We start from the raw sequence: 72089 nt of genomic DNA on the forward strand, positions 1-72089 counted from the left end.
TATTTTATCTATCAAAAAATCCCATGCAAATATGTATATATATATATATATATATATCTGCGTGTGTGTGTTCAAGTTATACCTTTTCAAGATAGTTGATTTATAATAGATCTAGCGACTGAGAATATTGTTTCTCTTTCCTCTTTTCTAACAGGAGACATCATTTAATTTACCATTATTATCTCCTCTTTTACTCACTTTTACTTCTAGATTATCTCCACATTTTTCTCTCTCCTAGATGGTGGTGATGCCTATTTTGACTGTTGCCATAGAAATTACACTAAACAAAAAACACCATTCCTCTTTTCTCTCCCTCCCTCCCAATAATGATGCTACTACAATGTAAATAAAGCTCATTTTGATTGCTACCATTGAAACAAACATGAAACATCACTGTTTCCTACTTCTTATCAGATATTGATTAGGTATTCATCCCAAACAATTTTTTTTTCCTATTTTTATATCTAGATTTTTTATGCTTCTTTGAAAGTTTGTTACGGCTTTTTTTTATCTCCACTTCATATTTCTCTTCATTTTAATTTTCTCCTCTCCCCAAATGACTCCCCCTCCCTTCTCCATTTTTATTTTGTTTCTTACATTCTTTTTCAAAATATATGTCCAATTTCATTTTGAAATTCCAAATCAACTCATCATTTTCATTTTTCTTGTGTGGTTGGCCACCATGGGTGCCTTAGGACCTTGTTGGTAGATGATAAGGATATTTTTGGAATAGGAAAAGAATCCTTAACTTTAGAACCCATCAAGAGAATGTACAAAAATTATGAGCTAACGGCACCAGTAGTCGTCGGTCTCTAGAGTGGTTCATCTGGAACCTCGTACCCAGCACCTATAGAAGCAAAAGGCCAAGTTATAGTAGTAGGACGATTCTCACTCCTAATGACCAAGCAGACAAGCCCATACCAAGCCGACGGATACATGTCCCGTACTAAGCAAACAAATCACACCGAAGGACGGATAAGTGTACAAACGGATCCTACGTGTCCTTGCGTGATCTCCACACATATTCCTATATGGAAATATCTTGTGCTCCACGCACTAAGACCATACTACGCGATTTTCATCTTCCAATATGGGAATATGTCCCAAAGATCTTGGTGACATTAACTCAACCTCCTCCCTATAAGGAAAACTCCTATATTCTCAAGATCTAGGTCTACTCCACATCACTATATAAACATCAGGTTTTCTCTTTTCCAAGGTACATAGAAAAATACCTAGCTCTCTTACTATAGAGTTCTTGAAGATTTCTAATTCACTAACTTAATCTTCGGAGAGTCTTTAGCCAGCACCCTACCGGTGCTCTCAGTTTGGTTCTTGGTTTCTTATTCTTCAGATATCTGTTGGAGCGCTAGAGGACAATCAGCTCATTGACGATTTTTGTGCATTATCAGTTGGCGCCGTTTGTGGATTAGCCATATCATCGCTTCTAAGACAAAGAGTCGCATGGTCTAGACGCAATCGATGGCTACCATCAACCTCCTTAGAGAGACAGGTGCAACCCCCCCCCCCCCCCACCTCCAACGCCTTGGAGAGACAGGTGCAAACCTTGGTCACAGCAGTTAAGCGATTTACCCAGCGCAACCAGGAGTTGAAGAAACAACTAAACCAAAGGAATGAACAACGTCCTAAAGATCAGCATGACAAGCGAGATAATGAGGAACAGAACGGCAATCAACTCCTAGCAGGAAAGGGAGGATCAAGAAGAAAGCAACATCCCCAGCAGGAGAGACGGGTAGGAAGACACCGACCGACCGTCGGAGCTGGAAAGTATCGCAATGCGCATGGCATAGGACATGCAGATAATGAAGGAAAAGATGGACATGATAATGAACGCCATGAGGGGACAAGTATCCACCAACCTGGATGAGCTATTTCTGCGGACGGACTAACCCTTCACAGCACAAGTAACCTCCTTCCCCCTCTCAGCCAAGTTCCAGATGCCATAAGTGAAAGCATATGATAGGTCACGGGACCCGCTCAATCATCTGGAATCATTTAAGACCCTTATGCACCTACAAGGAGTTCTAGATAAGATCATATGCAGGGCGTTCCCCACTACACTCAAGGGACTAGCAAGAGTGTGGTTCAGCAAACTGTCCCCTAATACCGTCTCTACCTTCAAGGAATTGAGCAAACACTTCGTCACCCACTTTATCAAGGGCCAAAGGTACAAGAGATCCTCAATAAGCCTGTTGAACATTAAACAATGGGAGGATGAAAGCTTGGGATCATACGTGACTCGTTTCAACAAGGAGACCCTTTTGATTGACAAGGTCGACGACAAAGTCTTGGTCACTGCATTCACCAACGGGCTCCAGTCGAGAGAATTCTTTTTCTCCATCTACAAGAACAACTTGAAGATGTTGGCTGACATGTTGTACAAGGCCATTGAATACATGAATGATAAGGATGCCATGATAGCCCGCGGGGGCAGAACAAAGAAAACGGAAAGGCAAGACGATCCCCATCAGGATAGAGGAAGAAAGTCTACCCGAACGAATGACCAAAGGGATGATAGGAAACCAAAACCTCCTCCTGGGAAGACTATCAACTTCACCCCGCTAAACACTCCACTTGACCAAGTTCTCATATAGATAAGGGACGACATGACACTGACTTAGCCGAACAAGCTGAAGGGCGATCCAAACAAAAGAGCAAGGAACAAGTATTGCTGTTTCCATTGGGACCACAAGTACAACACTTCTGAGTGCTATGAACTGAAACAGCAAATAGAAGCCCTCATCAAGCAAGGAAAACGACAGCAGTTCATCAAGGGCAGGAAGAACCCGCCGAGGGACCCCGAATCGAACTGATAGGTCCAAGAATGGTCAAGGGCTCCGCTCAGAGAGATAAGAGTGATCATAGAGGGAAGCACGATGGCTGGTTCCTTTAGGAAAGCAAGAAAGACATACTTGCGGATGGTGCAAAACATCCAAATTTCCGACCGACTATCAAAGATGACTAAGGTTGACAACCTGACCATCAGCTTCACTGAAGATGATGCCCAATGACTCCACCACCCCCATGATGATGCTCTGGTCATCAACCTACCAATTGTCGACTTTAATACCCGACGAGAGCTAGTGGATAATGGGAGCTCGGTGGACATCCTCTACTATCCTGCTTTCCAACAAATGAGGATCAACAAGAAGCGGCTCCTGCCCTCAGATACACCACTAGAGGGATTTGGCGGTACCAAGGTCTTCCTCGTTGGGACCATCACCCTACTAGTGACCATTGACACACCCTCAACAGCTCACTAAGGAGATCAGCTTCTTAGTCGTCGATTAATCCTCCACCTACAACAACATCATTGAGCCACTACACTCAACACATGGAAAGAAGCCACATCTACGTACCACTTACTAGTGAAGTTCCTAAAGGAGTATAGGATAAGAGAAGCGCGTGAAGACCAGAAAGCAACCCACGAATGCTACATAGCCATGTTGGAGATGGACGATCATCTACAAGAACTAAAAAACGAGGAATGACGGGTTACGGTAAAACCAACAAAAGACCTGAAGGAAATCTCTATAGATGACAACTGCCTAGGTCAGATCACCTGCATCAGCACATAGGCAAACTCTTCAATCTGCAAAGAACTTGCCTTCTTCCTAAAGAACAATCAGGACGTCTTTGCTTGGAGCCATGAGGACATGTCGGGAATTAACCCTAGTATCATGGTTCATAAACTCAATGTGTCTTCATCTTTCCCTCCCATTCGACAGAAAAAGAGAATCTTTACTCAAGAGAGAGACAAGGCCATAGCAGAAGAAGTTCACAAGTTGGTAGAAGTGGATTTCATCAAAGAGATGTACTACCCCGATTGGTTGGCCAATGTAGTGATGGTCAAAAAGGCGAATAGCAAATGGAGGATGTGTGGGGATTTTACAGACTTAAATAGAGCCTGCTCAAACCCACTCCCACGTATCAACCTCCTCATGGATTCGACAGCAAGACATCAGCTACTAAGTTTTATGGACGCGTTCTCTAGCTACAACCAGATCAGGCTGGATGAAGCCGACCAAGAAAAGACTTCATTCGTCACGAGCCAAGGGCTCTTTTACTATAAGGCCATGCCTTTCAGATTAAAGAATGTAGGAGCGACGTATCAAGGACTTGTGAATAGGATGTTCATCCAGCAGATTGGACGGAATGTTGAAATGTACATAGATGACATGTTGGTAAAAAGCAAGGAGGATTGTCACCTGGACGACCTACGAGAAAAATTCAAGACTCTCCATCTCTATGACATTAAACTTAATCCCAACAAATGCGTGTTTGGAGTATTGTTAGGAAAGTTTCTAGACTTCATGGCGTCACAATGAGGCGTGAAGGCCAACCCCGATAAAATACAAGCCATGTTGGAGATGCCACCTCCAAAGAACATCATGGAGGTACAAAGCTTGAACAATAGAGTGGCAACTCTCAACAAATCGTCTCTAGGGCGATAGACAAAGCTTATTATTCTTCAAAACACTAAAAAAGGCCTTTGAATGAACCGACGAATGCCAAAAGGCCTTCGAAAAGCTAAAGATATACCTTACGTCCCTACTGCTACTCAGTTTGTTTAAGCCCGATGAGGAACTCTCCCTCTACTTGGCTGTATCCCCAACGGTCGTTAATTCAGCCCCCATCTGGGAAAAGGACCGCATTCAGTTACCCGTCTACTACACTAGCTAAGCAATCCAAGGGGCAAAAGAGAGGTACCTCTTTATATAGAAGCTAGCCTTTGCCTTGATCATGGCCGCCCATAAGCTCAAGCCATACTTCCAGGCACACACCATAGTGGTCCAGACGGACAAGCCATTGTGGAAGGCAATGAACAATCTAGAGGCAACCAGACAGTTAGTTTTATAGGTGATAGAGCTCAGCAAGTTTGACGTACTATACCATTCAAGAACTGCGATCAAGGCCTAGGCTTTGGCCACCTTCGTCGTCGAGATCATAGCAAAGGAAGATGAAGTTGAAGGACTAGCACTATGGATAATACGAATGGATGACTCATCCAACCAACACGCTAGAGGAATCGAGGTCGTCCTATAGTCGCCAAAGCGGGATTTGATAGAATGTGCAATTTGTCTGCAATTTCCGACAACCAACAATGAAGCCGATTATGAAGTAGTCCTGACGGGTCTCGACTTGGCAAAGCAGCAGGGGCTTCGTCAGTAGTCATACGCAGCAACTCGCAAGTTATCGTCGAACATATCAACGAAGACTATGAGGCCAAAGGGGAACAAATGAAGGAATACCTAAGCATGGTCAAAGAAAGGGTAAGCCAGAAGTGCTTAGCTAAATTTGTGCAAATCCCAAGGGAAGAGAATGAGCAAGCTAACCATCTAGCCAAAGTAGCATCTACGAAACACATGGTCATCAACGGTCAGGTATTATCCTTTATCCAATACTCAGCTGCCATTGACAAAATAGATGTACAGGTAATCCCCACGAGAGCCAACTAGATGACATCAATCGTCTCCTACCTCAAGAACGAGATGTTTCTAGAAGACCATAATGCTTCCCGAAGGCTGAAGGTGCAATCGTCATGTTTCATACTGATTAGAGATGTCCTTTACAAAAGAGGTTTCTCTCGTCCGTACCTAAGATGCTTGGTCCTTAACGAAGCAAACTACGTCATGAGGGAAGTCCATGAGGGAGTATGTGGAAACCATTTGGGAGCACGATCGCTGGTTCACAAGCTCATACAAGCAGAGTACTATTGGCCTACTATACAGAAGGACACTCAGTCCTACGTGAAGGCGTGCGACAAATGCCAATGCTTCAGCAACATTATATAACAACCGTCAGAACAACTTACCCCAATGAATGCTCCCTGGCCATTCACTTAGTGGGGGCCCAACATAATGGGACCCTTCCCTATGGTAATACGACATCTCAAATTCCTCGTCTTAAGGATCAACTATTTCACTAAATGGGTCGAGGTACAACCTTTGGCCACTGTCACTGAGAAGAATGTCAAAAACTTCGTCTTGAAAAGCATTATTTGCCACTTCGAAATCCTCAGAGTCTTCGTCTCTGATAATGGGAAACAATTCGACAACGACACATTCAAGGACTTCTGCCAACAGTTGGGAATCAAAAACCACAATTCATCACCCGCCCACCTACAGGCCAATGGTCAAGTTGAGGTCACAAACCGATCCTTGCTCAAGATAATCAAGAGTCGACTCAAAGGGATATGGCCGGACAAATTACCAAGTATGTTATGTGCATACCGAACGACAGCCCGCACGCCTACAGGTGAGACACCCTTCCGCCTTGCATTTGGGAGTGAAGTTGTCATCATATCAGAAGTTGGACTAACTAGCTATAGGGTAGCCCACCATGACGAAAGAAGGAACGAAAAGGGAATGTGCCCACAATTGGACATTTTGGATGAAGTTAGGGCAACAATTGAACAACGAATCACGCACTATCAGGACCTCATGGCTAAGCACTACAACACCAAAGTCAAGCCCTAACACCTCGAAATTGTAGACCTTGTCCTAAGGAAGGTAACGTCAACTACTAAGGACCCCATACAGGGCAAGTTAGGTCCCAACTAGGAAAGGCCTTACAAGATTATGGACTGCCGTAGAAAAGGCACCTACCACTTAGAGACGCTCGACAGACAAAGACTACACCACCCCTGGAATGTCGAGAACCTGAGGAAGTACTACCAATAGCACTACCAAAAGCTACAAACTATGTTTCTTTTCTTTAAATTCTGTTAAGTTTTCAAGTTTTTAGGCCTTAAAGCCCGACAGGCGAAATTATCTACATTTTGTATTCAATTTATCTTTAATAAATGGATTATTCACAAGAAATTATGTCTACAAACAATAAAGACCTCACAAAAAATCCTAAATCCTACCTATAGGATGGACAGATGACCAAGGATACCGACAGGTACCTAGTCACAAGAAATCCTAAGTCTTACCTATAGGATGGACGGATGACCATGGATACCAACAGGTACCTAGGCACAAAATCCTAAATCCTACCTACGGGGTAGACAAATGACCAAGGGTACTAATGGGTACCTGGTCACAAGAAATCCTTAGTCCTACCTACAGGATGGACAGGTCACCAAAGACACCAACGGGTGCCTTGATCTTGAAATTTATTAAGTCCTACCCTTGGGGTGGACTAATCATCAAAGACACCAACGGGTGCCTCGGTCTGGAAAATTTTGTCAATTCCTACCTACGAGGTGGACGGATCACCAAGGACACTGACGGGTGCTGGGGTCCAAAAATTACTAAGTCCTACCTATAAGCCCTAATTATTCTAAGTCCTACCTATAGGACGGACGAACGGTCAAAGGTACAGACGAGTGCCTAGTCACAAACCTTCATGAATCTTACCTATAGGGTGGACGGACATCCAAAAATACCCACGGGTATGCAATCACTCAAGAGTGATCCAAGTCCTTACGATGGATAAGGGGCAACCCACAATCGCAATAAGCACACAAATGAGAGAAAAACAACGAACAAGCAATGAATAAAAGAGACGAATGATAAAAACAAGATAAATATAAATGAAAGCCTCGACGAACCCGACGGGAATAAAAGTTAATACATAAGCCCAAAACAGGGCACTCCATTGTTTTGAAATTATTCTTACAAAACACAAAAATAAATGACAAAAATAAAAAGCAAGGCTAGGCTAGAGGAGCATCAGGGATAGATTGGCCTTTAGGAGCTAACGAACCCTCTGGAACAGACAGACCTTCGAGAACAGTTTAGCCTTCAGGGACGTTCTGGCTGTTAATCTCAGCGTAAGCAAGCTCCTTTACCATTCCCTCCATCAAGTGGACAACACCGTTGGCTTCGTTCATGACAGCGTTGGCGCTACCAGGCTTCTGCGGAACGATGTCGTCAATCACCACTTTGGACAGGTCTAGGTTAAGGTAAAGAGCGGCGATCTGCTTAAGGCAATCCTCAGAGCCATCACTATAAAAGCCACCCAACTCATCATAAAAAGGTTAAGAGGTCCGATACTCCGCCATAGCGTCAGCCTTAACTGCTCCATCTGCTCACAAAGAGTGGTCAGCTCTGTCATCAGGTTAGTGTTTGATTTGACTAGATCTTCACATCAACGGGTGGTTGCCTCCAGCTCAACCTTCTTCTTGTTCACCTCGATGTTGAGGATATGAGTAGCTTCCTTATATTGACTCAACTGGTCGACCTTGTGCTCTAAATAGATATATTGGTGACGGACCACGCCTTCTTTAGCAACGCACCTAGCTTGGAGAGCCTTCATCCTTACCATGGCTTGCAAAAGACGACAATTATAAAAGACTTTATGCACGAAAAAAGAAAGAGGCGAACCTGACGCAAACTCACCCTCACCAGGTCAAAAAGACCAAAGTCCCCCAAGTCTTCAATGCCATGCTTGCCACACTCGTCCATGTCTGTGTCCTTTATGATTGAGTGGACCATCTCGATGGCATATTCCTTATGGCTCACCAGCCTTTGGATGGAGCCAGAAGCGATAAGGCCTTGAGCCATCATCAAACCTTTACCAACACCATGGCACGAAGGTGGAGGAGCCTTTTGTGACGAATCCACCTGATTTGTCACGGCGGATTGGCCCGTCACCTTTTTTAGCGGGACGATCATCCTTACCCGTCCCCTTCCTTTTGGGGGCAACTTTGGGAGGAGGCGTCACCTTAGAAGGAGAAGCTAATGCCTCCCCTCATTGCTTGAGGTGAGCAGCAGTGGCTTGCCTCACCAAAGCCCTCTACCTACCACTGTCCATCTCTGAAAAATAATAACGAAAGGAATAAGAAAAATCGGAGTTAGAATAAACATTCAAGGAAGCAAATAGAAAAAAGAAAACTTACATCGACGAGCGTATGCATCTAACCATCGAGCTTCAACTGTTGGCTCGGGACCACCACAAAAAGCGTGAAGGGTTTCAAGTGTGACCAGGTCCTTCCACTTTCTCTGCCCAAGCGGAATCGCCCAAACGCGCCTAAGAAAACTCTCCTGTTCTTCATTTATTTCCGGACAGACTTGAGCTAAAACGAATCAGAAGCAATAGGTTAGTTACATAATCAAAGCTAACGGGATAGATAAGAAAACAAACACCGATGGCTCACCAGACTTATCAAAAACACCCCAGGTATTATCAAACCCGTCGGGCATAATAGCCCACTTTTTGGGTTTACACACCCAGTCCATCCCTTGTACGAAAAAGTACCTACTCTTCTAGTTACGGTTGGAATCAGGCATGTCTGACACCAATCTAAAAGATGATCTCCTTGCCAAAAATATAAATACACTTTGACGAATATATCTGTTATGGCTTGTAGTAGTAAAAGAACTCCTCAAGTGTGAGACGATGGTTACCTCCACTTAACTGGCCCCATATCACTTCGATCCCGATAAAAATCCTCCACACGTTTGGGACGATCTGGCTGACGAACAAGCCTAAATAATTAGCAAGTTGACGATGCAATTCCGTCAGTGGCAACCTTAATCCAGTGGTAAACATTGTGTCATACATACCGATGTCTGCTGTCTTGCCTAAGTAACACTTCTCAAACTTCCTTGACAACCGCATAAGGACGTGGTCAGGAATTTAAAAACGGTTATAGAGGTTGTTGAAAACTTTCAACAACAGGGTTGGGTAGAAGTCATCCACCGCCCATATCAGGGGAATGATGAAAGGTCTATGGCCATCATCTTCCACTTCACCTACAGCCCTGTCTCCTTCTCCATGGTCCTCTCCCTCCTCACCTTCTTCCTATTTACACTCATTCTCATCCCCTTCTTCTTCCTCCTTGGCAAGAGAATGGGCTGACGGTTCCCCTTTCGAGGACCAAGTCAAATTCTACGCCATGGGCTCATGTCCCGACGAATAGACTTCTTCATAGTCCGCACCCTCATGAACTGACAACGATTGTTCACTCGTTACTTCTCTATCACCTGACATCTATTCACTTACAAGCGACGAATGTATACTAGGAACATACTCATGCAACAGATCTCTCAAAACGACGACCAGTTAAGTTCAATAGATAATAATTGGAACAAGGTAAAGGAACTTACCTAAAAAGAAGTCGACGACGGATCAGCTGTCAAGATGACAGATGCAAACAAGTATGAGAGCAGCGACGAAGGGGCTTGAAATCACAATTAGCATTAGGAGAAAATAAAACAAAAGAAACTAATAGAAAGGAAAGAACTATTTATAGAGCAATGAGCGCAGTATATGAAGTGACGCTTCTGATTAGAAATAAGGTCAATCAATGTGCACCACATGTCACCTAGTATTTATTGAAAATGTATCTACCTTCATCAATGACACACTTCTCAACAAAGTAATTAATACCCATGAAAACCCTTTTTACTTTGAGACCCATCAAGCATTGCCAACGGGCACACAAAATAGGGGGCAGCTGATAAGGTTATTTTTGGAATAGGAAAAGAACCCTTAACTTTAGAACCCATCAAGAGAATGTATGACAATTATAAGCCAATGGCACCAGTAACCGTTTGTCTCTAGAAGGGTCCATCTAGAACCTCATACCTAACACCCACAAAAGCAAAAGGCCAGGTTATAGCCGTAGGACGATTCTCACTCCTGATGACCAAGCAGACAAGCCCATAACAAGCCGACAGAAACATGTCCTGTACTAAGCAGATGGGTCACACTGAAGGACGAATAGGCATACTGATGGATCCTATATGTCCTTGCGTGATCTCCACACATATTTCTATATGGAAATATCTTACGCGCCACACACCAAGACCATACTACGCGATTTTCATCTTCCCAATATGGGAAGATGTCCCAAAGATCTCGGTGACATTAGCTCCACCTCCTCCCTATAAGGAAAACCCCTGTATTCCCAAGATCTAGGTCTACTCTGCATCACTATATAAACAACAGGTTTTCTCTTTTCCAAGGTACGCAAAAAAATCCCTAACTCTTTCACAATAGAGTTCTTGGAGATTTCTCATTCACTAACTTAACTTTCAGAGGATCTTTGGCCTGCACCGCACCGGTTTTCTTTGTTTGGTTCTTGGTTTCTTGTTCTTCAGGTACCCATTGGAGTGCTTGAGGACGATCAGCTCACTGATGATTTTTGTGCATCATTAGTAGATTTCAACCCAGCCAAAGTTAAACAAAAAAAAGTGAAAACGACCTAAACCTGGTGTTTATGCAACTTGCCCCCAAAATAAAAATAAGCTCCGGTAGATTTTTTTTTTTTTTTTAACACACAAATGGACTACTTTGCCTATGAGTGCAACCACGATTATCCATAACATTTTGATCTGTGAAGGTAAACGGAATTGAGAACATTAAACCCCCAAAAATGGTGAAAGACCACAATTGGATTGGAGGGTCAGTGGTAAACAAACAAAATGACCACAATATTGAGGCCATCTTTTGTTCTCACCTTGATGCATCTCTCCTGGACATATACAGTGTCAAGTGTTACTTGTTCTTCCAAGTCAAAATTATTTGGTAATATTTAGAATCATTATGTTTATAGATATACACACACACAAGCATGTATATGTGTGTGTTTTTACTTCTGTGTACATATATACAATATAACATGCCCAACGTTTAGAAGTTCTGAAATTGCTTAGTGCTACACATAACCAATATGTTTAGTTAAGATAATTGTTTCAGTTTATACTTCACTAACCAAATATATCTTCTGATCGTTGGTAACCATGTTTATGTCAAGAATTTTGCCTCCATCTTCTGATAAAATAGTATTCCCACTAGGACATTTCAACTGTTCCCTTGCTGCATTGATGAGCTCTTGAATGCTTTTTGGAACCCACAACACCACTCCCTCTCTTCTCTCCTCTTTGGGATCCCATGGGTGAAAGGGAAACACTGTGCATTTCTTCTGTCGCATTTGATCTGTTATTGCCAATAGAAACCTTGTTAATTCACTGATGAAAGTAGTAAATTAAACCATTTAATGCAATAAATTCACTCAGACCATTTATATATATATACACAAAAATACGCGGTAAGTGGATGTTTTGTCTGTAAAGACTGAGCTGCCTCCTAAATAGCATAGTTCAAGCAAATAACAGCACAAATATGATGACTGTCAGAGCAGAAAGTTAGAGGAAACAAATTAACGGTTCACATGTATGATTGGTATTGTGTGTAACTTGACTTACATTGTTTAGCCCATGGCCTTTATTAGGACAACTGGTTTTCCCATTAGCTCTCCAAAGAAAAACAATCATTTCAAATGTAATTGAGTACCACAGAGCACTACAAACTTACAAAGAGTCAAAGCTGTATCACTTATGGAAATATTCTATTAGGGGAAATACCAAGTTCCAACTTTAAGCTTTATTTTGTTAGCAGTAAAGGTTCCCACAGTAGACACGCCATGTAGTTTTTGACCTTTTTTTGTGCATAAATTTTCAGAGGCACATGCAGCCCTCTTGATAACCACTACCTATTATTGATTCAAGAAAGAGTACACGCATAATGCTTGAAATAAAAACATGCAATTTAAGACATTTGTGCTGATAAACCGAAGAGTGCGACAATTCACATGTACTACAAGATGACCAATGAACATATCATAAAGTTTGCCGATTTTATATTTCAGCCATAATTTGATGGGTACTAACAACATTAAATTCTCTTCAAATCAGGATTTCTTCCAACACACACCTACCCACCCATACGAAATTTTATTTTTGAAAAAATAAAGCTGAAACATAACCGTCTCTCTGTAGAGACACATAAAGGTTGACATCATGGTCATGGCCAGGAGAAAAAGAGGAATAAAGGAAGATTGAGAAGCCTACAGGTTAAATTTGGGAAATCAGCTCCAGTGGAATATACAACATTGTTGAGAGCAACATAACCGTCTATATGAATTAGTTACTCAGAAATTCATAATTGGGGGTCAAAAATCGTATATTGAATTAATTTTCAATTCAAAGACTGTAACAGTTCCCACTGAGTCTGAACTATTTACGTTTTTTATTCAGCGGGTTATGTCTCAGATTAAATAATACAAGGCTACAACTGACTATTGCAGCTATTTTTGTCAATATTATGAAATCTTCATCTATGTTGATAATTATACTTTGTTGCATTGCTTGGATTGAGGCTGTGCTTGGAGAGATATAAGCAAACATGAAGAGGAAGATCAGTACATCAATAATTTTCAGATTCCAACATATAGGCTACTACTTTGATCAAAACAAGGCCCAAACTTGGTAAACCAATCGTGAATCACAATTATGGAATGAATAGTGATTTCTTCCTATTAAGACAGCTTGATGAGGAATGTTTAAGGCCCCATTTGCTCCCGCAAAAAACATTTTCCCTCATTTTCAAGTATTTAGGATGACTAAAAAACTAGGTCAAATAGAATTCGTTTTCTGTTGACTAGGAAAAACACCTTTAGGACTTAAAAGTTAACATGTTTTATGAAAACAACCTTAAGAGAACAAAACACCCCTCTCTTATGCGAACACAAAACCACAAGAATTCCTTAAACCTACAAAATGATAAAAATATCTTAGTACCTCAAATATGACAAAATAACCTCGAAATTTTCAAAATAACCAAAATATCCTTAAAAGCACAAAATACCATGTTAACCTCCAAAACAATAAAAATATCATTAAAATCTCTAAATTGACCAAAATACCATTTAAACCTCCAAATGACTCAAATATCCTAAAAATCTATAAAATGACCTAAATTTCCAAAATGATAGAAATACACAATTTCCAAAATACTCTCAAAACCTTCAGAATGACTGGAATATCCTCAAAACTTCTAAAATAACAAAACTAAAACCACTAAATGACCAAAGTAGCCTGAAAACCTCTAAAATGATAGAAATACCCCAAACAACCCCCCCCCCCCCCCCCCAAAAAAAAAACCCCAAAACCTTTAAATGATTGAAATGGCCCAGAGCCTACAATACGACCAAAAGAACCTTAAAACCTCTTAGATGATTAAAATATCTCCAAAACCTCTAATATTACTGACATACCCTTAAAATTATTAATTAAATGGGTAAATGGGTAACATAATACCTAACCTGTTTATGAACCAATCCCAAACCTGCCCATTTGCAATCCCTAACAACTGAGGCAATATTGATCTGCAAGAAGGCCCCCAACACCATTGCCAAGAACAATGAGAAAGTCCTTAATGCCACTCATCGCGTCACACTAGCATAACTCCCTAGTGCTGATCCTTTATTTCACTTAAACCCTTGCAAGTATTTCTTTCTTTATTATTTTAAACTAATAGTAATTTTGAAGGTCTTAAAGAAACTAACAACAGTATATATCCAAAAGAGCCTAACTCTTGAATACACAGTATAGACTTTAAACCTCTTTAACTCACACTCATTTTTCAATATGGGATTTACCCACTATTTTTTCTTTTGAGAATACTAAGGTTATGTTTGGTAACAGTTTTTATTTTCTATTTCAAAAACTTGTTTTTGGGGATATAAAGAAAAAACAATTTTCTTGTATTTTTTAAATCAAAAACATGTTTGGTTAATTGAAATTAAAAAGATAATTTTTTGAAGAAAAAAATAGAAAATACTAAAATATATTGTTACTAGGATTTGAACTCTAATATTAACTTATTAAATGAGATACATTCATTAAATTAAATGCGTATTTTCATTGACTTTTGAAAATTAGAAACTGAAAACAGCCTTTTACATGTTTTCAGTTTCCTTCACAAATTAAGTTTTGAGAATAGTTTTTGTTTTATGTCCATTTTGGGTTGCCAAACAAGTTTTTTAGTCTCAAAAATAGAAATTGTTTTTGAAAACAGAAAATAAAAGGAAAAAAAAGTTACCAAACATATCCTAAGTATTTTAACACACACACACGGTAGTTGCGCTCTCTCATTTTGATTGTGCTCATTAGTGTAATTTTTAATAATTTTATTTTGATACTGCTTATTTTTAGTTAAATTTTGGTGTTCGTATTAATATTATAAAGCGGTGAGATAAAGTTGTTATCTAATATCTATATAAAATGACAGGAAAATTTTGTAATTTTTTGAACAAGCCAAACATGGGAAAAATATTTTCCAAAGCATTTTCAAAAAGATGATCAAACACAGGAAAACAAATAATTTTCCCTAAAAATATTTTCAAATATTTTCCAAACAGAAAACATTTATGCCGAAACAACAACAACCAAGTCTTAGGCCCAAATTTTTTGGGATTGGCTATGGATTCTCAAAAGATTAGTCAAGGTCAGCTATATGTATTCTTTTTTGCCATTCTATTTTATCTAAAGTCATACTTTCTGTTACACCAAAACAAATGGAACCTAAATTTTATTTTGCCCTTTACCAATCCTTGGTAGCTTGAGAGAGAGAGAGAGAACCCCAGGGGGATTCCATTTATGTGTTTGTGTATGTAAATTACACCTACCATCCATCCCATAGGTAAACTTACTGAAGTGGGAGCAAGATCTATTACCATCTCTTTGTACTGTACTACTGTTACATCCAATAAGGCAAACCAAACATTTTTTTTTCCTCTTTCTTTGATAATTTGATAATAGGGGATGGGGGGATATGAACCCTGGATGTCCCCTTTGAAAATACCAAGAGGTGCCAGGTGCCAGTTGAGCTACAAAGCTCTTAACACTCTTTTTTCTTTTTTATTAAAAAATAAAAATAAAAACCTGGGAAGGGGCAGGGTAGAATTCAGAAACTGGTGTAGGAAAGAGAAAAGTCTTGATGCTCTTCATTTGTGCATTTTTTGGTCAGTAATTTTTTCAGTCAACAATTGTTATGCAATAAAATCTAGGATTGTATGCCATATGTGATAACTACATTTTTCTTCATACCTCGAATTTCTTGAGAACAATCAGATAACCCAGACAACTGAGAAGTTCTTGCAACTTTGAGCAGCTTGATCAAATTCTTATTTCCGCCAATAAGGGCATCATCCAGTGCAGTATTTCCCCATCTGAAAGCAGAAGATAGGCTGACAAAGGTCACTCTAGTTGGAAAAGTTACGTAGTCAAAAACACACAAAGTTATGGATAGTTCATTTTGTTTGCACTAGTTCTACATGCTTTCTTTCTTTCATAATAAAGCCAGTGTTGAGTCAAGTGCAGATAGTAAGCATTTCTATTAACTATTATGGACTAAAAGAGCGTTCCCTTTTGTCATTTTCATGTCTTCTAACAACAATTGAAGCTTGACGACTGAAAATTTTTTAGGATAGGGAACATTAAATTTTAAAACCATGCTCTAGCCAAAAAATTACGGAGCCACTGTAGACATCTCACATAAAAAATATTTTCTCAAAAGCTGTATTTCTGAGTTAACCACACAGAAACATTCTAACCATGAAAACAACGAATGCAAAAATATCAATGTAATTGGTATATGTTAACATTTTGATATGCTATATCCTAAAGCTTCCAAAAGAAAATGAATAAGAAAGCCAAAGCAACTGAAAATTTGAAAAGAAGTATGTACAGTCAGAGGATATGAAACGAACTTTGGAAATGTGTCTAACCATATTAGTTTTGAGTTTTGAATACATTTAAAAGGAGATTCAAAGTTCTCATTTTAATCTGTAATGGAAAATTATTTTTCTTTGCAAAACATGCATTTTGGACACAAAGTCAGCGCACTGGAACAGTGCCTTTGAAAGAGAGGTTAAAATGAATCAAGTCATAGCACGTCATAGAATTATGTAACTAGAATGCATGTGGTGCAGAGACTATACAGGTGGAATTTTGGCATAAAATCAATCAAGATAAATTGTAAGTGGTTTAGTACACTTAGCAAGGTAGGATTCCTCAATCATAGACAATTTATACAACAAATGTCAAAGTTGTCCAGATAAAATTGAAATGGAAAAAAAAATAAATAAATAATAAGGAACTAAAGTGTAGGGTGCAAAAGCTGAGATGTTGGGAAATGAAAGCCAAAAGAATCCAAGATCTCTTATTTAAAAATGACTACAAGTCTTTTTTTTACAAGACCATCTAAACCAATGAGATAAAACTAACAGTGTTATGTGATCTTAATTGATATAAATATTAATTACTTATCTAAAAATCAATAGTGTAAACAATCATGAAACCATATCCTATTGATCGCAAATTCACAATGCTAAACCCAAATGAGACATGCAAAAACATGTCAAGTAGAACATAACATATAATCAATTCAAAACAACTTCCTCATTGTACAATCTCATATTTTGTACTTGAAAAACTGCTTTTGGCTTAAAAAGGATCATGCTTCATACTTGTCTTAAAAACCAGATAATTCTTCAGATTATACCTGTCCTTTGACAAAACACTTGCTCCTGCTTCTAGAAGTAATTCTGCCACTAAATATAACCCTTCTGAGGCAGCTATGTGAAGTGGTGTTCGACAATCATAATTTTTGGCATTTGGATTAATGCCATTGGACAAAACCCTTTTTAAAAACTCGAAGTCCCTCCTTGCAACAATCATACAGAGAAAACTACCGGCATCATCAATTGTAGGTGCTGCCCCTGCCTTAACGAGTAGAGAAGCTACTTGATCGTGCCCATTCTTGATGGCTTCAAGCAAGGGAGTGTTTCCAAACTTATCTAATACACATAGTTAATCAACAATTATCACCAAATTTTGATGAAAGACAATACCAAAAGGAAGATAAAAGAAAAAAAATTTAAATGATAAACCTAAAAATTAGCACTTAGGGGTTTGACTAGAATCAGCACCTAGCAGAAAACTTAGGAATAAGAACCTAGCAAAAAGCTTAGGCATCAGCACCTAAGCTGCTAGGAATCAGCACCTAACAATTTGGAAAATCTCTAATATCAAATTTTATAGCACTTCTAGGATTACAAAAGATCATTTCCCCATAAAACTCTCAACTAAAGATAATCTAAAATCTTATCCCTATCTAGAAAGATATGAAATCTATTCCCTATATGAACTCAAAATAAAAATGAAAGTTTTAAAATAATCCAATCTCCCATGAGATAAAGAAAATTTGAAATAATAAATTCCAAAATAATTGTAGGTGTTCCAGTTAATTTATATTTGAGACTTGCAAGGAGATTTACATGGAGCCAGAACTTTCCTTGCGAGGCTCCAGGAAAACAAAATCTTTTTATAAAAATCAACCATTGGAAATATTTTAGTAAAATTGTAAAAATAATGAATAGGTACCAATGAACTCTAACTCAAATGATACTTCCTCCATCCATTATAATGAGATGGAGGGTGTGATCATGTGTTCAAGACTCATTGTTAACAACCACACACCCCAAAAAAAAAAACAGCCAAAAATGATAACAGATGCAACAGAATTAGAAATAAATAAATAAATAAATAATCTTGTGAAAATAATGCACAGGTGTAAAAATGAAGAAATGATCACCTTTTTTATAATAAGAAATAATCACTTTAACGAGGAAGCTTATACCAATTACTGATGGTTTAAGAAAAATGATTCCATTCCAACATCAAATTTCTAAACCTCGAAAAACATCTTTATTTGATTTTTTAATTGATGGAAAAATACAAGAATGAGTTTACTGAGAAAGTGAGTTTGCAAGTCTTTTACAAAATTGATGGTGATCAGATATTTTCATAGAAAATATCCATTTCATGATAAACATCCTAGACACATCAATTAGCAGCCTTAATTTTCAAAATATAGCAGTCTCTTCTCTCTTTTTTTTATTTTATTTTTTCCGTTTTTTAGTTTGTTGACTTTTTGCTATTACTTTTATGGTTGGCAAATGCAAAACTTGGATATGGTAAACATGTTTAAGTTTTGATAGCTTTACACTTTTACAACTAGCCAAAAATTAAAAATTGGACATTGAATTGGAACTAATTAAACTAAATTAAATATATTATTATTATTATTATTATTATTATTATTATTATCCATTACAAGAGTTGTAACTTGTAAAAGGTCTTAATTTTGAAAGAAACCCAAGGACTTTGACCCCAGGTGCACCTGAAATTACACTTACCAATCTTAGGAAGAGCACTAGTCTAGAAGCCCACTAAACGATGTACAGAATGACAGACTACAGGGGATTCTTAGAGGGGTGGTGGGGATGATTAATTATTTTAAAAGCTGACCTGAAATGCTGACATCCACTCTCTGCTCAATAAGGAAAAGAGTAATATCTTCATATCCTTTGGATGCAGCAACATGCTGTGAAAAACAAAACTACATATTAATATAAGCAATACAAGAATTCATTCCTGTCCTAGTAAACTGAAAAAAGGGGGGAGGGTTGGACGAACAGAACCAAAACACATAATTTAGATATTTCAGCACAAACTGCATATTCTAATAACAATAAAAGACCTTGGTCATGAAATCAGTATCAGCTTACAATTTGTGGTTGTATATGATGGCATATTAACACCATGCCATATTTGTGGAGTACAATACCATCTTATTGAGCTAAAGAGCCCAAGATAAAGAACTGATCAAAAAAATACTCCTGTTCTTGACATCATAGCAAAAGCTTCTTACAGAACAGTATCCTAGTTTTGATTTAGAATGTTGATCTTGGGAAGAAAAAAAAAGAAATTGGGAAGATCCAGTGAGCACTTCTGAAAAACTATTTCAGAGAGAAAATTTACTTTCCCCAAATAACAAGAAACAGTAACCAATTTTAAAATTGTTGAAACGTAGCTCTGGTACCATGTTAAAACAGAAAGTAGAAAATAAAAACTAATGTAGAGAGACAAGGAGAGAGTGGAAGCAAGAGAATTAATGTGATTCGGCCTAATGGCGTAAGTCTACATCTATAATGGAAAGCCCTTTAGCAGATACATCATGTCTGTGTTGAGTAGTATGTTACAATCAACCCAATGTAAGGTGCTTATAGGAATACATTAGTTTTACTATGGTAGCCCATGGTATTACCAAACCATATTAACCCACGGTATCATACAAAAATATCTTTTAAACATTTATGGTAAATAATATATTCTATCTCCCTCAAACTCATGCTTGCAGAAAACTTGAGTTTGGAAGGAAAGTCTTCAATGCAAAGAAGGTTTTTCATGCCCATTGAATGAATGGAGAACCACCAAGAATTGCCTCAAAAATATCACTGTCAAAGAGGAAGAAGCCCGTGAAGTGAGTGAGGCACAATAAAGAATCTGTCTTGCCAAGGATGTGCAAAAAGGGTTTCTATAGGCATTTGATGTGCTGCTTGGGCAGAGACAAAGCACAACAGCAGAAAGAGCTCTGGCATGAGAGTGCAAGTAAACACACCTCCAACACAAATATTGTGTGGAGCAAGGACGTATGAAAGTCAGATAGTAGGTCATTCACGTCACCAGGATAAAACTGGCGCATGAGGGCTCTAAATGCATATGTGACACATGGAGGGTGTGTTCAAAGCGGGAAGTGGTGCATGCAGCCACAACGAAGCACATGGTCAGGACTGAGATGATGCAGGGGGTGTGTGTGGTACCGAGACAGCAATTTTCAGAGGACTTGGATGAAGGTTTCTGGATTCCAATTATAGATTCCCATGGATCCAGATCTCAAGTGTGGGCTCTTATGCTGACAGTAGAAGCAACAACCAAAGTGGATTAGGTACAGAGATTGTAGCTCTGATACTATGTTAAAAAAGATAAAACATGGCTCTAATGCCATGTTAAAATAGTTGAAACACATGAGGCTCCCTTCACTAATGTGGCTTCAAGGATTTGGGTTATGAGGGTGGAAAATTTACGTGGTGCAATGGATAGTGGGAAGGATATACAATTTGGGAAAGACTGGATAGAGCCGTTGCTTCTACTGACTGGTTAGCAAAATTCCTGGCCTCCAAGGTGGCGCATTTGGAGTGTGGGTCATCAGATCATAAAACTATACTTATCCACCTTGCTGGGATCCCCAAAAAATCTCAGAAACCTTGGAGGTTTAAACAGATGTGGTTAGAAGAGGAGGGGTGGAGGGAAGCCATGGAATCAGCCTAGTTATGTGAAATGGAAGGGAGACTGATGAAGGGGGTTGAAGGCAAGATTCACCAATGTAAAAAGAAATTACAATGGTGGAGCTGAATGGTTTTTGGGAATGTTATCAGATCTTTTAAAGATAAAAATGAGAAATTGCATAAAGCTGAAGATCTCGTAATCTGAGGAGGCAGTATGGCAAGGGTTCAACAATTAAAAAAAGAGATTAATGTACTACTGGTAAGAGAAGAGAATATGTGGAAGAAACGATCAAGGGCTCTTTGGCTGCATGAAGGGGATCAAAACGCACATTTTTTCCATAGTCGTGCAACACATCGATACAGGAGGAACAAGATTACCAAGATTGAAAATTCTGTAGGAGAATTATGTTCGTACTTTCCTTGGCTGTACTCATAGGCTTCTACCAGAATTTATTTACATCCTTGGAACCCAGTCAGATTGAGCTAGCAGTGGACCCCATCCCAGAGACAGTCTCAGCTGAAATGAATGCTGCTTTGTCTAAACTCTAAAGAATTCACCAGAACAGAAGATAAAGCTGTACTTAAACAAAGGGAATCTCTAAAGGCCCCAGGGCTGGATGGTATACCACCTTTGTTTTTCTAGCACTATTGGCAACAAGTAGGAGATGAGGTCTCTACAACAGTTTTGCACTGCTTAAATTTAGGTTCTATCCCTCCTTCTATTAACCATACTTATATTACTCTAATTCCTAAAGTCAAAAGTCCAATCAGAGTATCAGAGTATCGCCCTATCTATTTGTGCAATATTATTTATAAACTCATCTCTAAGGTGGTAGCAAACAGGCTTAAGAAAATCTTACCTCATTTGGTGTCCAAAGTCCGAATCTCAGAGTGCTTTCTAGTCTGACAAATCTATCTTTGATAATGTTTTGGTTACCTTAGAACCACTGCATCACATGAAGATCCAACAATCCAAAAAAAAAAAAAAAAACAAGTCTTATGACTCTTAAGTTGGATATAAGCAAGGTGTACGATAAAGTAGAGTGAGGTTTTTTGAAGAGAGCCATGGAAAAGATGGGTTTCTGTGAAAAGTGGGTGTCTCTCATCATGTATTGCATCAGTACGGTATCATATTCTATCTTAGTTAATGGTGAACCGAATGGGGACATTAGACCATCAAGAGTGATTCGGCAAGGAGATCCCCTTTCTCCTTACCTCTTACTGTTGTGTTCCGAAGGCTTAAATAGGTTGATTCAGAAAGTTTCCAGTGATGATTTGATCTGGGGCTTCTCCTTGTGTAGAGTTGGGCCTAGAATCACGCACTTATTTTTTGCAAATGACAGCTTGCTACTTTGTCATGCAAATATGGGTGATCTCCAAGTGATTCAAGATATACTGACGTTGTATGAACACACATCTAGGAAACAAGTCGATAGAGGTAAGACTATAATGTTCTTTAGCAAAGCTGTACCAGAAGAGAGGAAATTGGACATTATAAATTTCCTAGGGGTCCCTAAAAGAAGAGAATATGAAAAATATATTGGTCTCCCAACTGTGGTGGGGAGAAATAATAAGGCAACCTTGAACTATATCAAAGAAAGGGTCTGGAACAAACTTCAAGGATGGAAAGAGAAGCTACTATCCCAAGCAAGCAGAGAGATTTTGCTAAAAGCAATGGTACAAGCTATACCAACTTTTAGTATGATTTGTTTTAAGCTCCCAGTTGGCCTTTGTCATGAAATTGAGATGATGATTATTAAGTTTTAGTGGGGGCAAAAAGGAGAGTAGAGGAAAATTCACTAGAATAACTGGGAGACTCTGTGTCAACCAAACGTTCAAGGCGGGATAGGCTTTAAAGACCTGGTAAAATTTAATGAGGCAATGCTAGCAAAACAGGTTTGGCATTTGTGGAATGACCAATCTTCCCTCTTCTACCAGGTATTCAAAGCAAAGTATTTTCCTAATGGGTCGATTTTTTATGCTAAGGTGTCATTTGGCTCCTATGTTTGGCAAAGCATTCTAAAAGCTAGAAGGGTTATAACAAATGGGATGCAGTGGAGGATTGGTGATGGGGAAATTGTACGAATTTAAGAGGACTATTGGCTGCCTGGAAATTTGTCTACAAAGTTGGCTTCACCCCGTGGTAATTTTCCTGCAGGTGCTACTGTTTCCCAGTTGTTTGAGCCAGAGACGGGCGGCTGGAATGTACCACTAATTGAAAATGATTTTTTACCTTTTGAAGCCCAGAAGATACTAGCTATCCCTTTATGTATGACTAGGCAGCAAGATATTACGATCTGGCCGAGATGCAAAACGGGCTCATACTCAGTTAAAACAGGATACCAGCTTCTCAATGAGTTGGATGATAGGGAGAGGGCATCAAGTTCAGATAATGTAGAGGCGAAAACTTTCTGGTCTCACATCTGGAAATTGGATGTTCCAAATAAGGTGAAAATGTTCATGTGGCGTGCTTGCTTCGAGGCCTTACCAACAAAGATGAATCTTAGAAAGCGGAAGATTTTGGATAACTCTCTGTGCAGTCAATGCTCTAAGGGTGAGGAAGATACTATCCACACTCTCTGGGATTGTGATGATCTACATTGTATTTGGGACCGTGGTTTTAACTGGATTCAGAGAGACTTCCACACCTTGCCTCTTTCTCTGACCTAGCCAGTGTAGCTGATAAGCAACCACGGCAATTGGAGATTTTTGCCATGATTGCTTGGTCAGTTTGATAGAAGAAATAAACTTCGGTGCAAAGAACCGAGTCTCCCCCCAGAAAAAATATTAGACCACACAAGATCTTTGTTGTTGGAATTCCAGTGTAAAGCCACTGCAAAACCACAGAAGCCAAACCCAGTCCCTATAAAGTGGAACACTCCAAACTGTGAAGCTTTGAAGATTAAATATGATGGGGCTATTTTTGCTGATACATTTGAGGCAGGAATCGGTGTCGTTATCAGAGATGGGAGTGGGACAGTTTTGGCTGCCCTACCAGAAAAAATTGCTATGCCTACATCGGTGGAACCAGTAGAGATATTAGCTGCTAGGAGGGCAGCCCAGTTTACAGTAGAACTTGGCTATCAGCAAGCCATATTCAAAGGAGACTCAGAACTGGTCTTCAAAGCTCTCTAAGAGGGGGTTCAATCTCTTTCACCTGTCATCATGCTAAAGACTTCATGTCTATTGCAGGCTCATTAAGAGCCTATTCCTTCTCTCACACTAGGATACAGGGCAATTGTGTCACTCATGCCTTAACAAGGAGAGCTAGCTTTTCTTTTCCATTATTAGTTTAGATGGAGTCTGTTCCTCCATACATTTTACATTTTGTAGTTTCTGATTCTCTTTAGTTAATGAATAATACTGCGAGGTACTGTTTCTCAAAAAAAAAAAAAAATTGGGAGAGGAAATCTCACCCACTAATTTGGGAATAATTGGACAAGACATCAAAGATGTGGCTTAACTAATGTGGTTTCGTAATTAGCTTTAGATCTCCTATTCTATGTAAAAGCAACAAACATTTTTGCTTTTCTCTGAGTCACATAAATTTATATGGCTTCAACGATTCTCCTTTGATTCTCTAACCTTTCCCTCATCCAAGACTCTTTAGAGAAAAAACCAAAGTTTCCAGTTTATATTACTGAGACAAAGCAATTAGGAAAAAAGTATGAACTAGTTAACAAAAATTAAAAAGGAAGGTGAGGGTATGTTAGCACTCTATTTGACAATTAAAATGTAACTCAGTTTTCTAAAATCCATACCAAAGGTGATCTTCCATCATAATCTGTCTTATTGGGATTGGCTCCTGCGTTGATCAAACGTTTTAGTCGATAAATATCTCCATCATAGGCCGCACAATTAAGCCTCATAGCCAGCTCTGATTCTTGCTGTGCAATATACAGTGTGATATCTGATTCCAAAATCTTTCTTTGGAGATTGGAGTCCTTTCCCTGTTGTTGATTGAAGTGTTAGAATGTTATATATACGGACAAGATTTCTGGGTCTTCTCAGTAAATAGAAGACAATTATTTTGCCAGTAAGTGGACACAATTAAATTCACTTTTCAGAAAACAACAAAGGCATTGACAATCATCTCTCATGGACCATATTTTTTGGGTAACAGTGATCAAATGGAAGGAAGAGTAAGATGAAAATAGATATTTGCAAGCACGATTTACCTCAAGGAGATTGTTTAAGATAATCCGCCCATCAGAGAAACAGATCCCCAGAACTTCTTTAAGACATTGTTTATCAAGTCGCAAGACCCTACATAGATCAAGAACTTGAACTGTATAAGGCTGAGGAGTATTGCAAAGAAAAGAAACCTCGCCAAATGATTTATTGACTTGCAAACGCATAACACATTCTTCTGTTTCATCATCATCCACCTTTCCTACCTCCTCCTGTAGATAATATCTAAGTAATCAAGTCCACAATTCAGGAATATGTTGATACACAGATGTGCATGTGCACACACAAAACAGAGGCATATATCCAGATATATTATATTTAAAAGTTAAAAAGAATGATAAAAATAAAAGATATCCAAAAATATAAATACCAGCTTTAGATATGAAAGATGTACTTAAAGATTGATACCAAGTCTATATTTTTGGTTGTGCATTCTAGGATTGTTTCACTACATTTATTTGTCAAGTAGTCGTTGTTTGTGAATTGTTTTGTCGATTATCGTTAAAAAGTCATAACCCAGCACCATTCCAACTTGAGTCTTGAGAGGGATCTTGAGAGAGGAGACTTGGATAAGATCCTGCCTTCCCAGTACTTTTATCATGAATAAGTATGGTTGTCTTCTATTATAGAAAAAAAGGATAAACGTTTTATACTTTTCTAACTGAACATCAATACTTCTATAAATAATGATTTTTTTTTTGTTCATTACACTCACATGCATATATCCCAATTATCTGTCTGTATGTATGTGTTGACTTGAATTTTAACATGCTAAGGCACACAAGGGAAAGAGCTATATATATCAACAACAATAAAACCTTAGTCCCAAAACTAAGCTTTTGGAACTACCAAATTTAATATAATTTGACTTACTTCCACAATGGCAGCACAAAGGACAGTGGTGGGGTGAGGAACTAATTTTGGAGGGGAGTGGGGAGGGAGACTAAAGATAGGATGACAACACGGAGAAAAAATGTCTAATTTTTTTTTTTTTTTGGCATGATACAAGTATTATGTAAAATCAATATGAAGGAAGATTCTAAAAAATAAATAAATTATGCAAAAAGAAAATTTCCCATGACCCTGGTGTATGCAAAAGTAATTATATTGATTGTTAAGATAAATATGGGAAAAAATGACAAAAAGAATTAAGGTATTTTCAAAAATATTCAAGTAAACTAAACCTAGAGCATTGAGATAGGCCTAACTATCAATTCTAAATGTCCATTCAACTTCTAGTAGTTCAATTTGTAATGACTATTACTAACGTATACAAAAACTTTGGGGTTTCTATGAGAGAAGAGAGAAGTGCTAAGAGAGAGAGAGAGGTGTACAGAATTATCATGAACTGTATGGCAAGTATGGGTATCCAAGACATTATTCTTCCACCATAGCTTATTGTGATTGGCTTATTGGTAACATCTGTTGCTGTGTAAGAGGCTTCAGTCAATTTAAGATCTTTTCACTATTAAAGAGTTATAAATTTTCTTGTCATAAAAATTTAACAGTTATTTAGAGGGGGCATATTATCTAATTTTTGGTACTAACTATGCATATGCAATTGCTTTGGGAAATTTTGTGATTTTGGGGTCCTTTTTTTGGTTGTGGAGAGAGAGAGAGAGAGAGAGAGAGAGAGAGAGAGAGAAGGCGGTTGTCCTTAAGTTAAACATACAAATAAGATAAGCATTGAGAAAGACATTTGAGAGATGAAAGCATTGACAATTCATACCACTTCACCGTGACATATGATATAAAGTTGATCTACTACTTTTCCCTGTTCTATAATCACTTCTCCTGGGAGAAAAAACTCCTCATGGACTCGGGCTGCCTGAGAAATCATGGAATGAATAAGAGTCATTTCCACTAAAAGAAGCTGAGCTTCTTATTATCAATTCTGTTTTATATGTTTGAACATTATGAAGAGATATCAGATAATGACAATATAGGAGAGAAAGCAAAGAAATAATGGGAAAAAAATATGAGAGGGGGCATATAATTGAAACTAATTTGTTCATAAAATTAGACTGACAAGACTGAAAAAGGCAACTAGCTGGCCCTTGACCAATATTCAACTTACACTAAAAGATGCCTCACTTAAAATAAATGCATTGAACAAAATTTTTATACACGGAAGCTATTATACAGGCCAAGGTAAGGGGAACTAGATGTACCAGCTATTTGGGTACCCACAGTGTTGGAATGCAATACTAACTCTCTAATTAAATACATAATTCAAAAAAATAAATAAATAAGGCACACTGGATGCCCATTACAATGAGTTAATTGATTATTGCACAACTTCTTGGAATTTGAGATTTCAAAGGCACTTTAGAGAGCCAGTTTATTTTAAGAGCAGAATACTTGTCGCCAAAATTCAGATCTTCACAGGTTAGAAAAATTTTGTTATACCAATCAGTCTTATGAAACTCTATTCAGCTGTATATCTAAATTGAGTGTCTATTCAGCTTTATATCACATTGAAGTAGATTGCCACTTTATCCGAGACAAGATTCTAAATGGAGATGTTACTACACCGTTTGGGAAGTCTAAAGACCAATTTGCTGATATCTTTATTAAGGCATAATATATGAGTTGTTTTAGAGTCTACATGTTCCAAGCTGGACTTATATGAAATTTATGATCCAACTTGAGGGAGAGTGTTAGAGAAACAGAAAGATGAAATTATGGGTTGTACTCGTGTGTTGTGTGGGTGGTACTCTTTTAGATGTGTCCCGATGAGCTGTTCTTATCTCCCATTCAAGAATATTCAGTGTCCTATTGTAACCACCCTTTCCTATATAGGAAATGAATAATAAGAGAGCTGGGTATCCAGTATTTTCCAGCCCCTCCTTATCACTCTTATTGTTTTCTTTCCTTTGTCAACACTTACAATTACGTTAAACCAACTGGAGATTACAATTTACAGCCATTCGAATTCAACACAATCATTGATAACAGAAGCAGCATATCATTCAAGATGAACTTTTGCAGAGAACTAATCACGCCAGAAAACCAACAACTTCTAAGTTCCTAAAAGTGAATCTAACGTAATTAAATCAAAATGAAAACTAGAAGAACAAGATTTAGTTGGTATGCTAATGCTCACAATAAATAAACAATTACTAATTTGCTTTATAGGTTAAAAGATTCAATAAACAGTGCAAAAGGGGTACCCTAGTCCACAAGGAGTATACAGAGGAAAGCCCACAATAAAAAAGAAGGCATGAAAAATAAAAGCACAAAATTTAATTAACGGAAGCTTAGGGTGTCCGAGAACTCTAGAAAGTTCATAGCGGAGGAAGTATGAGATATCAAAGTCCATCAAACAATTGCTAATAACGACAACAGTGAATGTTGCATGAAGAAAGTCAAACTGGGGCTATATGCCACTGAAATGGAATGGCAATTTCGATAAATTAAGATCTATGACGTCAATGGGCATGATCAAGTTCATAGATATCACATGACTTTCAACTTCTGAAAACATATAAAGTCCTGAATTTATAGTTGTTCAACCTTTGTACTTCAAATTCTACTTTAGATATATAACATCATGGCTTACAATCTGCTTGATGAATCCCTCAGAACACTCCTTGAAAAGAGAAGCTCCTTTAACATGCTGCTCATATAAGTTCTGTGAAATCTGCATAAAAGAAACAATGAAATGATACATAGACATACAAATCAAGCGCGCTACTAGAAATAAACAAAGTCTCAAAAGAAAAACAGATACATGGATACATTCAATGAACAATATAAGGTAAACATTAAAAAAGCTGCCGCATGAATTATTCATCCCACTGACTGTCGACATATCCACCTCAAAAAGTCCTCTAACTATTGTGTCTAGCACTCTTCTTCTTACTCAACCCAACTTAGAGAACTAGTTAATTGCAGGAAATCTGAGAATCATCTTCCACACTCTATTATCAATTCACATTTTCCAAGTCAAAATTATATCCACAAGGAAAACAAGTACAATTACCAAAACTTATTAACCATCCTAGGAGGCCAAGTGATACTTCAATAAAGGCTAATGTGAAAAATTAAAGAGAGTTTGGGGAGGAGGTGCACCTTTAAGGTAATTATGACTCATCCAACAGGGGAAAAGGGGGGAGAGAGAGATGTAATTAATAAATGGAGAATTCAGATTTTATTATTCAACATCTTCACAACATACACGCACTGCATATACTGAGGTAAAATGCATGAAACTAACAGCAATTTTTTCCAATTCAACCCAAGGCCAAGAGTATTCTAACAACTTCATCAAGACAGAATTATTGTATGTATTAATTTCTTTCATAGTCCATATATTCTACTTCACTTTTAAACTAAGTACAATGACCAATAGAACTGATTAAGAGTCCAAATGTTCTAGCAGCCTTCTAGAATGTGAAAATGACAAATTTTTCAAGAAAAATATTTCATTCTACCATTTACTTTCACATGCAAAGGTTTGAAGCACCCAAGTTGAATTTGACAAGATATGGAATGGATAATATTGTGTCTGAAACACCTTCTGTCATATGCCTAAATAGTTGGTGAAAATGACAAATGCAAAATACATTTCTAGTCCGCTAGAACTAGAAGTGCTTTTGGGTACCTCTTAATATGCTTTTGTGACATATTGATATTTTCTAAAATGAGTGCCACAAAATAAATAATAAAAACCTAGGTTTTATCTTTGAGTATCAAAAGATTCAAAACAAATACGGGCCCTGTATTTGCAAGATATTACCCAAAAAGGGGGTTACCAAGACTAGAACCAATATCTCACAGACAACACCTGGCCTCTTGTATCACATTGGAGAACCATCAATAAGTGGGCCTACAACTTATATCAAGCATACCACATACTAAAGTGTACAATCTAAACCAATTGTATACAGACAAATGATTGATACCTTAGTGCGAATAGAGGCTGGAATGTCCTGAAGCAAAGCACCTTCTGTTATGCTGCGTTCATACTGTAATCGCAGATGACCTTTGATCTCCTTACTTGTTTGCCTATCAATATTGTTTTTATTCAAATATGTGATAAGCTCAGACATTTTATCCCGAAATTTTTCTGTCTTTGACCCTTTTACTATTAATGCTGCGATGTTACCAAGCAGATAAGCACCCAGAATCATGTCAACTGAAACATAAATCATGATGAATATCATCTCCCTGACATTGACTGCATGTATCTCTCCATAACCTGAAAAATAAAGCATATTATCAGTACATAAAGATTCAACGGAGCATCCCAACTCTGATACAAGAAACTCAAGACTGAAAAATAAACAAATAAACTCTGATTAATGAGGGACCAGTATGACATTGTGAAAATAAATGTACTAATCTAGATTTTATAAAAGAAAACCATTATGACACGGCACTGCTTCATAGAAAAAAGAGAAGGATCATTATCAACATTTTCTGAATATAAAAGTTGGGTTTTAGATGTTAATGAGAAGAGAAGAAAAACACAGTAATGTTCATAAGAAAATAGATGAGTTCATAAATTGAGCATGAGCCCACCACTCACACACAAGCAGGGTAATCTATAAGTGTTTTCCCTACAGATAATAACTTAATCATTAAATTTGCTTCTCTTCAAGGCAGAAATATAGAGAAGCTTACCAACAGTTGCCATGGTAACAATGGCAAAATAGAGAGATGTCACATAACGCTTCCAGAGATCAATATCTCTGAAGTGTGAATAAGTGTAGTCACCCATCTTCAAACTTCCTATCCATGTGTAACCTTCATTTGCAGCAGGCACGGTTGTAGCAAGATAGTAAAAGATGCAGGCAGCCGTATGCGTGCAATAGAGTTCAACAACAAAAAGTTTCAGAATTCTCGTAGCAAGGTAATTTATCCGAATATCTTTCTCCAACTTCTCAAAAAACTCTGTCACTCTGAGCGCTCGACTTAGCCTAATCCATAACAGATACCTCACTAGCTCACGTCTACCAGAAACCTGATCAGAGTAATTGTGTTCACATTATCATGTAAGAGCTACTGAGGTAAGAAAAATATCACAATCACAAGAATGAATTCAATCAAACTTGAAGCAAAAGATGTAAGAATAATAACAACAATTTTTAAAATGGAATATAAATGACCCTATATGCCATCTCTAGGGCTCATTCAAGAATAAACAACTTGTGACATGGTAATTGATCAGATTAATTATTGTAACATATGATCCTAATTAATGTCCCCATTTTTTCTTTTCCCTTCAAGATAAATGCATTCTAAAGCAGTAGTGTTTCTTCGTAATTGAATCTTATTAGCAGTTGCAGTTAGAGCTTTCCTTTTAAGCCACATTAGTGAGACATGCCATCCCTCTTTGAGAGCTTGAACATTGTAGGACCAATAATTTATTAATTTTATCGGTAAAATTCCTGAAAATAGCACTAAACTGGTAGTGCACTATTACATCTGTGGTAACAATACGAATACAACTACATATTAATTTATGGGCAACCACGTACCACAAAACATGTGCTGGTGTATGTTACAATGAATACGAAAGAACAAAGGCATAAAAAGTGGAATAAAACAAACAAAAAGTCTAGAAAAGGACACTTGATGAAGGTGATAATAAACTAATATAGAAAATGGAAAATTAATAAACATGCATGCATGCTTTACAAAGTAAAATGTAGTCCAGATTAGTTCCTTAAGGAAACTTGACACTCCTTCTGTCATGTCCCAAACTATATATATTTCCTTTTGACGACATTTTTTTTTTTTCTTGAAAGAGTTTCAATCTATGGTCTTCACTCCTGATAGTCTTAATTTTTAGTGTAGGCAGAAACTGAACCCCATATCTCTTATATAACCATCATAAACTTTATCAGTTGAACAAAATGCATATTTACACTTCCGTAAGTTGGATATTTTTTTTAAAGTTTCGATAGTACGTGGCAATAGCCCAAACTACTTACTTTTTTTTATTGGCAAAAACATATTTATTGCCATATAACTTTACTCTTTTTGGATAGCTAAAAAAGAGAGAGATAATTAATTAATAGGTGTACCTTGAAGATAGCATCCCAGGGAAAACAACTGAGTAAATCAAAGAAGAAGCGAGACTTAATGTAGCGAAGTGCAATGAGATTGCGGTTGGAGACAATGCGGTAGGAGTGGGAGTCACGATAGGCGACGAAGAAGCGAATGACAATGTCGATGAGAAAGGCGAACTGACCAGCAATGTCGAGGAGGAAGAGGTTCTCTGGGAGGCCTCTGAAGAATCCAAACTCGAGGGGAGTGAAGAAAGACGAATACACTGCCCATATCAGTATGAAATGTTTCCATATCATGTACCACCTGCACCAATTGAAATTCAGACCGCAGCGGGAGATTCATTTGTGTTTCTATTCTATTCACACCGTAATAAGAAAAGTATAGGACCTAAACTGTCACAATTAAAAAGGATAAGGTTTTATTTATCTCAAATATAAGTTTATAGGTTTTTTTTTTTTTTTTTTTTTTTTTTGGGAGAAAGAAGTTCTAAAATTAATCAAGCTTCACTTATTTGACCCAAAACCTATTACATCACAAATCAAATGGGGGTAGATTAGATTAGTTACTGCACAAAATGTTTAATCTTCCTATGGATAATTAAACTCGTTTTAAGTGGTTTATTAGTCCAACACAATCACATATTTAATTTTAATTACAAAACTTAAAACTTAAACTAATTTGCCCTTCTTTTTAAACTTTTGTTAACATGTTTTACACTCATATTGTGAATATTGATACAATTATAAATAAATAAATAAAAGATCAAATTAAAATTTTATTTTATATATATAAATATAACATTTATGTGCCACACGCATTAAAAAAAACACTATTTTATATATATAAACACTATATATATATATATATATAATATGCCTTGTAGTATTAAACATTTCATAAGGAGAAAATTTATATATAAAAAGAAATTCCACCCTCAAATGATGTGAATTTTAAAACAACAGTTTACTTCTATTTTTATCTAGAATTTTTCCTTTTTAGAAAAGTTTTTTTGAAAAAAAAAAAATGCTATCTCATAACACTCACCAACTAACCCGCAAATAATCCCCAAAATATTATTCTACTAAAAACTTTTGAGAAATGCTGGAGACACATTTTTGCACAATTTTGTGTCACAACTCGCCACTATGACATGAAAAGACGATCTAAGAAAGAAAAGAACAAAAAAAAAGAATAGATATTTCACATGTAGCGTGACGAGTTGTGACATAACATTATGCAAAAGTGTGTCTCTAACATTCCTCAAAACTTTAACATGGAAAGACGATCTAGGGAAGAAAAGAACAAAAAAAAAAAAACAGAATAGATATTTCACATGTGGCGCGGTCCAGTGTAGGTCCATAGTTTGGAATCCGAACCCCCTGGACCCTAACTTTTATGACTTTTTCTTTGCTAAATTAACTTTTACGACTTATAGTTATATATGTCGGCTCATTTATTATTCCATTTATTTAATTTAAACAATAGATATTTTGTATGATAGTCGTGTGTTATCCAATAATCCTTTTTTAGTCTAATAATAGAAATTTGGAATTCAATCTTCCTTCTATACCAAAAATCAATTAATATTTTAGTCTGATGATGAAGAACACATCATCAAAAATAGACGTCATAAGTTGAAACTCTATCAAAAAAGATGGAGAGATTTTAAGGATGGTACAAAACTAATATTTATCTAAATAAAGTTTATAAATTTTTGTCATTTATTAAAAAACTAATTCCAATATTAATTTATTAAAAATTTTAAAACATAATTTATTAGAGGTAAAACATTTTCAAGTGTCTTTAGTATGACAAGTAAAATATTTTAAGTAAACCACCAAAACCAATGACTCAGCCAGCAAAGCCAATAGTACCAAAGATCCAATGACCAAACCATCAAAATGGTGGCTTTTGCTACCGAATGGCGTCTGTGATGACTATCACCGGAGTGGCGTCAGTGATGACTAGACCACCCACACTGGTTGTTTAGCCACCGGAGCAACGACTAATCATTGGACCTTGGCACAAGTTGCTAGAGCGATGGCTCTGACCATCGAACTATTGACACCGATCGTTAGCATGGCAACCCTGGTCACTGAACTGCCAACACCAGCTACCCAGCCCACCAAACTAATGACCTAGCCACTAAATAGGTGAGGGAAGTCACTGTATGTTTTTATAAAATGTTTTATCAAATTTTTAAAGGTAAACATTTTACAACTTTTTATAAACAATTTTATAATTAACGGAAAATATTTTACAAATTTGACCATATTTTACCTATAAACAAATACTTAAAAATAAAAAAACATTTTCTAAAAAATATTTTACTTCAAAATAAACGGAACATAAATAAGAATTAATAAAAACTCAACTGTAATAAACAAATATTGTTAAAGTTGTTGTAAATCAGCGTTGCTTTTGAGGTATTTAGGCCCTATTTGATTAGCACGTGACTCATATCTCATCGCTCTTAACTCACATCTACAGCTCAATTTTCAGCTAACCCACGCATCAGTGCGTTTGTCACTCCATAACTCATGGCTTTTTAAAGCCACTTTAACACTATTCATGGTTTATGTGTCAGAACGTTATTGTCTCTCTACATTCATTTCACTTGCGTGAGTTCCTCACATTCTTGTTTTCTCCATAGCTTTCAGCCACAGACTAGCAAAGAAGAGAAGGGAACCCGACTCGAGTTTCTCTCTCCTTTAGAGCCCAAACGAAATGAAGGGAAGAATAAACCTGCTAGATCGGCAATCGTCTCTCTCCTCTGCACAAACCCAAACAAAACCCACAGATACTAAAAGAAATAAACCCATAAAAAAGTACCAGACAAACCCACGCAAAAAATATTGACAGTTCTTGAACCAAACTATCCAACCCAAAGAGTTTTGGAAACAAACAAATCACAAGTTAGATCGACTCACCTGAGAGAGGTCTGTTGGACTGAAAGAGATGAGAGACTAATAGAGCAACCAAAACTGCAATAGACTGGGCTAGAAGCTGTGAGACAAAGACCTCATGAGAGCTGTGAGCTCCATGTGCAGAGTGTTGTGTTCAGTTTGAAGAAGAAAGCAAGAAGCACCGATGTGAAGAGATGAAGAAATAAAGAAAGAAAGAAGAGAAATAAAGAATGAAAGAAGAAGCAGATGTGAAGAAAGAAAGAAGCAGCAACACATGTGAAGAAAGAAAGAAAGAGAGAAAGGGAGGGAGAAAATAAAAAGCGTTGGATTCTAATGCGATAGTACAAGCAAGTAAGCAACTAGAGGTCCCATAACTCGTGTCTTTTACCAAATTGACACTTAGCATGCGTTTGGGTAGAAATTATTCGCCCCTGCGTCTGCGTTTCTGGCGTTTTACGCTTTGATTTTTTTTAACTGAGAAGCATGTGAACACGGACCCACCACCTCGTTGAAAACCAAATTTGCAATAGAATGGTACTGTTTTGTGGGTCTGTGTACTGTTTATAAAACCATAAACCTCTTTTTTTTTTTTTACAACTTTTTCATTAAAAATACGTCCTATGATATTATTTATATATTTAAAAATTATTTTACTATAGTGTTTTTCATTTTCAATTTTCAACAAAATAAACTATCCAAATGGACCCTTACCTAAAAATCTAAAAATACCAAATATTTGTTCTCAATTCTCATTGCTCATTCTCGGTAAATTGAGTAATAAGTTATGATAATTGAGTGATGAAAATCAAACCAAACAACCCTTGCATCGATGGGGTCCACATTTTTAGGTGATGAGTGATGAAAATTAATATATGTGTGTTAAAAACCAATAAACCAAACATAGCCTAACATTGGACTAGCAATATAAAAATTTACATTATAAACACAAAAAATATGATAAATATTGTACACATTTGCAAAAAGTATACAATAACAACGTAAATTAAGAATTTTCCTTTAACATATATACTTTTTGGAAAAAAGAAGACTTTACGTTTTTAATTTTCATTAAACAAAAAAACTAAAAAGTTTACTTTTTTTCAATGTAGAAAACAATCTATAATCTCATCTCAGTCCATAGAAAAACACACTTGACTATTGTTATTTACCAGGATGTAGTACTTTACCAAACAGAAAAAGATTTCATCAAACCAAAGAGATCTTAGCAAAAAGAAAACAAAACAAAACAGTGAAAGAAAGGGAGAAAGAGTCTCAGTGTAACTGTGCACGGATTTGGAGAGATCCGATCGTCAGTCGTCGGCTAGAGGCTGCAGCAGACAACAAAGACTGAAGTATTGCATCTGGCGAATTGTGGAGGCAGATTATCGGAGATTTATTTCCTTTTTAGTTATTTGTATTGATTGATTTTTCTTGGGGGTTTTCTTAACAATGGTTATAAGTTGTTGTAAGTACCTTATTCTTCTTCTTTTTAAGCTTTGACCTGAATCACAAGAACCGTCCACAATTTTCAAACCTAGGCAATCCGACTGTGGTTCATGCGGTTCACTCTTCTTTGCATAGAACAGTTTTTAAGTTTAAAAAAACCATCTCAGTGAACGGTCGTGGTAAATTGGATCAAACTGTACGGTTTGGTTCGGTTTTCATAACCATGGATGTACACTATAATAGCAATCTAAACTTACATTATAGACATAAAAATTTGGTAAATGTTGTACATATTTGCAAGGGTAAATTACAACTTACCTATATATAGTTTGATCGAAACTTAAGTTGTCTATCTATAATTTGAGATTTGATACTTTATACACCTGAGATTTGACTGAAATTTAAGTTGTCTACTAATGATTTGAAATCCCATGATCAAAGTATTTTGTTGGATTCTTTTTGTTCTTATTTGATCTAGTATTTTTATATTTTTTGTGTTTTTAGAGGAGACACATAAAAGTTGAGCAAATTTACATATTTAGAATTATTTTTAACAGATGTGGGAGTTACAAAATTCTAATCAAACTAACATTAAGTGGGTAAGGTGTCAAATTTCAAATCACAAATAAGCAACTTAAATTTCAACAAAATCGATAGGTAAATTGTAATATGTCCTGTTCGTAAAAAGTTGTGTACAATATCAATGTAAACTAAGAATTTTTCTTTTAACATGTTTACTTTTAGAAAGAAAAAAAAAAATGTTTTCGTTAAACAAAAAAATAGACAAAAAGTTTACCTTTTTTTTCAACGCAAAAGCCAATCTGTAATCTCATCTCGGTCCACAGAAAAACACAAACGAGTACAGAAAGAGATAAAAAGAGAGAGATATAGAGGTACCAGTTATCAGGATGAATGACAAAGCGCTGCAATCTGCTGCCTTCACTGTTGGAAGCGGGGTCTCCTCCAATCCCACTCACACTCATCTCTCTTAGCAACGCCTTGAAAGGCCTCTTCCATGTCACCTTCTCAACCTCATACCCTTCGTCTTCTGACTCCTCACCTCCCCTTCTCCTTCCTTCAATATTCATCTTCCGAGCCTAGCTATATAATCAAAGATATAATTCTATGTGAAAACTGATATTTGAAGCAGAAACACCCTTATCAATACTGAACCCAGTTTTTATATATATATTTTTGATATAATGGCCGGTTTGTGACATATATATTGGTGTGATTGACATTTGGGAGCAGTGGGGATGCTAACTTTTTATTATTCCGCTAACTTTGTTCGATGCGAGATATAGGAATTTACAACAGTGATTTTTGCGACAAAGGGAATCAGCGGACCTTAACGTCAGATCTGTAATTCATGAATGGTATGGGTTGTCTTACTACTATTACTGCTACTACTGGCGGTATACGTACAAAGATCTCTATATTTTCTAGTGATAAAAGGAAACTGTTATGACCCGTCGGCATATGGAGTTAGAAGAAAGGGCTGAGCCTAATAGTGGCTAAGATGGCCTAGTGTTAGAGATTGTCTCAAGTAGTAGTTATCGTGTGTTAGGATAAATTGTTATTTGAATTTAATTAAGATATTGTTAGGATAGGGTCTATCTTGTGATAGAACTCTAGATGATAAGATTAGGAGTTATCTTGATTTCCATTTTAATGTATTTAAGCATCAAGGATGAATAACATGAGGCAAGAAGAATTTAACCCCAAACACTCTTTTCTCCCTTCTATTCTAGGAGGGTAGTCGCCTCGAATATGACTAAACCATTTTATTATTTGCAGTTCACTACAGAAACGCATGACAATATTTTGTGATGTACAAAATGATAAGATTTTTTTTTAAAAAATAATGATAAGATTGTTCATCATACATAGACACACATCCATATCATCATAATGATTATTTGGAAATAAAAATAAAAATAAAAACCCTTTATAGTACAATTTTGGTATAGAGGTTGCAAAATTGTACACAACCTGCGAACCCGACACGACACAAAATTAACAAGTTATGAGTTAAGGCTTAATGGATTCATGTCATATTCGGGTTAACACGACTGACTCGTTTAATAAACAAATTGGATTAGTGTCCATCACATGGAACCCGTTTGACCCGTCTGACCTGTTTAATTAAATGACATTTTATCAATATACCCTTCAAACCCTAGATATATAAACTTATTAATTGTTGTGGCTTATTTTCTTTGACATATTATGATTGATTATTTGTAATATTGATGTATGTTTTAATTTTAAATGATTATTTATGTTGTAGTTACTCGTTAGTTCTAAATTTTATATTAAAAATATTTATATGTTTGGTTTTTCATAATTCATAACAATTTGGTTCATACTAAATTTTTTTTTTCTTTTTGTTTTGATAAAATCTGATAAACAGGTCGACATGATTGACCTGTTTAATAAATCGGTCGTGTTAGAGTTGAGAAATTTTGACTCACTTAACAAACATGTCGGGTTAGTGTTGATCCATATAGTCGGATACTCATTAGTCGACACGACATAAACCCTAAATGCGAATACGAATTGCCACCACTATTATGGTTACAACTTACAAGCACCCTGTCATGCTTGTACCTTTCCATAGCAAGAAAGTTGAAGTTGAAGCGCAATTTTTTTTTTCTCTTAATAATTAGTTGAAGCACAAACTTAGAATCATTAAAAAATAAGAAATGATAAGCAGACATAAAAAAAAATAATAATAATAATTAAAAAAAATTATAACATTTTTCACAACAATTTGGCACACTTTTTCTAGTTCTCATCTTGATGTACCATTAATATTACTCTTTTATCTATCACTAACAATATGTCCTTTAAAGGTTGTGAAATTTTCTGTGCTCTAGACTCTTTTCAAAAAAAATTAACACTACAATCTCTCCAACAATGCCTCATTTATGCTAAATCAATATTGGAAACGCCACCAACCAAGAGTTTGAGAAATTATAAGATCCCATGGTGGACAAATGATACGATCCACCATTCTATTAAAAGACTCCCACCTGTTTAAAATTACTGAGTTAGAAATTTTTTATAAACAGAAATTGATTACTAACTTAGCAATTTTAAACAAGTGAAAATCTTTTAACAAAATGGTGAACAAATAACTTGGTTCATCCAAGCACTATATAATTTCTCTAAGTTGGGTTTCTTGGAATTTTTGCCCAAAATCAGCTCGTGGTACAATTATTGTGCGCAAATAAGCAAATTACTCTGAACCACGCATAGTTTATACAAAAAACATTTACTTTAAAAAACTAAACAAATTCTCTACCACTTAATTGAGTTAGATTTTTGTAAGAAATTCCAAATTGTTGGGACTTTCACTTCGAAAAAGACAAACCCAACGAAAAACCCTTATGAAACCCAAATGCCCAAACAAACTTGGGAAGCCAATTGGCTGTGCAAACGGCATAATAGTATTTCGAAGAGTACGTATTTTTAAAAAACGAGGAAATACCATCTACAACTTGGTTAAAATTTCTACAAATTTGGATGAATGTGGTGCTAGGAAATGAACTTGCCTGTTCGATCCTAAGGTCATGGCTTTTGCGAAGGGTGATGATACTCACAAATACATAGAAGGTTTCTGAGTTTCTAAGGGATTTTTGGAAGCCAAACTGGGTGCCCTTTTCTGTATAGGTTCTTCCACTATTTATAGATGGAGGATCTCAAGACTTAGAGCATCTCCAATAGCTTTTTTAAAGCCAATTTTAGAGTATCAATACCCAAAAACTCACTCCAACAGCTTCTTTATCTCTATTTTTTAGAGTAGAGTTGCTACAGTACTTCTCTATAAGTAGAGAACAACTGTAACTTTTACTATTCATCTTTCAAATTTTTTTTTTCTATTATAATAATCAAGTATTAAATAAATAAAAAAATGTTGGAAGATGTGTAGTTGTTAAAAAAAGAATAAATAATGAATAAAGATTGAATGAAGACATAATATTTAAATGAGATAGAGAAAATGATAGAGAATCTGTTAAAAAATATATTTGAAAAAATAGGTAGGTAAAAGTTAAATGTTACTGTTCACCCTCCAAACAGTACAAAAATATGGAGAAACTGTTGGTGATGCTCTTATACACTTCTATCGAAATTCTTCCATTTTAAAGTTATTTATTTAACTCATATTTATGCACTAAGATTATAAGATAACAGTGCAAATAAGTAAAATAAGCAAAACATTCAAAATTAGGCATCTAAAGGCTAAAATATCTATCTAGGGACACAATTTCTCAATTGGCACTTCATATATATATTAAAAGCCAAAATTGATAGAAAATCCAAATATATTTAAAATTTGAATTTAATTAGAGTCTAATTTTGCACCATATGTCCTATCTAACCTAAGCTTTTCAAATTGAAATTCAATTAGAATCTAATTTTGCGTTATGTGTCTCATCTAATCTTAGTTTTTAAATTTTTATGCCAAATGAGTTAATTGAGTATAAAAATTGGATTTCAATTAGAGTTTAATTTTGTGCCACATGTCTCATCTAATGTAATTTTTTTCATTTTTGTACCAAGTGGGTTAATTTAGTGTAGAAAACGAGAAATCCATTATAAATAAATCATAGAAAACCTAATCATATATTTAACTCTATATATAAAATTAGAGGAAGGAAGAGTTTGAATGATTATATATTTATGAGCCATTTTTTGTATAACTAAAAATAATTTAAATTTATGAGTCATTTATGTAATATATCATGACTATATACAGTCTATAACTAACTAGATTATATATATATATATATATATATATATGAGATGGGTTCAAGTTACACATTTTCTACACCATTTGATTTAAGTAAATTTAATGGTAAAAAAATTAAGCTCATTGATTATCATCCTAGTTATTATCCCTTATTTATGAATTTCCATATTTGTCTCTACTCCTAAAATGTGCTCATATTCTCTGCTCATATTCTCTCTCTTCTCTCCTGGATTTGTATCTCCCATGTAGAATAGAAATTTGTAAGAAACTAAGGACAGTGGCAAATAGTTGCAACTTTGTGGAAATATTTTTTCAACAGTTTGTGACCTTGATATATTACGATCCAATACTATCAACTATCAAGGATATTATCTAATAAAATCATAGTAGTGATTGGCGGCCAAATTTGGGACCTTTGGGTATGATCAACGTCAAAGATGCTCAACGCAATCAACTGGGGAAATAATCCTCAGTAGTCAGTTCCACCTTCACCAAGTCACTATAATCACTACTATGATTTTATTTATTTCAATAAACACTAAAATTCAAAACATAAAATGAAAATTTATCTGTATCTGCATAAAAAAAAAAAAAAAAAGTAAGATTGAATCACTTGATTTGCTTCTCCTCTCTCTCTCTCTCTCTTTTGAAATAAGATTGAGTCATTTAAATGAAAATCTATCCAGATCTACCCATCTGTATGAAATTAAAAAATATTGGTATACATTTTTGCCGAAACAGAAGGTTTGGTTATGGTGGGTTGCTCTTTAGTAGAGATAAATATGATTTGCAAGGAATTGAAAATGGCTGTGTATCTTCTAATCAAGTGGAAAGTGGAAACCAATTCATTAAGGAAATAGAGAAAAAAATGCTAATATTAATTAGGCAAAAAATGGAAAGTAATAGTAACATTTAATGATATTTTTTTAACCATTGGATTTTTTAGAAATCTACTATGTAAAAAATGTGTAACTTTATAAGAGTTACACCAGATATAACTTAAACCCATCTATATATATATATAACCAAAGTTTAGTGAAAATTCAATTAGAATCAAAATTGGAATTTGCTTTTGTTAGCTTTCCATACAAATTAATTTTTTTAGATTTTTAGGTTATTTTTTCTCTAAACTGATGAGCATATTTTTTTTATACAGTTTCTATTCGTATATTTTGTATGTGAAAATCTTGAACGTAACAAATTGTAATTGAGCTGAACGATCTCATGCACCTATCCCCATTCAATTTAGGAGATACTATTGGACCAATTTATTCTTTTATTTTGTGTTGTGTTTAGTAAAATTTCACAGACAGTGATTGTGAATTAATACTGTATATGTAGTATCTAATAGTGATTTTCAAAATTATATAAGTAATAACAATGTAACAAGAAACTTGGTGTAACCAATATCATGAAAATTGTAAGGAAAAACCAATTTAATATCTCTAAATGTCCTGATCGAACTAATGTTCTGTATTTTTAATAACCCAAGCTAATATTAATATCACCACTACAATTCATCATTCTTATGCGTAAGCACGGGTTACATAATACATACTAGTTTTTGTTAAGTTCCAATCAATATTTCCATTTCAATTTTATCTATATTTGCTTTATTTGTTTTTTTTAAAGATAATTATGAGTTTTAAACTTATAATAATTTTTAATTCGCCAGATGATCCAAAGGGATAACTAGGATATTTAAATTCTAATTAATTATCCATTTGATTCTAAAAATAATTATTATCCATTTTGAAAAATAATTAATTAAGTATTTAATTATCTAATGCACTTTTGTACTTTCTGTCTGTAATCTTAAATTTATGATATTTTGACACATAATTAACTAAAATTATTGTTTTGAGAACCAATCATAATTAATCATTCATAATCACGTGCAGTAAACCCTAATTCCATGAATATGTCAATAGTTTTGAATTTATGGAACTTATAGACCTTTTTTTTTAATCTCAGTTTAAAAATGCTTTTTTGTAGATTTGGTGGCATGAGAATGCATATTTCATTTTGTGGACATATTTGGTAATTATTTTACACAATAATGCAACCCTTTTCTCCCATGCACATTTGTTTTTTATTCTTTGGTTCTCCTCACCTTTGACCGCCCCACCAACATCAACTCACCGCTGTTGGGGCTGAGCCTTGAGGTGACAATGACAGGATGCTCTCGATAACATGTAGAGGCAATCTTGCGACCTATGTTTGGTTGTAACTAGGGAACGGGAAGAGAAAAGAAAATATCAAGGGAAGGGAAAGAGAAAGGAAATGAAAAATAAAATATCTTCCTCTCTATAGTCTATATGTGTTTGGATGTAAGAAGGAAAGATTGGAATCTTTCCCTTGTTTGGGGTTTAAAGAGAATGGAAAGGAAAATAATAATTATTTACTTTTTTTTTTTTGGATGGAATATAATTATTTACTTCTATACCTTTAAATATATCATTTAATATAAGAATAGAAGGGTATATTGGTAATTTTATAATAAAATTATAATAATCCCAAAATTCCTCTTCCTTTCCCTCTCTTTTCATCCAATTTAGGAATGATAGAAAAATGGCAAGTCTCACGAAAATTTAATCACTCCAAATCAACCCATTTTTCTCTTCTCTCATCTAATCAAACAAGGGAAATGGCTTCCCTTCCCTCCTTTTCTTTTCCTTTCTCTCACCTTTCCTCTAATCCAAATATAGCGTAAGGTTGCCGATTTGGATCAAGACCCACATCACAACTCACAATGTTGACTCAAGCTACCAGTGGTGATAATTTTAACTTTGAAGGGTTCAACCGATGATTGGGCTTGGTAGCACTTCGCTTGCTCAAGTTCAATTGGATTAGGGTTGCTTGGGAGAAATTAGACTATTTGAGGGTTAAGCATTGAGCAGTGAGTACATGCTTCTGAGATGGGTTTCTATAATTTCTTGAATTTTTGTGAAAATTTGTTTGTGTATATATCTGGAAATATACAAATCTGAAAAATTGGTAGAGAATTTGTAACAAATTATAGGGAATCAAAGAAATTGGTTTGAGTTTTTTTTTTTTTTTATAAAAAAAAAAAAGAAAAAAAGAAATTAGAATAATTTTTATCAAGAATATATCTCTATATTGGAACTTTCCTTCTGTACAAAATTATCTAATTAAAATAAATTAATTTAGTTAGATTGTTGTTAGAAATTGTGAAATTAGATTTTTTTTTTTTTTTTTTTTTTTTGTGCAAGTGTATTGCCTTTTCTTTTTACTTGACTTTATATATATATATATATATATTTGGAATAAAGATGTAAGGACACAAAATCTTCAACGGCCCAGTGACGATGTTGGGCTCGCACGCGGAAAGTCCCTCACAATAGTATTTGTAGAGAGTGGGCTTGAAAGGCCAGCGTTGGATCACAGGGCGACGTTTCGGGACGGACTGTAGGTGAGCCAATATGAGAAAGAGCTTTGGGCTGGATACTCAGGCCCTTCAATCTTGTATCTAGGAGGATTTGGCTCCTCGGATCATGTTCAAGGAGCGGTGGTGTTGTCCCTGGTTACCCGTCGGCGGGTTTTTATGTGGTGTCCGGTGTACATTATCCTGGCATTTTCTTTCATCAATGTCTTTCTCAAGAAGCTAGATGGGAAGAGAGCCCCCCCTCCCTTTTGGTCACATAACATTCTCTTTTATACTAGCCTACGTTCGTTGTCCTTCGTCCACGTGTAGGGTCGATCTTTCCAGGACAGATATCTGTCCCATCAGTCTAATCCCAAAATTACTGGAGATGATCCATAAAGCCTAAGATCCCGGCTCTGTTAGGGGCAGTGTCATGTCAGGGAAGGGCATTAAAGACAACTTCCCTAGGATATTTTCTGATCTTTCTAGCTTACTCGTGTTCCATTACTATCCCTGAGGTTTTGGGCCTGCCGAGGACGAAACCGTCCTCGGCTATGTCTTCGGGCTATTTTTATGTTTCCTAGTTTCGAGCTTGGGCCCTGGCCTCCTTCAGTTTAAGACCGGTGGGCTTCCCATAAGCGTGTGGGCCGGACCCATAAATTATTGGACCCCACATTAGCCCCTCAAAATCCTGCTGTCCAACATCATGGTAGGACAGGTGGATTTTGATGATGTCAAGCCCTTATTGCCGTTCACTTTCTTCGGATCTTGATCAACACTGGCGACTCTTCCCCTCCACAAGGAACGCACCGGTCTACGAGCCGTTTTTCCTGGATTTGCGCACGTTGCCGTTATGCCGCGTGGTTATCTGCAGCGTGTCTTTAATGTCTTCCCATTTACGAGGCCTCCCAGATGCAACGGTTACTGATGGTGTGGGAGAACGAAACGGCGCGTTATACTCTGGATTTCCCTGGGGATCTGAATGTGTCACATACCCTCTTCTTCGTTCCCTATATAAAGAGAGAAGACAGAGGGTGACTCTCTCATATCTGAATCCCTCACGTTCTTCTCAGAATCCACTTCCTCCACCCGGTTACTCCCTATTCAATAATACTTCTCTCATAGTAATCCACCATGAACAAATCCTTCCTTTCCCAGAAATGCCATGTCCTGACAAAACTTGAGATGACTCGGTCAGGGCAAGGATGGCGGAGGCTTAAGATCTGCCTCCCCATTCTTTTAGCCAAAATCCGAAGCAGGGACTCGTCACACCCCATTTCTGGTGTGACTGAGTCGAAAACCTCCCTTGTCATCTCCATCCGCTCTCTCATGAGCATACCTAATATGGCTCCCCTTCTCCCTCTTTTGCTCCTTTTACTTTCTTTTCATTGCTTCCCTCTTCTTCTCCTCCTTCCCGCTCATGTCCTCCATCTTCTTTTTCCCTTGCATTCTTCGGTGACAAGAGCTTGCTGAAGTGCTTCCATGTCTTCCAATTCTTCTTCCTTCTCCTTCATTATTTTTGTATAAGGATCTTCTCCTGATATGAGCAGTACTGAGGCATAGATTTCAGAAAGACTTTGAAGGCGAATTCAGAAGACACCTGATGGTTTACTTACTTGTGTTACGGATGTTGTTACTGTTTTAGCAGTTCATTTTTTGTAGAGGCTCGTTTAAGCCCTTCCTTGTATGTTGTAACAATTTTTCATGTTAATAAAAGTTATTGTTACTCTATTTCGTATGTCTTGTTTATATATTTTAACAAATGTGAAAGCGCTGCTCGGCATAATAGTATAGCATTTCAATCGATAATAAATAAGGCCAAAGTAATCGTTGATAAAAAGATGCCACGATGACTTTAACAAAATTATTATTCAACATAGCAATCCGACCAGTGAGGAATGAGACTTATCTTAAAATTAGCCGTGATGGGTATTAAATGCTTCGATAAGATGTAAGAAGTAGCTATCCGAGGACGTGTTACCCACCGAATGAATGGCCTCTTTAGGTTGACGATCATTAGGTTGTTCTGCCATTTTCACGATACGCGAGACTTAACCCTTTCCAGTATTTAAGCCGAGAAATTTCTTCATTCGGGCAGTTGATTTCCCAAGCAGCCTAAGTCCGAGGACTTTGCAAAACCTGGGTTTTGTTCAAGACTTATGCGTTTTATCTTATGTACTTGACTTTTTCCCTTTAGGCTTGAGTCCGAGACTTGGGTCTTTATCGGTACTAGGTTTTCCCTTTTAGCTTGGGTCCGAGGACCATGCAAGCCTTAGGTTCTGTTCGGGACCAATGTCTGCATTAGTACTTGGTCTTCCCTTTCAGCTTGAGTCCGAGGACCATGCAAGCCTTAGGTTCTATCCGAGACCAATGTCTGCATTAGTACTTGGTTTTCCCTTTTAGCCTGGGTCCGAGGATCATGCAAGCCTTAGGTTCTATCCAAGACCAACGTCTGCATCAGTACTTGGTTTTCCCTTTTAGCTTGAGTCCGAGGACCATGTAAGCCTTAGGTTCTGTCCAAGACCAATGTCTGCATTAGTACTTAGTTTTCCCTTTCATTAGGCATTTCCCGAGGTGCCGAACAGGGTGTCCCTGGGCCTTTATGCAAAGCGGGCCTGGGTCGCGAATTCAATGAACCCGCGGATTAAGAGATATTTCTGCAACCTCTGGCCATGCAGTACTTCTCTGACGCCCCAAAGATCGAGGCGCGCCTTTACGAGGCTCCTTCAGTCTTTTGGCTGCAGTTGACGTTGGAAGTTGAGCCAAGACCACTTTGTCTGTAGCGCTCCTTGGGACGCCGCGTGAGTTGACTGTCACTATCTTGTCTTTTCAAATAAATAGGAGGGAGAGAGGGTTGCTTTATATATACACCCAGCCTTTTAGTTTTCTCCCACATCACGCTTCCCATACCCGGAGCTCTCCTTTCTTGGCATAACATGTCGAAAGTGAGGGTTGGGAAGAAAGAACTTCCTCCGCCGCAGAGGCGCCGTGTCTTCATGAGGCTTATAACAGTAAGGTATGGGCACAGGAAGCACAAGTTCAGGAGAGTACTCCATCTCCACCGAGGGGGAAAGGAATCTTCCCCTCTTTTAGTCAAAATCCGAAACAGGTTCTGTCCATGCCAGAGTTTTGGTGTGGCAGAAGAAAGATTTTCCTCCCTCAGCGCCTCTGCTTTGCGGCAGGCGTATATTTAGAGAAAGCCCCACCACCTCCAACTCCCTACACCTTTTCTTCAACGGTGTCAGGTTCAAGTTGGGTCTCTTTGGCTGCCTGAGTTATAGGCAGGTAAGGGTGCGGGGGAAGAATAAGGTCTCGGAGCTGTAGCCAACCTTTCCTCCGACATACCTCCTCGGCTTTCTCCAGCTTTCTTGTATTTTTCTTTTTCTTGCTTATGTAGTAAGCTTTGACGTAGGCTGATTCCGGCTTTTCGTTTGTACACTGTACTATTTCTTCATCGTAATAAAAATGGAAATTGATTTACATGTTTTAAGCGTTGGTCTAATGGGAAACACAACTTTGTGAACGAATGTGCTCTATGTATGTGTTGCTTTGAAAATATTTGTTATAAAGCTACTTTGAAGCATAATCTAATCAACTCTCGTCTGTCAGCACTATCAGGCATTATATCGATAACTTGTAATAAATCAAACTCAAGAAACTAACCGGGATATCAGTTGGGTATTCTGTGATAAGCGCGTGAATATCGTCCAAGGCTGATGATTTATAAATATTCCATGCGAGCAATCGACTGGGAGTTAGGGAACTCCGATGGCGCTTTTGCGTACTTGGTTTCCCCATAGGCTTGAGTCCGAGGACCATGCAATGCCTTGGTTCTGTCCAAAACTTGTATGCTTCTTTTTAAGTAGTTGGTTTCCCCAGAGGCTTGGGTCCGAGGACCATGCAAGGCCTTGGTTCTGTCCAAAACTTGTATGCTTCTTTTTAAGTAGTTGGTTTCCCCAGAGGCTTGGGTCCGAGGACCATGCAAGGCCTTGGTTCTGTCCATTACTTGTAAGATTTCTTTTTTGTACTTGGTTTCCCCATAGGCTTGGGTCCGAGGACCATGCAAGGCCTTGGTTCTGTCCATTACTTGTAAGATTTCTTTTTTGTACTTGGTTTCCCCACAGGCTTGGGTCCGAGGACCATGCAAGGCCTTGGTTCTGTCCATTACTTGTAAGATTTCTTTTTTGTACTTGGTTTCCCCACAGGCTTGGGTCCGAGGACCATGCAAGGCCTTGGTTCTGTCCATTACTTGTAAGATTTATTTTTTGTACTTGGTTTCCCCATAGGCTTGGGTCCGAGGACCATGCAAGGCCTTGGTTCTGTCCATTACTTGTAAGATTTCTTTTTTGTACTTGGTTTCCCCATAGGCTTGGATCCGAGGACCATGCAAGGCCTTGGTTCTGTCCATTACTTGTAAGATTTCTTTTTTGTACTTGGTTTCCCCATAGGCTTGGGTCCGAGGACCATGCAAGGCCTTGGTTCTGTCCATTACTTGTAAGATTTCTTTTTTGTACTTGGTTTCCCCACAGGCTTGGGTCCGAGGACCATGCAAGGCCTTGGTTCTGTCCATTACTTGTAAGATTTCTTTTTTGTACTTGGTTTCCCCACAGGCTTGGGTCCGAGGACCATGCAAGGCCTTGGTTCTGTCCATTACTTGTAAGATTTCTTTTTTGTACTTGGTTTCCCCATAGGCTTGGGTCCGAGGACCATGCAAGGCCTTGGTTCTGTCCATTACTTGTAAGATTTCTTTTTTGTACTTGGTTTCCCCACAGGCTTGGGTCCGAGGACCATGCAAGGCCTTGGTTCTGTCCATTACTTGTAAGATTTCTTTTTTGTACTTGGTTTCCCCATAGGCTTGGGTCCGAGGACCATGCAAGGCCTTGGTTCTGTCCAAAACTTGTTGGAGATCAGCCCCTAGACCATGGCGGGGGGATGTGGCCCAAAGCCGGAAGCCCCTAGAGCTGTCCGCGCTGTTGACACTGCAGGGCGTAGCCCCTAGCAAAAATTCGGGTCGGAGCAACGACGGCATGTCGCCGGAGATGGAGGGAATCCCACAAACCTCAGCTGGCTAGAGAGTTGACTCAAACACCTCCTACGCCAACGCGCAAGCCTCCCCACAGACGGCGCCAATTGTAAGGACACAAAATCTTCAACGGCCCAGCGACGATGTTGGGCTCGCACGCGGAAAGTCCCTCACAATAGTATTTGTAGAGAGTGGGCTTGAAAGGCCAGCGTTGGATCACAGGGCGACGTTTCGGGACGGACTGTAGGTGAGCCAATATGAGAAAGAGCTTTGGGCTGGATACTCAGGCCCTTCAATCTTGTATCTAGGAGGATTTGGCTCCTCGGATCATGTTCAAGGAGCGGTGGTGTTGTCCCTGGTTACCCGTCGGCGGGTTTTTATGTGGTGTCCGGTGTACATTATCCTGGCATTTTCTTTCATCAATGTCTTTCTCAAGAAGCTAGATGGGAAGAGAGCCCCCCCTCCCTTTTGGTCACATAACATTCTCTTTTATACTAGCCTACGTTCGTTGTCCTTCGTCCACGTGTAGGGTCGATCTTTCCAGGACAGATATTTGTCCCATCAGTCTAATCCCAAAATTACTGGAGATGATCCATAAAGCCTAAGATCCCGGCTCTGTTAGGGGCAGTGTCATGTCAGGGAAGGGCATTAAAGACAACTTCCCCAGGATATTTTCTGATCTTTCTAGCTTACTCGTGTTCCATTACTATCCCTGAGGTTTTGGGCCTGCCGAGGACGAAACCGTCCTCGGCTATGTCTTCGGGCTATTTTTATGTTTCCTAGTTTCGAGCTTGGGCCCTGGCCTCCTTCAGTTTAAGACCGGTGGGCTTCCCATAAGCGTGTGGGCCGGACCCATAAATTATTGGACCCCACAAAAGATTATTAATATTTTTTTTTAAATGGCATCCCATCAACTTTTTATTGGCAAAAAAAAAAAAAAAAACCCATAATTTACAAGAATATATAACCTAAAGCAATTATATTCAATATAATTACTTTTTATTGAAGTTTCATTATAACACTAAACACGAATTTTTAAAATTCTAAATTATATCACAATGCATTTTGTCAATAGAATCGCTCCCTTAATCATTGCCTGGCTTTTTTTTTCCTAAATAAACTTTATTATTATTATTATTATTTATAAATAAATAACCAACATACATATAGATTGGGCAATCAACCCACTCCAGCATTAGCAAAGCAAACCAAGTCCGGTAAGAGTTGCAGATTGACCCAACCCAATTGCAAGTGTCAGCCATTGGGTTGAGCCATACTGTGCTGTTAAGGTCTCTTTTTACAATGGAAATATTCCAATATGAAAAATCAGACAAAAGATCAATTATATTCTCCAAACTAGACGCCACAGCCCATAGTTTATCAAAACTAGGATCAATAAGAGGCAGCACAACCTTTGCTTACCTTTCCAAACATAATTAAATTATTCGTAAAGCCATTTGATAAGCACACTGGACAACGAAGAGACCTGCATTAGCCTCCCCACACAAAGAATCTCCTTGCTCCAAAAGCGAGACCATGCCGTTAGACCAAATATTTAGAGAGAGAGAGAGAGATATTTAACTCATGAGATGGTGAACAATGATATGTCATAATTAATTAAAAATACAAATAAATTTATTAAATCTATAAAATTAGCAAAGTTTACTAAAAAATATCTAAAGCTATTTAAACTAATTTCAAATGCCATCATTTCATTGCCAAAAAAAAAAAAAAAACTAATTTCAAATGATTTTTCACATTTTTATTAATTTAATAAAAATAAAGCATAAACAAGGATAAAAAAAAAATTCTACAACTTGTGCATTCTACATTAAAATAAAGCTATAAATATTTTAATTTCCTTTTTTTTTTCATCATTAACTTGTGCATTCCACATTAAAATTCTATTTATTTAGGTTGTATTGAGCTCATTCCTCATTAACGAAGTTCGATAATGATGTTCAATAAATAACAGACTTTTCTAAAGCAAAGAGAATACAAGAAGTCAGCGCGCAAGAAATTTAAGAAATAGAAAAGCATTAGTAGAAGTCATCAATAACATCAACAAAATTGCATGAAATTTGGTGATATAAATGACATTGGAATAAAAAATAAATAAATGTCACCTTCAGCCACAACTTAAGTCGTTTTTTAGGAAAATTCCATCATTTAGCCCTTGAAATTTGCATTTTTGCCATTTTTAGTATTATTTGTTTTCTTTATAATTTTAATTTATAAGTCACAATAAGTTCCCGTCTATTTTGGAATGTATCTTTCTATAATTTAAAAGACATATCAACGGTTGGTGTGGAATGTGGATGGAAGATGTTCCTCCACACCTCTTTTCTGTAACTTTATTTAATTTTGGCTGAGTTTTTTTAATCTAATATCTGCAATTTTTTCTAAAAAAAAAAAGGAGGATTTAAACCTACCAAACACTCCTTGTGCCTTTGCTGGCTTGTAGATTTTAGTTTTTTAATGGCAACCATTCTTTTGTTTGGAGGCCTTCCCTATTGACAGTATGCTCCTCTATATATCCATTAGCTCAATTATTTCAATTTGTTGTCAATTTCTATTAGTGAATTGATTGTAGGGATCAAATTAACTGTAAGTTGAAAATAAAATGCACCTAATTAATTTCTATCAAAACGAATGAACCGATCCTAAAATGGTATTTTCACCCAGTAAATATTACCCCACTTGTGCGTGTGTCACAGGGTCAATTTTTTTTCACTCAAATTTTCTGCCTATGATGGCCCTAAATCCCTGACTTAGTCTCAGCCAACACCACACATACACTGCAATAACACTTAGAACAAATTATCTAGGGACGTTTAAACACACAGCACACACAATATTTATAGGGAGCCCACCCCCAACCTTTATTACTTAATCTCAAGTACAAAGGAAACCCTTTTACAAGCTTAGAGAATTACACAGAATTTTCCTAATGTCAAATACACTTTGCTGTTGACACCCCCAGTAGCCTTAGGGTTAAATACACAAAATTAACTACTATGGCAGTTACTGCCTAGTAAATGCCTGAGTCTTGGACAATCTGCCACTTGTGGTTTGACTTAGGACACCTTCAACTGATGCTATCTTGGCTTGCTCTCTACGTTTCCAGCCCCTACACAACAGTTCTAATCATCAGGAAAGCTAGGAACTGCTTAGTAACTGTCACTGCACATACTGCACATGCACAGCCCATGTCTCAACAAACCATAGGGCCTCTGTCCATCCTCCAGTAGCCTACACAACTAGTTCCCACACATTTTAGAGAGGCTTGGCCTATGCTCAAGGTCTCTCATCAGCATTACAGCCCACACAACATGCTTAAATGCAGCACAAAGTAACTGCTATCAGCCCACTAGCACTTGTCCATGCAGTCGCCAGCCCACGCTAGCCTAATGCCTTGCACACAGCATTCAATCATCACAGCAGCCCAGTCATGCCTTGCACTCCAGCCATCAAGCCCACACACAAGGAATCAACAACTAAGCCATCAATGCCATGCACCACCACATAGGGTCAACACCACCTTCTATTGCCTATCATCAAAACCATCTCTGCCCACCATGGCCCTCCTCTACCACGGCATTGGGGCATCATGTGAAGCAAGGTGCCTCCATATGCTGTCCTTCATCACTGCTTATCGATCCAACTTAAGTAGGGAGATCGGGCTAGTCCCTCAAAGAGCCTTTAGGAGCATCACTAGTCAGGCATGAGGAGCCATAAGTGTGTTGAGAAAACATAAAGCCAAGTGATTGACTCAATGCTGCCCAAGCACCCTCATTCCTCATGCCATTATTAGCAACACATAATGCTTCTAACAAACCACTCCTACCAGAAGAAGCCGATGTCCTTGTCGGTAGGGTATCTTCAAATGCCTTCACTTCCTTTTTAAACTGCCATAAAGTAGATGCCTTCTCCCAACTTGCTTCTGTTTCAACTGCCCCTTTCCACTTCATTAAGTAATAAGTTATCATGTTTCCATCCTTTCGATAACCCGTTACCTTATTGTTAAGAATTCTGTCCACTTCTCATTCAAACTACACCATAACAATAGGTGGGGCACACCTTGCCTCATTCCTTGTAGGATCTTGCTTATCCCCATGATAAGGCTTTAGAAAGTTCACATGAATTGTGGGGTGAATCTGCAACCTTTCAGGCAGTTTCAACTTGTAAGCAACAACACCAACTTTCTTCACTATTTCAAAAGGACCATCATACTTTGGAATTAACCCTCTGTGCACACTCTCACTTCTAAACTTTCTCCAAATCTGTGGAGTTAGCTTTAACAGCACTTTGTCCCCAACTTGGAACTCAAGAGGCCTCGTCCTTTTATCAGCATACTTTTTCATTCTTTGTTGTGCTTTCAACAAACTGTCTTGTACTTCTTGCATCAATTCTTGTTTAGTAATAGCAAACTTGTATGCTGTAGGACACCTGCCCCCTGAACCCTACTTTGCAATCTCATGAAGTGTTAGGGGCTGCTGTCCCATTGCCAGCTCGAATGGACTCATTCCCATTGAAGAAGAATTATGCAGATTGTAAGTAAACTGTGTTGAATCCAACAAGTCCAGCCAGTTTTTTTGGCTTGCAGTTACATAGTGCCTCAAGTAATCTTCCAACATAGCATTGATCCTCTCAGTCTAACCATCTGTTTGTGGGTGATTAGCAGTATAAAATTTCAACTGTGAACCCAGCAACCCAAACAAAGCTGTCCAAAACAGACCAGTGAAACAAGAGTCTCTATCACTCACAATATCTTCAGGCAAACCAAAGTACTTCACCACATTTCTGTAAAATAGATCAGCCGCTACCTCTACTGTGCAAGTACTTGGTATAGCCATAAACACGGCATACTTCGAAAATCAATCAACCACTACAAAAATTGAACCCATTCCCTTCACTTTAGGCATACCAGTAATGAAATCTATTGAAATAGAAATCCATGGACTGGCTAGTATAGGAAGAGGTTGTAGCAAACCAGCTTCCCATTGAGTTAAACCCTAATCTTGTTGACAAACTAGATAAGTCTTTACATACAACTCAATGTCTAACTCCATTTTAGGCCAATAATAAGAACGGGACAGTAAAGTATACATTCTTTCCTTACCTGGATGTCCTGCCTAATGTGGATCATGAGTCTCTTTCAACAACTCTCTACGGATCTTCCCACTAAGAACAAACAGCTTACCACCCTTTGTATACAACAACCCATCGTCAAGCTAATAACGATGCACTAGGCCTGCAATCACATCTTACATCAACTTCTGGTAAGTGGCATCAAGCTTAGAACTTTTCTTGATCCTTTCCACAAAATCTTACTCAACTCTAGTCAAGACAGCAACATACTCTTGCACTTGTTTACGGCTGAGTGTATTTGCTACTTGATTATGCTTGCCAGGCTTGTGCTCCCAAACAAAATCATACTCTTGCAGCAATTCTTGCCACCTAGCTTGCTTAGGAGACAGCTTTTTTTGTGTGTTGAAAAAGGTATTGACTACATTATCGGTCCTTACCATAAATTTAGGGCCTAACAGATACACCCTCCAAGTTAGCAAACAATGAACCACAGCAATCATTTCCTACACATGTGTTGAACATTTCTGTTCTGCATCATTCAGCTTCCTACTTTCGTAGGCAACTGGATGGTTCTTTTGCACTAGCACACCACCAAGTGCTTTGTCAGAAGCATCAGTATGGACTTCAAATGGCAACTCAAAATCTGGCAAATGCAACACTAGCTCACTCGATGCAGCAGCTTTAAGCTTTTTAAAAGCTTCTTAACATGCATCTATCCACACCCATTTCTTGTCCTTTTTCAGCAAATCTGTAAGAGGAGCAACCATCTTGGAATACCCTTGAATAAACTTCCTATAATAGTTAGCCAATCTAAGGAAAGACCGCAACTCAGCAACTTTACTTGGTGGAGGCTAATCAAGGATAACCTGCACCTTCCTTTCATCCATCATCACAAGATCTTTGCTGGCCTTATGCCCTAAAAACAAAATCTCTTGCTGGGCAAACGCACGCTTCTCTTTCTTGACATACAATTGATGTTCCCTCAATTTGGACAACACCTTCCTAAGGTGTTCCAAGTGATCCTCCAAGGACTCACTATATATCACTATGTCATCTAAGTAAACCACAACAAAACGATCTACAAACTCATAGAATACATCATTCATCAAATTGCAGAATGTAGCAGGGGCATTAGTTAAACCAAAAGGCATAACTAAAAATTCATAAGAACCATACCGAGTTACATTACTTGTCTTTGGTTCATTCCCTTTAGCAATCCTCACTTGCCAATAACTTGATCTCAAGTCCAGCTTAATGAAGTAAGTGGTTTTGCACTGTCAAACAGGTCTTGAATGAAAGGAATCGGGTACTTGTTCTTCACCGTTACTTTGTTCAAGGCTCTATAGTCCACACACATACGCAATGAACCATCCTGCTTCTTTTGGAATAGAACAGGAGCACCGTAAAGGGTTTTGAAGGGCTGAATGTAGCCTGCATCAAGCAGTTCAATCAATTGCTTTCTCATCTTAGCCAACTCCATAGGGGACATTCTGTATGGAGCCTTCGAAGAAGGCTTTAAACCAGAAACCAAATCAATCTTATGATCAACATCACGCCTTGGTGGAAGGGTCTTATGCAATTTTGGAGGCATCACATCAATGAATTCCTCCAACAGTCCAGCAACAGCATCTGGAACTTCAACAAACTTGTTTTGCTTAACCTTAATCATGGCAGCCAAGTAAGTCATCTTCCCCTTCTTCAGCCCATGCTCTACTTGCATAGTTGACACCATTGGCTATTTCCCTTTGCTAGTCTTGCTATTTCCTGCCCTATGCCTCGCGGGAACATAGCATGGCTACTTCTCATCGAAAATCAGCATCACACCAATGAATGGTAGCAAGGCAGCCTTGGCAGCCACAAAGAACTCATCACCTAGAATTACATCAAAGTCATCCAACTTCATAATCAGGAAATTCACCTTTCCTGTCCACTCGCCAACCTTGAACCTCACACCAAAATCAATTCCCGAAATAGGTTTTGCTTCAGAGTTTAATGTCTTGATCTTACTTGGACACTTGCTCACTTTCCGACCAAGCTGTTGAACCATACCTTCATCAACAAAATTGTGGGTAGCACTAGTATCAAACATTGCTTCAACCCCATTCCTATTCATTTCTACTTGCATATAAGACGACCCCTTAGAATTACCTCCTGCACTAAGGGCATTCAGCAATTGTAAGGGGTTTACCCTACTGGGAACTTCTTCATCAGACTGCCCCCTCTCATCTTCAGCAACCATTGCATTAAGCTTCTCACGCTTGGGGCAGTCTCTTGTTCGATGAGGGCGCCATTGCATATGAAGCAGTCTGCATTCAACTTGGGCTGTTCTTTGCTTTGTTGAGAGGTAGAAATCTCTCATTTGCTCTTGTTACCCCAATTTTTCTTCTACTTATCCTTGTTCTTCTTACCATCTTTCTTCTACTTGTCTTTGCCTTTGTCTTTGGACTTGCATTTTTCATCATCCCTATTAGGCTTATTGAACTTGTAGTCCACTAAGGCATTTGCAGTAGACATAGTAATGGGTAAATCACGCACTGCCTGCCTCTTTAACTCCAACTGTGCCCAAGGTTGCAAGCCAGACATAAAATTGAACAATTTGTCTTCCTCTGACATGTTCTTGATATCCAGCATCAAAGAACTGAATGTCTTGACATATTCTCTCACTGTACCAGTTTGCTTTAATTTCTTCAAGGACTCTCTTGCAACCCATGCCGTGTTGGTAGGCAAGAACTGGGCCTTCAACTCTTTCTTTAAGGCTTCCCACGAGTCAATCTTTCCTTTACCAGCATCTGCATCATCTTCCACACGGGTTCTCCACTATAACTTAGCATCCCCTGAAAGATACATGCTAGTAATGGTTACCATCTCTTGATCAGGCACCCTTGCAGCCTTGAAATACTGCTCCATGTCCCAAAGGAAATTCTCCAAATCTTTGGCACTCCTAGCACCATTAATAGGCTTTGGTTCAGGCACCTTCAACTTGGTGGCCACTTCCCCCTCCTTAGGCAGGCCACGCATTGTCTTCTTTAACAAGGCAATTTCTGTCTCAAGTTGGCTTTGGGTCTCTCTTACTACACTGCCTTGGGCATCCAGTGCAACAGCCAACTCTTCAACACGAATTAACATAACATCCCTCTGATCAGAAATCTCATTCCATATCACAGAAGTTTCTGCAGATAGTGCATCCAATCTATCATACACAGAAAGTTGTTCTCCCTCTGCAGGAACTCCAAGTATGTTCTCCAAGATAGTTACCCTTGCCTTGGTGTCCGAAGACATTGCAGCCAGGCTCTGATACCAATTGTCACAAGGTCATTTTTTTTTTCACTCAAATTTTCTACTTATGATGGCCCTAAGTCCCTGACTTAGTCTCAGCCAACGCCACACACACTGCAATAACACTTAGAACAGATTATCTAGGGACGTTTAAACACATAGCACACGTAATATTTATAGGGAACCCACCCCCAACCTTCATTACTTAATCTCAAATACAAAGGAAATCCTTTTACAAGCCTAGAGAATTACACAGAATTTTCCCAAGGCCAAATACACTCTGTTGCTGACACTTTCAGCAGCTTTAGGGTTAAATACACAAAATTAACTACTATGGCAGTTACTGCCTAGTAACTGCCTGGGTCTTGGACAATTTGCCACTTGTGGCCTGACTTAGGACACCTTCAACTAATACTGTCTTGACTTGCTCTTCACATTTCCAGCTCCTACACAGCAAGTCTGATCATCAGGAAAGTTGGGAACTGCTTGGTAACTGCTTAGTAACCGCCACTGCACATGCTGCACATGCACAACCCATGTTTCAGCAAACCATGGGGCCTCTGTCCATCCTCCAGCAGCCCACACAACTAGTTCCCACACGTTTTAGGGAGGCTTGGCCCATGCTCAAGGTCTCCCATCAGCACTTCAGCCCACACAACATGCCCAAGTGCAGCACACAAAGTAACTGTCATCAGCCCACTAGCACTTGTCCATGCATTCAACCAACCCACACTAGCCCAATGCCTTGCAAACAGCATTCAATCATCACAGCAGCCTAGCCTTGCCTTGCACTCCAACCACCAAGCCCACACACAAGGAACCAACAACTTGGCCACCAATGCCATGCACCACCACGTAGGGTCAACACCACCTGTTGCTAACCATCATCAAAACCATTTCTACCCACCATGACCCTCATCTGCCATGGCCTTGGGGCATCATATGGAGCAAGGTGCCTCCACATGTTGCCCTTCATTACTGCTCATTAATCAAACTCGAGTAAGGAGACTGGGCTGGTCCCCCTCAAAGAGCCTTTAGGAGCATCACTAGTCAAGCATGAGAAGCCATGAGTGTGTTGAGAAAACATAAAGCCAAGTGATTGATTCAATATTGCCCAAGCACCCTTATTCCTCATGCCATCATCAGCAACACATAATGCTCCTAATAGCATGTGTGTTTGTGAAGTAAACACTCCACTGTTGGGCTTGAGATCTTTCGTTATGGATTGTTGGAATGGAAGAAGAGGATTATGGGCTTTTTGTTACTAAAGGTATGTGCTTGGATTTGGTGATAAAGGCCCGTGAGCCCATGACAAATAAGAATGACGATGCGTGTCGTTGGAATTGCCTTCCTAAAAACTAGAATAAGAAAACTTTTATTTATTTATTTATTTATTTATTTATTTTATCTAAAGGAAGTGGGAGCCCACAAATTTTAAAATCACATTTATTATTTAAATATCCTTCATATGAACTTCATCCTTCAATCTAATGGACAAACTGTTCAATATACAATAGTATCCCACATCTCTTTTACACTCAAATTTTAATGGTGTCCCAATAATTGTGATTGCATATTAAGTGAATCAATAGGTTCATCTGATAAAAAGACTTCTATTTATTCATATAAACTGTCAATATCAGCAGGAACTGTTTTATGATTGGCGATAGTTGGACATGTGCATCTTTTTTTTGAAAAAAACGTGCATCTTGTATGTCCAATACTTTGCAATATACAACAATGTCTAATTTTTTTATTTTTTTTTAATTTGCACCATGGTTACCTTTAATTTTATTATTATTTACAGTCATGCATATCCATATTACTAATTATTAGTAGTGGTCTTATCCAAAAAAAAAAAAAAAATTATTAGTAGTGACAAGAAGGTATTAAAAAAATAGGGGTTATCTTACGATGTGGTACTAATTTAATTGCCACAAAATCTTTTGTGACCCTGGCAAAGTCTAAAATTTTTAAAAATGCTATATGGAGTTGCTACAAAATGTGATGTAAGCTACCATTTGATTTAATGTGATTACAGGCATTTGTAACCTTGCCGTGACTAAAAATTGTGAAATTAACAATTATGAAATCTATTAGCATACATAACATAATCCTTTTGCGAATATATACATTCACGAAGTTCGAAGTTATGATAATGTGTTACCCTGTTGTTCCTGTTATTTAGTTTATGAATCTTGCCTCAGATATTATTGAGTGCAGGGAAGGGAATTTTAATTAAAGCAGTGGCCTATACCATTCCTACATGACTACATATACTATTGAGTATTTTCAAACTCTATAATACTTTATGTGATGAGATGAGTGGAATGGCTCGAAAATTTTGGTAGAGACAAACAAATAATAAAACTAAGATGGCATGGTTTAATTGGGACAAAGTTTGTATATCAAAGGAAGAGAGCGGCTTGGGCTCTCGGGATCTCAAGGCTTTTAATTTCGCACTCTTAGATAGATAGGGCTAGAGGCTCCAAACACATACAACATCACTGGTTCATCGAGTTCTAAAAGCTAGCTACTTTCCGGAAAGTGATTTCCTTGGAGAAGAGTTGGGACCTCGACCATCATATACATGGAGGAGTATAATGGCAGCTTAGAAACTGGTAAAGCAAGGTTGAAGATGGCAAGTGGGTGATGGAAACTCGATTGGAATTTGGAATGACAAATGGCTACATGGACCATCCTCCTCTAGCGTGATGTCTAGGCCTAATACTATTCCACCAGATTCAAGGGTGAGTACACTCATTGAACCCTCTAGAGTATGGAAAACGGAGTTGGTGAGTAAAATCTTCCTCCCAGATGATGCTCAATCCATCCTAGGCATACCATTGAGTTCTCGCTCCTCCTCTAATAAACTGGTATGGGCATACACTCCAAATGGCAAATTTACAGTTCGTAGTGCTTATAAAATTGCACTAGCTGGAGTTGTGGAGAGCCCTGGCGAATCTTCGAATAGGGAAAATCACAAGAATTTTTTGTGGACAATTTGGGGTTTGAATATGCTAAATAAGATAAAAGACTTTATTGGAGAGTAAGCAGAAACATCATCCCCATGAAGGCAAACCTGTGCCATCGGTAGGTTAAAGATGAGGCTGTACGTGAGGCTTATGGGTCGGGCGTGGAAACTAGTGGACGTATGTTCTAGGAGTGCAAGGCAGCCCGTGAGGTGTGGCTTCAATCCGGTCTTACTTTTGAAACTCGGAGTCCGATATAGTGAATTCATGGATTTAGTATGTTACCTAGTGTTTGTGCAGCATGTGGGTGATGACATCTTGGAATTGATTTTTATGATAGCTTGGAGTATGTGGTTTAATAGGAATTCAACTCAGCATGGCAGCTCACGTCAATCTGCAACGGTGATTGTGCAGAAAGCACAGATTCTAATGGACAAGTTTCAAACAGCAAATCACTCAACCCAGCAGCCGCGAGAGAAATTGCAAGAGGTCTGGATCTTACCACCAGCACCTAGCTACAAAGTCAAAGCGGATGGAGCAGTTTTTTCTCAAACTCAACAAGCTAGTGTGAGGGTGGTTTTGAGGGATTATGAAGGGCAAGTAACAGCAGCTATGAGCAAAAAAATTCTTCAACCGCTGGGCCATTAGATTCTGAAACTCAGGGCCGGCTGAAGCTATAGGCCACTTAGGCAGTGGCCTAAGGCCCCCACTGATAAAAGAGGCCTCCAAATAATAATAATATATTATATAATATTATATAATATCCCATTAAAAAATTGTATAGTTTCAAAAAAATTGTCTTAATCTTGAATATTTTCTCACACATGAAACTTATTCCGATATTGATGGTTTAGATTTATTTTTAGAACTAAAAGTTTTAAAAGAAGTTTTGCAAATAAATGAAAACTCTCCAATTAATGTACTAAATTATATAAAGAGGCTAGAATCTTTTTCAAATGCATGTATTGCTTTCAGAATATTACTAACTATACCTATTACAGTTGCTTTCGCATAAATAAGTTTTTCAAAATTAAAATTAATAAAATCCTACTTAAGATCAACTATGTCATAAGAAAGATTAAGTGGATTAGCCATATTACCAATTGAAAATGAAATGTTAGCGGAACTTGAATGTAAAAATTTAATTAGTAATTTTGCCTCTCAAAAGGCAAGAAAAATAAATTTTAATTGAAAAAAATATATGAATTTATAATTAAATATAATAAAAAACCCCATTTAAAGATTTCGCCTAAGGCCCCCAAATTCATTGAGCCGACCCTGCTGAAACTAAATCTATGGAGGTAGGGATTTATTTTTCTTGTGATATTGGTATACGGGATCCGATTTTGGAATGTGACTCCAAGATTGTATCTAATGCTCTCGTGAGATTATGTAGCCCACCAGTGACCATTTCAAACATTTAGGAGGAGATTGCACAAAAAATTCACAAGTTCAGTTTTGCCAAAGTCTCTCATGTGAAATGGTAAGGGAATAGACTAGCACGCATCTTGGCTAAATAATATTAAACATGACAAAACGGGTTAGAATTTCTTGACCCAACCCAATCCGAAAAATATTTGACCCAAACCAGAATTTTTTTACCTAAAGCAAATACGGATTGACCCGTGACGGGACCCGAATCGACCCATAACACAACTTTTTTTAATACTTTTTTTTGGGTAAAAAAAAATATAAAACAGTATTGATTTAATTGCTTGTTGTGAGTTTTAAGGAAACAATTAAGATCTTAACTACATGCAAATGAATTGAAAGATGATTGGTTGAAATATTCTGTAATGAGTAAAAAGTGTTAGATATCAAATAACAAAGTATATGTGAAGATAATATGGTTAAAATAGAATTAAAAATATATATTTGAAACAATAGACATGTATGAGAAACATTCATAAATGTGAAAAAGTGAAGCCAAACTATCAATAAAATTAGCATAAATTATGAATGCTTAGGCCTGTTTTATAACAATTCATGTCTAAAATAAACAGCTTTTCTAAATAAATTATGATATTTCCTAAAGCACATGTTGCTTAATAATGATATGATATTCACAAAAGAGACCATATATAAATAAGTAAATAATCAAACTTTAATGCATATTCTCAAATCAAAATAGAATGTCAACCACAATTGATAATAAATTATAAAATTAGTTTTCAAAATTCTAAAATTCTAATATGTTTTATTCTTTGTCAAATTAGTTATCCAATAAGGCATTTGTAATTTTATTTTATGTTTTGGGAAAATACATGTTTAAAAAAAAAAATTCATGTGAAAAATACAAGTCAACCCAGCCTATAACCCGATTGAATTGACCCGATCTTGGCCCGACTCGCCTGTTTGCTACGTCTACTCAATATGCCAAGGAATTAGATAATTGAGTCCACTATTACTCATGATACTGAATTTATCTTTTTCTTAATAAAGTTACAATCTTCTCAATAAAAAAAATTTATAAACAAAATTTATAAAATCGTATTTACAATTTAATTTGACATAAGTTTATATATATATATATATATATATAATTTGACATAAGTTACTATTGAATGTAACAATATTATTATTATTATTAGAGAACTTGATACTATGTGCCTAAAGTGACCAACAATTTTGAAATTAAGGGAAAAAAATAAAGGTTAGAAATCTTTTATGACTCTATCACATTTTAATATTATATAATAAAATAATTATAAGTTATAGCCACCGATAGTAATCATTTTTTTTTATGAGACAGTAATAAAGTTATTGCTCATTATGATGTGATTTTCCATTGGATGTGTGTAAGGTTACTATTATATGTCACTCGCTTACTAATAATAAGTTACCAAAAAATTATTAAAATTACCAAAAAAAAATTAAAAATTATTTAAAAGAAAAAGGAAAAGAAACATATAAAGGTTACCAAAAAAGTTACCAAAAAAATAAAAATTATTAAAAGAAAAAGGAAAAGAAACATGTTGGCATGCGGATGGCAGTGGCAGTACCTACTGTTAGATTTAACATGACTTTTCCTATTAGGACCCTATCATAGACTAACATTTAAAAATAAAAATAAAACGTTTTAAAAATGCTATAAAATTATCTAGAGTTATTGCTTAAAGTGACTTTGGGCCTATTTGATTAACTTGAAAGAGAAAAAAAATGTTTTTTGTTTTTATTTTTCAGTTTTTTAGTGGGTCCCATCACTAAAACTAGTTCGGTTTTAGCATTTTTATTTAGTTCTCATTTTTAGTATCCTGAAAGTTGGATTTAAATACAAAAAATAAATATAACTGTTGATGCTCATTTTGGAAAAGCCAAACAGCATGAAGAAGCCCAACAATACGGGCAGGAAAGAGTTAACAAGATTGAGAGAAAGCCCATTAAACCCAAGTGGCAGGAATAATGGGTCATAGGCCCATAAAGTAAACAAATGGGCCTTGAGGAAAGCAAATGGGCCCAAAGGAGCCTAGAGAAAGAAGTAATACATCCATGAGCATTATGTGATGTAGAAGAGTAAGAATAGGCCATAGCAGGCCCGAAGTAATGAATTAAGAAAGTAAGGGGTTGGTAGAAAGCCAATGAACCCCAAGGATGAAGGATATGGTAATTAGACCAGGAAAGCCCAAAAGAGTTAATAAAAGCCCATGAGAATGCAGAATTAGAAAATGAGCCAAGGACGCCCAAGGAAAGCAAATGACAAACCAGTGGGTGATCGAGAAGGACACTCAAATCCAAACAAAAGTAGTTAGAGGGTAAATTGGTAAAAACTAGTCACAGCAGGCAATATATAAAGGGCCATTACTGTGTACAATATTATCATTGCAATAGTAGTAACCACTAGGAGAGAATTACAGCACTACCATCACCATAACACTACACGAGTAAGCACTAAGAAAGAAAGAAAATAGTGGGAAAGAATTAAAGTAACAAAACGGAGAAAAAAAAAGAAAAAGAGAATCAGGAAGAGAAATAGAGAGTGTGAAATGGCAGGCATGCACCAATTGGCTAATCTTTTCTCTCCCTCTAAAAGCCTACCCTCTATTGGGGATAAAGGATTCGCTTGGGGCATAAGCCATTAAAAAATTATCCTTCAAAGTGGATAATTTCTACAGCAGGATCCTCCTACGAGGTTACCCACGTTGAGAAAGTGGTTATTAGTTCCATAACACAACTGAACACGGCAAACTAACCTTTTCCTTCTTTGATTTCGTTACTTATCGTTATTACTTCCTTTCTTGTCTTTGCAATTTCACTTATAATGTGTTCCTTGTTGTTATATCGTTCTTTTCCTTATTTTAATTTAGGATCCTTTTATTTGTTTTGCCTAGGAGTAAGCACATCTCTTTTATTATTGTTTTATTATATTTATTTTCCATAACTCTTGCAATAGTTTCGTTTCGTCTAACAGCAAATGTGGGGCATTTATTATTGCCCCATTGTATTTGTCTGCCATAACTCTTTTGTAGCAGTTTCACCTGCCACGGGCATGTGACCAAAGTTTCAGCAAAAAATGGGCATAGTTTATGCATAAGCTAGATCAAGGTGAGTTGCAATTGGACCAGTCTTGACTCTCCTACCTAGAACACTTAGGCTATAGTGTAGCAGAAGGTAGCACAGCCTAAAGGCGCAAACAGGCCCACCACAACAGCTTTTTAGGGTTTTTATTTTCTATGAATACGAATACATTGGTATATTTGTAAAAATAGTGAAAAAAAAAATAATTTTTTTTAGTGATAAGATGTGTGTGAGCGAGAAAAGTTACTTTTAAAAACAAAAAAAAAAAATAATAACTAAACTTGGGTATGATATATTTTATATCTAAATTATGTATTCAAAATAATTTACCAAACACTATCAAATATGAAAATAAGTGTTTTTTTTTTATTTATTTATTTAAAGTCAAGATTTGAATATAGAATAAAGAAAATGAAAGCGAATACACCATTTTTTGAAACCAAATAGGCCCTTAAGTTACCATTAGATATGACCATTTTTTTTTTTTTTTAATAACAACCATTAGATATGACAAAGATAATATGATCGGTGACCTTGCTATTTACCTAAAGTGGTCGAAAATTTTGAAAAAGATATATATATATATATATATAAGTACCACCTTAAAATAAAACGTAGCAATTAGAACTACAACAAATTTTGGGACTAAGCCACAAAGTCGTGAAGTTATTGCATAATACGATGTGAATTACCATTCAATATGGCAGTTATTTTCATGTTAGCGTCGAAAATTAAAATCAGGTTATAGGTCAGGAATTTTCCCTCTCTACACATGCGACATGGCAAAACCTATAGTCGGCTTTAACTTAGTTGTTCTATTGGGACAATGTTATAGTAAAAATAAAAAATAAAAAATTCAATTAAATAATAAAGCTTTTGGTTTAAATAAAGTTACTATTGGATGAACGTGGTCCACCATGAGGACTGTATAATTTCTCCAAGTTTTGATTTAAGAGGTTGTCAGGTATTTTTCTTATAAACGAGGTGTTGACCTGTACTTTTAGTTGGTGAAGGTTAAGGTGTTTGGCATAGCTTTGCAAATGAACAATCAATAGATTAAGAATTAGTTTGTTAGTAATATTTTAGAGGAGTTGTGAGAGTTTTAACCGCTACAAACTTGGCTTCACTTAGCCTGAGTTCGTAAGTCGAATAAGTTTGTATTATGAGCCTACAATGGAGTGATCAAGAGACTCAAGACCTACGTGATCTGCAGCGGGACCACAAACGGTGGTCTCGTTTGATCTTCTCTATCTTAGGTTTCTCTCTCTATCTCTCGAGAAATTATAAGGTCCTCATGGTGGACAAGTGATGTGGTCCACCATTCCACTAAAAGACTCTTATCTGTTTAAAATTGTTGAGACAAAATTTTTTTAAACAAAAACTTATTACTGACTCAGCAATTTTAAACAAGTAAAAGTCTTTTAGTGGAATAGTGGACAAGTGACGTGATCCACCATGAAAACTGTATAATTTCTCCCATCTCTAAGTCAAAACTGCCTTGGGTTCTCTCTTTTCATCTGTTGGAAACACTTAAATTTGAGTAATTTTTTGTTCACGTGTGTATTATATTAAGTATTTAATGGAAGACTAACATGAGGTGTCAATTTGGCAAATGTGTGAAGTTTAGGTATTAAATTGGCTAAAATAAAAGTTTAGAGGGTGTCATAGCCACTACTTCAAAGTTCAAGAGTGTCATGACATTTTTTTCCCAACTATGTGGGTTATGATAGCATATATTACAACATAGAATAGTCGCATACAAGATTCAAGAGAAATGCATTTTTTTTCTTTTCCAGGATGTGACAAAGTTATTACCATTTGATTCTGTTGCTATTTGCCCACAGTGACTAGGAAATTTGAAATTGACCAAAAAAAGAGTTATCACATAGCATGACCATAGCCGATCATTGTATTTGAGGTATGCAATCTTTTGTGATCCTATCATATTCTAGTATTCTACCATGAAAAGAGATGAAGCTATAGTTGCGATCAAAAGCTTGAAGTTTTTAATTTTCTATTTTTGTTCACTTTTGACAAGCAGGGTAATAACTCATATCAGTAACATTACTCATCGTAGCATAAGTTGTCATTGGATGAAATGTTACTGATGTGAGTTATTACCCTGTTTGTCAAAAGTGAACAAAAATAGAAAATTAAAAAAAATAATAAAAAAAAGAAAAAGAAAAAAAGAAGGTCAACTTTCACCAATCACCATGGCGCAGCCTACCTTCGAATTAGGCATAGTTGTCCTATTTGGACCCTTTCAAAATCTTAAAATATTAAAATTTTTAAAAAAGATATAGCACGATGTTATTATTGCTCAATGCAAAGGGATTTTATTAGTCAATATATGTAAATTTGTTGTGATATGTCACAATGTTACCATCGAAAGTGATTAAAATGGAGTTGTGTTCAAGTTATGCAGTTATTGTTACTGTGTATTTTTGTTACTATCCAGACGGATTTAAAAAGAAAAAATGTGTAGAATTATCTTCTTTTTTTTCTATCTTGTTTTTCTTTTATATTATTTAAGTCTTAAGGAAAAATATTAATAGAATAGAAAATATTTCTTTCTATTTCTCTTCAATGAAAAAGAAAAAAGGTATTAAAGTATAAAATAGAGAGATTTTGACAAGTGAGAGACAAATGCTCTCTCAACAAGACGCTATCTTGTGAGCCCACAATTGTCAGTTTTTGAGTTGTGAGTTGGAGCAGCCTCTAATAATTAGTTCCTTGGCTCCTGCATTGTGTATGATTGATTTTTTCTTTTTTTTAATCTGCAAATTTATTAAATCAAACAGAGGATCTCCAATAATGCGATCAGCCTGGCTAGCATCCTAGATAAACTTTACGGGTTTCATGTTTATTATTATAACAAAGGCCATGTAATAAAGCGTACTTAGGATAATTATTAATAAATTATTTTAGAAATGTTTTCACATCACTTACATGAAAGATAAAAAAAAATTATAAAAAAATTAATTATTTTTTCTATAAATAATTTCTAAAAATATTTCTTAAATTAATGTCTTTAAGGTATACATTAACTTTTCTTGAATAACAAAACTAGCTTTTAACCCAAATAGCAAGTTTGACAGCGATATGAGCTACAAAATTTAACTATCTCCTAATCCAATTAAAATTACAATAAGAGAAAGTTTTTCAGTTTTCCTAAGTTGAAGTGAATTACAAATAATAGTGCTAATTAATGAACTAGTTAACTGAGTCTCCCATTTTCTATTAAGACCATCAACGCAGACAATAGCATCACATTCTATGAAAATAACCTGCATGGAGTTTGTGTGATGAATTGTTACTACTTGCTGGTGATATTGATATTGATAATTATGTCAACTAAAGATGACAGTTACAAATACTGAAGTTTTCGTGTATATTTTTCCAACACAAGTTATCTCACAGCGACACACGTTATGCATAGCTTAGAAAAAGAATAGGGCTGTGTTTGGTTCTTGTAAAAGCATTTCCAGAAAATATTCAATTTTCCGGAAAATAGCCTGGAAAGGAAAATGTTTTCATGTGTTTGGTTGCATTTCAAAAAAAATTTTCGGAAAATATTTTCTGGTGTTTAGAAATGAAGAAGGAAGAGGCAAAAACCAGAAAAACACTTACAAAACCTAGTAGAACTGGCGCGATCGACGGCGCGCGAAGCACCATTTGCGAGATCGCGAGATCTTGCGATCGATGGCGCACGAAGCACCGTTCGTGATCTCGCGAAGCGTCGATCGATGCTTCGCAAGATCGCGATCGGCGCGGTGCTTCGCGATCGACGGCGTGATCTCGCGAAGCAACGTTTGAGTTGATCGCGATCTCGCGAAGCAACGTTCGCGTCGATCGCGATCTCGCAAACGGTGCTTCACGCGTCGTCGATTGGAGCGGTTCTTCGCGTTCGACGGCGCGATCGGTGCTTCACGATCGACGGCGCGTCTGTGAGCTCTCTCGTTCTCCCTTGCGCGTCCCCAGTTCCGGAAATCATTTGAAGTGAAAATAGGAACGGAAATGGATTTCCGTGGTCAACGCTACTAATTTACGGTCAACTGAAAATGATTTCCGAAAAATTCAATTTTCCAAACCAATCAAACAGAGTATTTTACAGAAAATGATTTCCTAAAACCATTTTCACCCAAAACAAACAAACCCAAGGTTGATAGATACTTTTATCGAATTTTAGTGGCAGTTTGGGTTTGGCATATGCAAACACTTTCAACTTTACTAACAAGACAACTGCAGTCTACAGGTGACCATGTGGACCAAAGCTTACGTCTCTATGAGTCTAAACTAATTTTGAAATTCATAGTTAACTAGTTATACAACACAATTTGAAATGAAATTAGGAAGGCAGTGCGAACCAACGGTTTCAAATCTTTGATACAAAAACAAAAAAAACTTTAATACAAATAAAATATCATACAATTAATTATAATAATATTCAGACTTTCCTACGAAGCTTGACGCAGCTGTCCTTTGGTCTGATTGTTGCTTTCACTCACACAAGTGCAGACGTCATTGCCTAGATTAATTGCCAGACCGACGCCCTCTATGATTTTTTAGTTGCTTTCGTAGCTTTCCGTCCATTACAGCCGGTTCGTTATTATTGTTTTTTTTTTTTTTTTTTGGTAAACGTTATTATTGTTTAAACCATAGTTTAAGTGTTTAAACAACATTACACGTATTTTTATATATTTTTTTACTTATATATATTTTCAAAAGATACAAATAACGTTACTAGAAATATCTTATCAAACGGCCCTAAAACACTAAGATTCATTTGTATCAATTTGTACAATTTTTTTTTAATCTCTTTTAACATAAGAACTTATTTTTTCTATATTACATACTTTTTAAAATATCTCACATTAAATTATCTATTTTACTGCTTCTCAAAAAAATATCCATTTTACATCACATTTTATTAAAATAATTTTATTTTTTATTTTTTAATTATTTTTATTTTTATTTTTTCACACACAACAATTACTATCTGCTCTTTTCATTTATCATCGGGACACATAAAGAAATGAAGAAAAACTAAATGTAAAATGAATAGTATCAGTATAAATTTATATGGTTACTATGGCATATTTGTAAATTTACACAATTATACAATAACTAATGTGAGTCATTTTTATTATACACACTAATGTAATGCTCTAAACTAGCTTAATTATAGCTTAAACACACAGGCTCGTAGAATATTCCAATTTTTATTATATTTTATTTTTGTGATAGATGTTGATGAGTGTTAATTTTTAATGGTGGTCCATCAGACAGATGAACGATCTCATAATGCCACTGAATGCAAGTGACAAGTGACAACAGAGGAGTTAACGCCTGGACTCCAACGAATGAATAACCATTGAATATGATAAAAAAAAAAAAAAACTAATAATTATGACAAACATCTATCAACTCATAAATGTGAATATTCATTCATACAAAGAATACAAGGGCAATAAAACCCACATAACAGGAAAAGAAAATGTACACAACCATATACTTACAACTATTAGCCATTTCTTACTCTCTGATTTATTAAAGCAAGTGAATCCTTTCACCACAATCTAACTTGATCATCGGAGAGTTTTTGGCCAACACTACACCGATGTTCTTTCCTTTTGTCCACTTATTGTCTTTCTTTTTAGATTGATTCATGAGACAACTTTGTCATCTTCTATCCGTATAAACGAGAGTACAACTGACGATTGTCTGTATCATTAGATATAGTGGATAAAAATTTTTGGCAATGAGGAATCACAGTTAAGATTCCACTCACGCAAATTTGTTAGTGAGATCAACACAAGAGAGGAGTATCGAGAGCAAATTATCTCAAGGAGACGACCAAAAGAGGAGTTCCTGCAAAAAGAGCAAGAAGTGCAAAACTTTCTAGTTACATCAATCATGCAAATTTTGGAAACTTCTTATCAACCAAAGAAGTTTATCAAAGCACTCCGAAGATAAAGTAAGTTATAAGAATTTGTATTCTTAGAAAGAATACATTTTAATGTTCTAAAGTTTTAAAACAACAATCCATATGACACCATTTAAGCCCTATGACGCACTTTCTCTTCCCTTAATAGGAATTGATTTAATTAATGACAACTACTACATTTATAACAAATTCACAATAAATTTTAGGTAGCAAATTATTATTGGTTCTAATTTAAACTTACAACTGAAATTATTTTTTTATCCACCAGTAATAGCAAATAACAACTTGTCACCTAGTATATGTTGAATTGCCTATTAACTAGTCTCTTCAATTTTTTTTTCTTATAAACTTTTTATCATTTTCTAGTTTTTGTTATGTTATATAACCAGGTAAACCTACTATTCACCAAATCATTTTTTAACTGGTCCAATTTTTAAAACCTTAGTGTAAACTACATAAAAGTTACATCACTATATTTTGAACAATTTATAGACAATGTAGATTCTAGTTTCCAATTATCTTGATATTTGATGAGCATGGCAAGTACAAGAACAATGTATAATCCAATGACGGATGGGACGAAATACTTATCCAAAAAAGAACAAAGTTAG

The 72089-nt window shown here is 36.7% G+C and overlaps 2 protein-coding genes across 6 annotated transcripts; one reads left to right on the forward strand and one right to left on the reverse strand.

The window, feature by feature from the left end:
- The first annotated feature begins 2027 nt into the window (after nt 1–2027).
- LOC126704002 (uncharacterized) lies at nt 2028–2615 on the forward strand. Its single transcript, XM_050403045.1, has one exon. The coding sequence runs from the start codon at nt 2028–2030 to the stop codon at nt 2613–2615; it is 588 nt and encodes a 195-aa protein (XP_050259002.1).
- A 4960-nt stretch (nt 2616–7575) lies between these two features.
- LOC126701924 (potassium channel SKOR-like) lies at nt 7576–37973 on the reverse strand. 5 transcript variants are annotated; one of them, XM_050400374.1, is made up of 15 exons: nt 35092–35370; nt 34796–34934; nt 32176–32464; nt 30770–31109; nt 30049–30344; nt 28704–28784; nt 26871–26969; nt 25129–25353; nt 24712–24900; nt 19131–19206; nt 17323–17617; nt 15867–15988; nt 11690–11913; nt 8870–9046; nt 7576–8786 (listed from the first exon to the last, which is right to left on the reverse strand). In XM_050400374.1, exons 2-14 carry the CDS (start codon nt 34810–34812, stop codon nt 9026–9028), a joined length of 2274 nt encoding a protein of 757 aa, XP_050256331.1. In that variant the 5' UTR covers nt 34813–34934; nt 35092–35370; the 3' UTR covers nt 7576–8786; nt 8870–9025. The 5 variants fall into 5 exon arrangements, with proteins under 5 accessions (XP_050256331.1, XP_050256334.1, XP_050256330.1 ...); XM_050400377.1 differs by having other exon boundaries at nt 34907–34934; nt 35092–35369; XM_050400373.1 differs by lacking the exons at nt 34796–34934; nt 35092–35370 and adding an exon at nt 37411–37973.
- Between the last annotated feature and the right edge of the window lie 34116 nt (nt 37974–72089).

Source organism: Quercus robur, chromosome 10, assembly GCF_932294415.1.
Source record: "Quercus robur chromosome 10, dhQueRobu3.1, whole genome shotgun sequence".
NCBI lineage: Eukaryota > Viridiplantae > Streptophyta > Magnoliopsida > Fagales > Fagaceae > Quercus > Quercus robur.

What these genes read in the sequence shown, in the direction of transcription:
- LOC126704002 (XM_050403045.1), top strand. Translation starts at nt 2,028, where the DNA reads ATGCACCTACAAGGAGTTCTAGATAAGATCATATGCAGGGCGTTCCCC.
- LOC126701924 (XM_050400373.1), bottom strand. Translation starts at nt 37,601, where the DNA reads ATGAATATTGAAGGAAGGAGAAGGGGAGGTGAGGAGTCAGAAGACGAA. An exon ending in AGGGATTCATCAAGCAGATT is followed by an intron (nt 26,970 to 28,703) that starts GTAAGCCATGAT and finishes ATGATTTCTCAG; the next exon opens with GCAGCCCGAGTCCATGAGGA. An exon ending in ATGATGGAAGATCACCTTTG is followed by an intron (nt 19,207 to 24,711) that starts GTATGGATTTTA and finishes TGTTTTTCACAG; the next exon opens with CATGTTGCTGCATCCAAAGG.